At 32.8% G+C, this 54,998-nt stretch overlaps 1 long non-coding RNA gene across 1 annotated transcript; it reads right to left on the reverse strand.

Annotated features, from left to right (window-relative positions):
• Nucleotides 1–7,464: 7,464 nt before the first annotated feature.
• Nucleotides 7,465–54,529, reverse strand: LOC116423266. The gene is made up of 3 exons (XR_004233798.1): nucleotides 54,313–54,529; nucleotides 19,375–19,505; nucleotides 7,465–7,823 (listed from the first exon to the last, which is right to left on the reverse strand). It is a non-coding gene; the product is annotated as an uncharacterized LOC116423266 (long non-coding RNA).
• Between the last annotated feature and the right edge of the window lie 469 nt (nucleotides 54,530–54,998).

Below are 54,998 nucleotides of genomic sequence, written 5' to 3' on the forward strand. Positions count from 1 at the left end.
TTTCCCATCTTTTTTATTTGATGGTCCATTTTTAAAGGAGTACCACCACATCTATGCAGACTTCCTTAACTCCTGCAATCCATAATCAATTCTCATTCCTTTAAATTTGCACTTAATTTGGGAACCACTAAAAAAGTCACATCAGCTATACACATTAGAAAAATTATTTTTACACTAATGTAAAAGAGTGGTTTAAAGTGAGGAGAAACTAGATACTGGAAGTCTGGTTAGTTAGAAAGAAATGATGATACTCTTCATATGGCAAGTACTTCTTCTGACACAATTTGTAGGACATAAGCTTTACCTTGTTTTTTACCAGTAGTGAGGATAGGTGTACATTAACTTAATAATCATATTCAGGGCAGTGACAAGAGCAGTACCTTTAGAATCAGAGAATTCAGACCCCACCTCTCTCATATCCTACTTATTTGACTTTGGAAAAACACTTTACTTCCCTAAGTCAGAGTTACCAGCTCTGTACAATGAGGGATTTGGATGAAATAGTCAATATGTATTTTTTTAGCTCTAGATCTATGATTTTGGTATACCTCATGAGCAATGGGAAGAATTTTTTTAGGGAGTTGGGATTAGAGACACAGTCTTTGAAGTGAAGGTTACTGGACCATATGGACCTTGGACTTGGTAGAATTTAATCCTTATAACAACTTCCTGTGAAAGAAGGAAGGCAAACAGATGTGTCAGTAATAACATTGGAATCTGGCATCTTGGGCCACTCCTTTTTTTTCCCCTCCCTTCCTGAACCAAAAAAAGCAGTGAAATAAATAATGTGAGAGAATATAGAGGAGTCAATTGCTTTTTAGAAATTGAAAGTAAAGATGCCATGGACAACATGAAGATGAAACTAAAAAGCAAGAAAATGGAACCTCAGAACTTGATACATGGGGCTTTTAAGACTTATTTAAATATTTTTGGTATGGGTCCATTTAAGGAAAGCAAAACAATAATTTTTGTCCCTAATATATATGACTTAGAACATTGATGAAGAAAATATGTTAATAATGGTGGTTTCAATATCTGAATCTGTTATTTGCTTCCTGTATATATCTTGCATAGTCACTTATTTTTCCTTAGCTTCAAACATTTGTAGTATGATTTGGACTAGATAAGATGATCTTTCTGGTCCTTTTTCACCACAAAGCTATTATCGTGTCATGAAAGACTTGGAAAATAGCACCATTGGCAAAGATAAAAAGAACTAGAATTTTGTTGAAAATGATTTAATTCAACAAATGTTTGTTTAATTCCTAGTATATGTAAGGTACTTTTCTAGACAAAAAGCAAAACAAGACAAAAAAAGATACACTCTTAAGGAACTTAAACTTTAGTTAGAAATAATAGGTACTAACACATAGGACAGTTCAAGGAAGAAAAGAAAGCATCAAGCACTGGTAGAATTGGGAAAGGTTTTATGGAGGAGGTGATAATCAAACTACGTTGCAAAGAATGAGGAGGGAGAGAATTTTAAACATGGAGTATAGCTGGCACGAATATATAGAGGTGATCCTGTGGTGAATTTGAAAACCAACCAGTAGTCCATATGGAGAAATAATTAGCAGCTTAATTTGATTGGAATGTAGATGCACAGAAAGGAGTGATAAGTCTGGAAATGTAGGCTGGAGACAGATTCTAGAGGGTCTTAAATACTAGCCTGAAGGATGTGCATTTTATCCTCAACAGAAAGGACCAGTCAAGATTTCTGAGCAGGGGAAAGATATAATCAGACCTGTATTTTGGGAAAATCATGTTAGTAGTTGTATAAAATGGAGACATAAATTATAGGTAGCAGTGAGATCCATTTAGAAATTTTTATAATAGGTAGGCAAAAAATGATGTGTTCATGAACTAGGACCATATGATTCGAGAAAAGGGATATATGTGAGAAACTATGTGGAGAAATATTCAACAGCTGTTGACTAGAAAAGGTCAGGGTGGGGAAGGAAAAGGAAGACTCTAAGATGATTCCAGGGTTACAAACCTGGATAAATAGAAAGATTGTTGTACCCTCTGGGAAGATCATAGGAAGCATTGTTTAGACGGGAAGATAATTGAGGTCAGTTTGGACATGTTGAGCCTGAGGTTTAAATAAGATATGAAGTGGAGATGCTTAGTGGGATAAATTAGCTGCATTGAAAATTCAGGACTAGAATCCAGGAGAGAGATTAGAATTAGAGAAATAGAAGTAGGCATCCTCTTCAAAAAATAATAATTAAACCTTTTGGAATGGAACTAAACCTTTGTACTCACCAAAGGGATAAGTTTAGGGAGTGAACAGAACCTGACCTTTCCTATTCCAACTCTTCTCTCACTCCATCCCATAGGTGAAACATGCAACCATTTGTGTGCTCAAGTCCCCAGCTGGCCTCATTTCTATTGTGATAGATGGACATCTGTTACTGTTGACAGAAGTCACTTGAATTAATAATGCTTTTTATTATTGTTCTTTTGGTTATTGATATTATAATTTTCTATATTGATATTATTGATACAAAAATGACTGTGATCAATTCTTAAGCAAATCACTAAAAGTAGGGGAGGAAAGAGATCTATTGGAGAAGTCACTGAAGATAACTTGGGAAGATAGATGGAGTGGTCAGCCTGTTTTTTGGTTTAGGACTGATCTCAGGCAATCTGATGACTAGAGCTCTCAGACTAGAAGTATAGGATTGCCTGAAAATTTATCAAAGGTTCACCTTTGAAATAGAAGAGAAGTAAACTTGCTGGTGGTTGTCAGAGGGAGCAACTTTGGGGAATATTGGCCCCAGGGATTGGCATTTGCTAGTTAGGATTCACTAACTATGAAAGTATGTCTGAAACATAGCCTGTCAATAATCATATACAATTATTCAATGTCTACTTTATAACACTGTTATAAAGCTTAGTTAAGACAGCGTTCCTTCTCACAGAGTTCACAGTTTAGTGAGTAGATAGGCTAGCAACAAAATAGTTATAAAGAATATTTTACATAAGAATTTGTGACAACAAAATGTTATGTGAGGTTCAGGGAAAGAACAGGGGTGACAATGGAGAAAATAATTTCATAGCTGTATCAACACAATTAAACTGTGCCTGATACACTTAGGATCCTAGATTTAGATCTGAAAGGAATATCTATCTAGTCCATTTATCTGGTCCAATGGTCTCATTTTTATAGATGAGGAACTAAAACTCAAAGAGCTTAAATGAATTGTCCAAGATCATATTATTCTTAAGTAGCCAAGATGGACTTCATACCTAGGTCCTCTGATACCAAATCCATTGTTCCCTTCACCATACCACACCACCTCTTGTAAACCAAGGAAAACTTCTCTGTCCTTTACCTCTCATATTAAGTTAACAAATTTTGCAAAACAGACCAAAACAAAATCTCGTGCATTTGGTCATTAATCTCTTTTCTCTCTGCTACCATCTGGTAGACAGCTATATAATAATATTTGGTAGAACACTGAATTTGCAATCAGAAAGAGCAGAGTCTGAATATTGTCTCAATACTTATTAGTTGTATGATTCTAAGCAAATTGTTTAATTTCTCTTATTCTTATTTTTGTTATCTGCTATATGGAATTAATAACAAGTATCCCATAGAGTGGGAATGAACCTCAATTGAGATAATATAGGTATTTTGTAAACTTAAAACATTATAATATGTTAATTCTTATTTGTATGAGTAGTAAAGCACTCATTGTTGCTCACCTACAATTTTCTAACGATCTCTTTAAGATCTTCCTGTTTCTTTCTCCTCCCTTTAACTATATTCACCAGAATTAACTTTTTTTTTTTTTTAGTGTGGAGTTCTGGTCATATCACTTCTCTGTGGGAGGAAAAAATCCTCCTCAACAATAAGTTTACATTTTAATGGAGAAGAAGAAAAGTACAATATAAAAATATATACAGTATAAACGTAAGGTTTAAAAATACAAATATGCACACAAAAAGTAACTACATATGAGGTAATTTGTAAAGGACAGTACTTGGGACAGACCAGAAAAGACTTCATGTAAAAGATGGTGTTTAAGCTACATTGTGTAGGACGATATTTTGTATGAGATATAGAAAAAGAGGAATTGCATTGTAGGCTTGAGTAACTTCAGAGCAAAGGCAAACCCAAGGGAAATAAAGTGTCATGGGTGAGGAACAGAGAGAAAACTGCTTGATCAGATTGCACAAGAGGGAGAAGAATGCTGTTTTTAATATCTGTAATGGGCTGAGGTTTGAGTTGATGCACGGAGGTCCCAAGTACATGAGGCTAAATAGTAATTGGGCTATACTCTATTAATATACATGATTGGATAAAGAATGGTCCCTGCCCACTCTCCCTGCAAGTGCAAGTCCTGATATGTTGTAGAGGAAATGACGATTTTGGTGGGTGGAGGCAGAGAGAGACAGGAAAAGAAGCTGGGAGAGACTGGGCCTGGGTTCCATTCTCCTAGCTGCTGGTCGTGTGGCTGCTAGTCTAGCTAGCTTCTTGACTCAGCTGCACACATTGCTATCGCCGATTATCTTCCACCTCTGATCCTTCTTCACTGAGCATAAAGACTGACGATTTTCCCCTAACCTGAATTCCTGACTCCTGCTGATTTAAAAATACACGGTCTTCACAAATATCACTGGCCAACCTGCCTCTTCTGTGTGGCCTTAAAGTCCTCAAAGAGGCACAATTGATAAAAACAAAAAAAAATTATAGTTCCAAAAATAGTCTATTCCATTTTAGAACAGTTTTTAGGTAGTTCTTTCTTAGTAGCTTAACTGCTGTTTTGCATGTTCCACCCACTTTCCCCTTAGACCCCCTTATATCTAGTCTCTACTCTTGTTATCATCCTACTTCATTTTCTCTAGATATGTTCCAGGTTCTCAATGGTCTTCCTAAAATGTGGTACACAGAACTGGGCCCAGTTCTCCAGATGTGGACTGATCAGGACAGAGCAGAAGAGAATTATGACTTATTTCATTCTAGACACAATGCCTTTGTCTTTTTTTTTAATTATCAATAGTATTTTATTCTTCCAAATACATGCAAAGACAGTTTTCAGCATTCACCTTTGCAAAATCTTGTGTTCCAAATTTTTCTCATTGTCCCCCTTTTTCAAGACAGCAAACAATCTTATATGTTAAACATGTGCAGTTCTTCTAAAGATATTTTCATGTGAGCAAGAAAAATCAGATGAAAAGGGAAAAATGAAAAAAAAACCAAGCAAATAAGCAACAAGAAAAATATGAAAATACTATATTTCGATCCACATTCAGTCTTTATAGTTCTCTCTCTGGATGTGAACTGTACTTTCTATTGTAAGCCAGTTGAAATTACCTTGAATCACTTCACAATGCCTCTGTTAAATGCCTATAATATCATTTGTCAGCTGTCATGTCACACTGTTGATTCAAAAGGATTCATATTTTTAAGTGCATAAAATAAAATACATATTATGATTAAGGAAACAAATGATATTGAAATATAGTTACTAAAATATACTTAAAAAACCCCCCATAATTATGGCTCAAGAAGAACCCTTGATTTAGAATTTGTAAAAACTATGTTTATGGTTATATTTGAAAAAAAAAATTTGTTACATTTGAAATAAAAAAAAGAATAAAATTCATTTTGGAGACTATATCCTTGCATTTTTCATCTAAAATTTTAATTATTTTTTATGTTCATAACATGCAGATTCATGAATGAGCAGAGAAAGATCAGATACCAAAGCACATTGGGATCCTGGTGTATTTGAGATATTTAATTCATAGTTTTTATTAAAATTGTTCCTCCCTACTAAAACTCTTGCATGGCAGTTATCTCTAAACAGGAAGGGTAGAACACAAACATTTCATTAATTTAGCTTATATTGGTTAAGTATTTATTATTTACTGTGGGAAAAGAGAAGAGGAAGGGAAAAATATGCATTTGTCCTCAAAGAACTTATCATCTATCTGAAAATTTGATTCATAAGATTTAGAATTAGTGACTTTACCAGTCATACAATTCAGCTCTATGATTTGTAAATCACAAAAATGAGGATCTAAGAAGTGAAAGGATGACATTGCTTCATAGGATATGTGGGATTGAAATTCTAACCTATAGGAATAGAAAAAGCATTGAAATTAATTCCTAAGACCTAGTTCTGAACCCCAGATATTTACTCTCATTGTGTCCTTGGGCGAGTGATTTCTTCCTTCTAAACTAGTTTCCTCAAGTAAAAAGAAGGGAATTGACTAAATGATTTCTAAGTTCTAAAATCTATGGGCTCTAACTTCACCTCATCTTATTTCACAAACCAGATCTATTTTTTTCCATAATTTCTTATGTTGCAATAATATTCCCTTACATTAATTTACCATAATTTGCTCAGTTATTGTACAATTGATAGCCACTCTCTTTGTTTCTGGGGTTTAGGCTATATTCAGGGAAGACTAGAAGCTCTAGTATGAGTGCTGTGTTCCACCTTTGGTTAGATACTTGATTCATCTAATTCCCACCAGTTGCTCCAGCAAGTTGTAGCACACAAAGCAGTCATACCTCCATAAACCATTTCAGCAGTAGGCTAAATCAGGTTGAGGATAACTGAGTGGTCTATCTCAAGCAGGGGGAGGTGGGAATAGGTGTATGGGAACAATATGTTCCAATAACCATAAAAGCAGCTGAAAATGAACTGTGGAGCTTAAAAATTGGTGACATAAAAAATGTATCCAATGCATCTTGAGGTATTACCAAGTCATTTTGACACTTTCTTGTCACTGTACTGTGATGACCAATGACTTCATGCAACTATGCCTCACTTAAATCCAATTTTTATATGTGAATCAAAAAGCTTTGTGCCCATTTCTTTGAGGTAACAAAAAGCACTGCTATTAATGTTTTTGTACATATGGGTCCTTTCTCTTTTTAAAATTTCTTTTTAGTATATGATTATCAATAGTTCAAAGAATATGAGTAATTCAGTGACTTTTTGGATGCAATTCCAAATCGGTTTTTGGAATGTTTGGATCAATTCACAGCTCCATCAAAATACTTTAGAATGCCTCTTTTCCCATTCTCCCATCAATAATTGTTATTTTCCTTTTTGGTCATTTTTACTAATCTTATGTGAGATAGAAACACAGGATTGTTTTAGTTTGCATTTCTTTTATTACTAATGATTTGAAATATTTTTAAAGAACAGTTGTTGATAGGTTGTGCTTCTTCCCTTAAGAACTGTCTGTCCCTTATTTACATATTTGTATTAATTTCTTATATTTTGAATATCAGATTTTATTTGGAGAAATTTCTTCATGGTTTCCCCCACAATAAACAATTTTTTTTTCTAAATTCTAGTTACATTGATATCATTTGTACAAAGTTTTTTGATTTGTTCTTTGTACTTCCTGCAAATGTTTTTGATTATAAATTTTTTTTTCAAATTTGTATTTGAATTTATTTTTTGTATTTGTATTTAATGGCCTTATCTTATTATATGATATTAATATAATAAGCTTTCAAACTACAATTCAAATAAGTAAAAACTGATGAAAGCTATTGGCAATCTTTACTTTCTAATGTTTTCATTACTTCTTTTCACATATGATTTTAGAGATTTTTTTTTTTTTGCATGTAGCTTATAAAGTAATGCTTTGGAACAATTGTAATTTTGAACATCTCCTTTGTGTAGAGAGTCTACTACTTCCTGCTGCCATCTCATACCTAATATCATGTGAGAAGACCTCAGACTGCATGGTAACAATTTGTGCCTTTTCTTGGGTGCACTGTTTCCTGCAAGGTTGGGCCAAATATCTTCCATCTGCTCCAAAGCAATCATGTACACCTGTGCCAAAAACTGGGAATAAAAGGGAAGATCATCAGTGGGGCAATGAAAGATCAAACCATAATATATGTTTAAAAAGATTGTTTCATTGACCTACCTCAATAATTAGGCTTTTCAAATTTAATTGCAATGTTAACAAGATGATTTTCATTAAATAAATCAACCAACCAATCAACCAATTAACCATTATATTAGGTTAGAGAAGTTTATAGAAATTGGATGAGTAATATACCACAGGAGGTCTGTAGGTATTAGATGATGAGATTTTGTCCAAGTATGAGGCCTTCTATAAATTAGCAAGTCCTGAGAGAGAATTGCCTTGGGTAGATGGAAGGAGATTGAGTCTCTGCCATCTCATCTTCCCTTTGGACAGGAGCATCATATGAATTTCAGAGTCAGGATTTGTACTTCTCATTGATTTCCTAACAGTGTTCTCAATGCAAAAGTAGCTTTTGGCAGCATTTGCATTGGGAACTGAGGACAAATTAGATATGCTGAGGAAAGGCAGCGTCATGAGTCTTTAAAAAGTCCATAATCCCTAAAACACAACATAGCTAAGAAAAACTTCCTGAGTATCCTATAAAATCTCCCACAAAGAGAGAAAAGGACTTTAGACCAGGAGCTTTTAGCTACCTATCTGTTCTCTTCACTTGGATTACTGGGACAGTGTATTGCTGACTTTTAGAAGAACATTTCATTATTATTGAACTATCTCAGTAAATGTCTTTCTAAAACCTAATAAAGTCTTCATGGCTGATATCAACTGAAAATTAAGGAGAGCAATTGGGGGGATTTGTTAGCTCTAATATTAGAAAACCATCCCAAGATCTCATGGATACCTCTAAAACTTTGATAGAAACAATAATAGCCAAGTTCTGGGAACCTGACCTATCAGTACGGGTTAGAGCTTGTGTCACATGTGTTTGTAATGAAACTTTATTCCATTTGCACAAATTGATGCAGAATGAAATGACCAGTACCAGGAGAACAATATATTTGATTGTTATAGCATTTTAAAGAAAAACAATCTGGGTGGTGGGAGAAGGCGGAGCCAAGATGGCAGAGAAGGCACACAAGACTTTGTAAGCTCCACTCATAGACTCACAACCAATTATTAAATTCAGCCTGAAAAATAGCACTTGACTGGTAAAATTCATGAAGATTAGAAGTACAACTACTAAACCAGCTGAAACTAATCTGGAAGATCACCAGAAAAGGTTTGTCCTGAGTGGCCAGAGCAGATCAGCCCAAGCAGGGATAGAATCAGAGACTAAGGTCCAGAGTGGACCAGGGGCAGGGGTGGCCTCTGTGGTTAGAAAAGTTATAGAGACAACTCTGCCATGGGCTGACTGCTTTGCCTTGATTACAAAGCAGTAGATCAGCAGAGAAATTAAAGCCAAAGTTAGAGGATATTCTAAAAACCGCCAGAAACTAACAAGATTTGGCTATATCCATCCAAAACCGGAAGTGATTCAGCACAGACCACAGCAGAGCTATGCAGCTGCATTCTGCAGCATAGCCAGGGCAGTCAGAAATCTGCACGGCAGGGGGACAGAGCCCAGGGCAGCCTCTAATCTGCACAGTGTGTGTGTGGGGGAGGCACAGCCTGGGGCAATAGAACTTCCACAGCCTGACTGTCCTTCCCTGGGTAGAGACACTTCTAGTCCATGCAAGGCTATTTGCTGGTCAACTGCTAATACCCACAGCCCCACAGCAGGCTTTGTCTTGGGGTAGTGACACTTTCACTGCTCAGCCTCTAGCCACCAGGCAGTTGCTAATCTGCACAGCGGGGTTCTTCACTGGGTATTTCTGCAGCTTGGCTCTGTGCTACCTAGGTCTGAGTCACTTCTAGTGGGGAACTTTTCCCCAGAACAGTCTCGTACCTTGCCACTCTTTACAACCCATTTGTAGGACAACTACTCTCCATACACCTATCCTTGTTCTTCAGAGGAAGCTGGTAACCTCCTTGTCCTGAAGACAGACCCTACAGGCTTTAAAAAAATGAATAAAAAAATCCAAAGGAAGAGTGATAGCTCCTATACAGAAAGAGCAGGTTTTCAACCCTGAGGAGACTAATAGCAAACAGTCTTCAGACAGTACCCCAAAGGGAGATGTAACTTGGGCCCCATCACTCAAATCTCTCCAAGAAGAGACTATTAAAAAGGTTAAAAGAGAGCTAGAAGAAAAATGGGGAAAGGAAAGAGAAGTTATGCAAGAGAGCAACAACTTCCTGAAATGTGAATTAGAAAAGATAAAGAACTCCCAGGAAGTGCAGGGAAACAGAATTTGTGAATTGGAAAAGGTAAAGAACTCCCAGGAAAGCAGGATTTGTGAATTGGAAAAGATAAAGAACTCCCAAGAAAGTAGGATTTGTGAATTGGAAAAAGATAACTCACTGAAAAAAAAATTCCCATAGAGCAAAACAACTCATTTAAAAACTCAATTGAACATATACAAAAAGAAGTAAAAAAAGCTAATGAAGAAAATAACTCATTAAAAATCAGAACTGAACAAATATAAATGAATGTTTCATTAAGACATCAAGAATCAAGTAAAACCCAAAAAAAAAAAAAAATGAAAAACTAGAAAAATGTTAAATATCTACTTGGAAAAACAGTAGACCTGGAAAATAGATCTAGGAGAGATAATCTGAGGATGATTGGACTTCCTGATAATTAAGATGAAAAAAAGAACCTAGATAACTATTTTACAGGAAATCATCAAAGAGAACTGCCCAGATTTACATTAGAAGGTAAAATAGGCATTGAAAGAATTCATTGAACACCTTCTGAAAAAGACCCTAAAATAAAAACTCCAAGGAATATTGTGGCCAAATTTCAGAACTATCAGACTAAGGGAAAAATACTATAAGCAGCCAGGAAAAAACAATTCAAATACTAATATGCCACAATAAGGATCACTCAAGATCTGGTTGCCTCCGCATTAAAAGATCAAAGGGCCTGGAATGCAACCAAGAATAAACTACCCAGCTAAACTGAGCATTTTCTTCCATGGAAGAAGATGGACATTTAATGAAACAGATGAATTTCATTTGTTTCTTAAAAAACAAAACAAAACAGATCTAAACAAAAAATTTGATCTCCAACCATAGGACTCAAGAGAAGCAGAAAAAGGTAAAAGGAACTCTTGAGAACTGTATTTCTGTTGTGGATATACATAAAGACCACATGTATAATTTGATTTTACTCATATAACATAAAAAAGGAAGTAGAAATGGAAAGGGGATAGTGTCAGAAAAGGGGAGATAAAAAGAGGGAAACCATGCCACGAAGAGGCAAAGGAAACCTATCATATCAGAGGGAACTTAGAGAGGGGGAGGAACATTGTGTGAATCTTTCCCTGATGAGTTGGCTCGAAGAGAAAATAATTGACATCTATTTTTTACAGAGAAACTTCTCTCACTGCATTAAAAAGTGGGAGAGGAAAAGGGAAAAGGGAAAAGGAAAAGAGTAATAAGGGAAGGGTAAAGGAAAGGGGAAGGGATTCAAAGGGAGGAGGGAGAGATCCTAAAGAGGGAAAGCTGCATGACATAAACGGGGCCCTTAAGTTTAATACTGGGAAAGTGGGCAAGGGGGGACAAGAAAAAGAAAAGCATAATCTGGGGATAATAAGATGGCAGGAAATACAGAATTAGTAATTTTAACCATAAATGTGAATGGGATGAACTCTCCCATAAAGTGGAGGAGGATAGCAGACCGGATCAAAAGTCAGACCCCTACAATATGTTGTTTATAGGAAACACATCTAAAGCAGGGAGATACATACAGAGTAAAGGTAAAAGGCTGGAGCAAAATCTATTATGCTGCAAGTGAAGTCAAAAATGTAGGGGTAGCCACCCTTATTTCAGATCAAGCAAAACAAAAATAGATCTAATTAAAAGAGATAAAAAAGGAAACTATATCTTGCTAAAGGGTAGCATAGACAATGAAGCAATATCAATACTACACTTATATGCACCAAGTGGTTTAGCATCTAACTTCCTAAAGGAGAAGTCAAGAGAGTTGCAAGAAGAAATTTAGACAGCAAAACTATAATAGTGGGAGATCTCAGTCTTGCAGTCTCAGAATTAGATAAATCAAACCACAAAACAATTAAGAAAGAAATTAAAGAAGTAAACAGAATATTAGAAAAATTAGGTATGCTAGATCTTTGGAGAAAACTGAATGGTGATAGAAGTATACTTTCTTCTCAGCAGTTTGTGGAACCTATACAAAAATTGACCTTGTATTAGGACATAAAGATGTCAAAATTAAATGCAGGAAGGCAGAAATAGAAAATGCTTTCTTTTCAGATGATGATGCAATAACCCTAACCCTAACCCTAACCCTAAATTCAACAAAAAGGTAGGGGTAAATAGACCAAAAAGTAATTGGAAACTAAATAGCCTCATCGTAAAGTTTGGGTGAAACAGCAAATTATAGACACAATAATTTCATTCAAGATAATGAAAATGATGAGATATCATACCAAAATTTGTGGGATGCAGCCAAAGCAGTAATAAGGGGAAATTTTATATTTAGAGGCTTTACTTGAATAAAGTCTCTTTAGAAGCTTACTTGAATAAAATAGAGAAAAAGAAGATCAATGAATTGGGCTTGCAACTTGAAAAGCTAGAAAAAGACCAAATTAAAAACCCCCAATCAAATACTAAACTTGAAATTCTAAAATTAAAAGTAGAAATTAATAATATTGAAATTAATAAATTATATTGAATTAATTATTGAATTAATAAAACTAAGAGTTGGTTTTATGAAAAAAAACAATAAAATAAATAAACCTTTGGTAAATCTGATTAGAAAAAGGAAAGAAGAAAATCAAATTGTTAGTCTTAAAAATGAAAAGGGATAACTTTCCACCAATGAAGAGGAAATTAGAGCAATAATGAATTACTTTGCCCAACTTTATGCCAATAAATTTGATAACCTAAATGAAATGGATGACTATCTCCAAAAATATAGGCTTCCCAGATTAACAGAGGAGGAAGTAAATTGCTTAAATAGTCCCATTTCAGAAAAAGAAATAGAACAAGCTATTAACTCCTTAAGAAAAAATCCCCAGGACCAGATGGATTTACATGTGAATTTTACCAAACATTTAAAGAACAATTAGCCCCAATGCTATATAAACTATTTGAAAAAATAGGGAATGAAGGAGTCCTAACAAATTCCTTTTATGACACAGACATGGTACTGATACTTAAACCAGGTAGGTTGAAAACAGAGGAAGAAAATTATATACCAATCTCCTTAATGAATATTGATGCTAAAGTCTTAAATAAAATATTAGCAAAAAGATTAAAGAAAATCATTCCCAGGATAATACACTATGACCAAGTAGCATTTATACCAGGAATGCAGGTCTGGTTCAACATTAGGAAAACTGTTAACATAATTGACTATATCAATAGCCAAATAAGCAAAAACTATATGATCATCTCAATAAATGCAGAAAAAGCATTTGATAAAATCCAACATCCTTTCCTATTAAAAACACTTAAGAGTATAGGAATAAATGGACTTTTCCTTAAAATAATAAGTAGCATCTATTTAAAACCATCAGTAAGCATCATATGTAATGAGGATAAACTGCAACCATTCCCAGTAAGATCAGGAGTGAAACAAGGTTGTCCACTATCACCATTACTATTCCATAGTGTATTAGAAATGCTAGCTTTGGCAACAAGTGTTGAGAAAGAGATTAATGGAATTAGAGTAGGTAATGAGGAAACCAAATTATCACTCCTTGTTGATGATATAATGGTATACTCAGAGAACCCCAGAGATTCTACTAAAAAGCTATTAGAAATAATCCACACCTTTAGCAAAGTTACAGGATACAAAATAAATCCACATAAGTCATCAGCACTCTTATATATCACTAACAAAATGCAACAGTTAGAGTTACAAAGAGAAATTCCATTTAAAGTAACTACTAATAGTATAAAATATTTAGAAATCTATCTGCCAAGGGAAAATCAGAAATGATATCAGCAAAACTAAGTCAGATCTAACCAATTGGGAAAATATTAAATGCTCTTGGATAGGGTGAGCAAAATTGGAAATTATTATGGCAGCCATTCTGGAGAACAATTTTGAACTATACTCAAACATTATCAAACTGTGTATACCAGGGGTCCTCAAACTATGGCCCACACTTAACACCATACACCAAGATAAGGTCAAAATAGGTTCATGACCTAGGTGTAAAGAATGAGATTATAAATAAATTAGAAGAAAATAGGATAGTTTACCCCTCAGACCTGTGGAAGAGGAAGGAATTTATGACCAAAGAAGAACTAGAGATTGATCATAAAATAGAAAATTTTGATTATATCAAATTGAAAAGTTTTTGTACCAAAAAAAATACAAACTAATGCAGACAAGATTAGAAGAGAAGCAATAAATTGGGAAAACATTTTTATAGTCGAAGGTTCTGATAAAGGTCTCATTTCCAAAATATATAGAAAATAGACTCTATAAGAAATCAAGCCATTCAATTGATAAATGGTCAAAGGATATGAACAGATGATTCTCAGACAAAGAAATTGAAACTATTTCTAGCCATATGAAAAGATGCTCCAAGTCCTTATTAATTAGAGAAATGCAAATTAAGACAACTCTGAGATACTACTACACACCTGTCAGATTGGCTAGAATGACAGGGAAAAGTAATGAGGAATGTTGGATAGGATTTGGGAAAACTGGGACACTGATAACATTGTTGGTGGAATTGTTAATACATCCAGCCATTCTGGAGAACAATTTTGAACTATGCTCAAATGTTATCAAACTGTGTATACCAGGGGTCCTCAAACTATGGCCCACAGGCCAGATGCGGCAGCTGAGGATGATTATCCCCCTCACCAAAGCCTATGAAGTTTATTTAAAGGCCTACAAAACAAAGTTTTTGTTTTTACTATAGTCCAGCCTTCCACCAGTCTGAGGGAGAGTGAACTGGACCCCTATTTAAAAAGTTTGAGGACCCCTGGTGTATATCCTTTGATCCAGCAGTATTACTACTGTGCTTATATCCCAAAAAGATTTTAAAGAAGGCACAGGAACCTGTATGTTCAAGAATGTTTGTGGCAGCCCTCTTTGTAGTGGCCAGAAACTGGAAACTGAGTGGATGCCCATCAATTGGAGAATGACTGAATAAATTGTGGTATATGAATATTATGGAATTGTTTTGTAAGAAATGACCAGCAGGATGACTTCAGAAAGGCCTGGAGAGACTTACATAAACTGATGCTGAATGAAATGAGCAAAACCAGAAGATCATTATACAACAACAATACTATATGATGATCAATTCTGATGGACGTGGCCATTTCCAGCAATGAGATGAACCAAATCAGTTCCAATAGAGCAGTAATGAATTGAACCAGCTATACCCAGTGAAAGTACTCTGGGAGATGACTATGAACCACTACATAGAATTCCCAATCCCTTTTATTTTTGTCTGCCTGTATTTTTGATTTCTTTCACAGGCTAATTGTACACTATTTCAAAATCCAATTCATTTTGTACAGCAAAATAACTGTTTGGACATGTATACATATGTTGTATTTAACTTATACTTTAACATATTTAACATGTATTTGTCAACCTGCCATCTGAGGGAAGGGGTAGGGTGAAGGAGGGGAAAAGTTGGAACAAAAGGTTTTGCAATTGTCAATGCTGAAAAATTACCCATGCATATATCTTGTAAATAAAAAGCTGTAATAAAAAAAAAGAAAAACAACCTTGTATAATTGGAGAACTCTGATCAAAGCAATGGCTAATTATACTTCCAGAAGCCTGATTATGTAGTATACTACCTACTTCTTGAGGAAGATATTATTGATGATGATTTAGAGATGCAGAAAGGACATTTTTTGAACATCGATGTTTAAGTACTTGATAAAAATTGGTGCAGAAGTTCTTGAGTGGGCAAGATGTCAGTGCAATCTAAAAGCCTGCAATCTAGCTTGAACTTTGTTCTTGATAATAGTATCCCTGCCCTGACAACTCATGCTATTGATGATTTGAACATATCTTAATTTAGGTCTCAGTTTTTGTACTTCAACTTTGATGATTCTTCTTTCATTTTTTAGTTTGATAATTCTTCATAATCTTTGCTCTTTTTGTAGTTTGAAAATAGCAGTAAACATATCTGGATCATGATTAGTATAATAGATCTTTGTTCAAATCCCAATCCTGACATTTTAAATTCTGTAATGTAGTGATTTACTCCCTCTAATTCTCTATTCAATTGTACTTTAATATTTCCATATTTGGTTTTGTGATCTTATTGTTGTGAGTATATTTTCCAATGGTGGATGTAAAGTTCTTTTCTCTAAAATATAATGTTCTCTGGGAGCAGGCTTCTTAAGGAGCTTTTGGAGGCAGCTTTAGTTTCTGTTCCATGTAATAATCACCTCAAATGCAGCCAGCTGTTAAAGTCCAAATCCTTTAGCCTTCTGGATCTTGCTTTCAGTGTTCTCCACAGGATAGCCTGCCACCTCTTCTCTGTCTTTCTTTGTTCTGCCCAACTGAATCCTGGCTTCTCAATATCTCAGAGTGCTCTTTGGCCCTGAGATCTTCTTGCTTATATGTTGCACACTGAGTATACTCCAATCATTACATCACTAGGAAACCATAATTTGTTGTAGGATTAAATCAATGCTAAATTAGATTTAACCATTGTCTCCTCAATTCCACTGACTTAGCACCTTGTAAGTATTTTAACAGGTGGAGATTACAAGATAACAACTCATCTATACTTTGTTATCTTGGGTCTCTCTTGTCCATGTCTTCTTATAAACTTAACCATAGTAGGTCTTTCTTCTAATTCTTTTTCAAAGCAACATGTTGTAGCGCATGAGATGTTGACCTAGAAGATTGGAAGACCTGTTTGAATTTTGTCTCAGAGAGTAATCAGCTGTATGAATCTGAGGAATTTTGTAGTCTCATTTCTCTCATTGGTAAAGTGGGGATAATGATAGCACCTATTTTAAAGAATTGTTGTAAGCATAAAATGAGATATATTTTGCAAGTCCTGAAGGTTCATATGAATGTCAGCTATTATTATAATTGTTACTATTATTACATGGGTAATAATGGAATGCCTTGACTGTTCTTTTGTTATCCTTTACTTTCTTTACATGCCTATTCCATTTTCTTAGAATCTTTAGAAACCAATTTTAATATGATTTTAGGTGAAGTTCTTTAGACATGTAGGCAGTCAATATGTTTATTAAGTACCTGCTATATTCCAGGCATTTTGCTGAGCTTTTCATAGTAAGAATAATATTAACTAGTCTTTTAGATCTGCAAAATCAAATGTCCTATTTTTTCCCTTATAACCCCAAAGAATAGGTGCCATTATCTTTCTTTCTTTTCTTTCTTTTTCTTTTTCTTTTTTTATTTTTTAACAGATAAGGAAACTAAGACTGGCAGAGCAACATCTAAGTTCATACAGCTTGAAAGTGTGTGATGACAGAATTGAATTTTAATTTTTTTTCTTTGGGACCAATGCTCTATCTACTGACTGTATTACCTATGTATCAATATACCTTATATCTTCCCATTGTTCTTTGGTTGACCTATAACTCAGTTCTTTGAAGATTGGTATTCCTTACTCATAACATCTATTAATGGGAATAGTATTAGTTGCATTGTTCATTTCATGAATTTTTTTGGTGGGGAAAGCATAAATGCTTTGTAAATATGTGTGATATGTGTGATCATCACTGTCGTGTTGTCTTTTGTAATACTTTTTTTTTTTTTTTTTGGTGAGGCAATTGAGGTTTTAAATGCCTTGTACAGGATCACACAGGTAATATTAAGTGTTTTAGTCCAGATTTAAATTCAAGTTTAGGGCCAGTGCTGTATCCATTGCGCTATCTAGCTGCACCCCTTCCTCCCTTTTTGTAATATTCTTACAATTTAATTTTACAGCTTCTGTTACTTTTTAAAATTATATTATGTTGCTTTTTTTTTTTTTTTTTTTTTTTTTAGCTTTTGGCTAGTATAGTTTTTGTATCCATAGAAAGTGTTCAACAAATGTTTGTTGAGCCAATGAATGAACTAATCAACTTAGCTTCCCAAATACCTTTTTAGTCCCAGAAACGGGTATTGAGCAATGAATATGAATAGTTTCATATGAATTAATGTTGGGCAGCCTGCAAAAAATATTTGATGAGAGCATCTTGTATATTGAAAATAAAGAATAAACATGTATGGGAGGTTTACAACAAAAAGTCCAAGGCTAATTCAATTGTGAATTTCAAAGTGACTTCTAGTTAGTCCACAGTTATTCATTTGCACAAGCTAACTGGCAGTCTTGTCACTCCCGCTACTCTTAGAGTCTGAAGATTTTTGCTCCACATTATAGAAACTGGTGTTTTATAGCAGCCTTTAGTTTATTTCTGGGGTAAACAGTAGAGATGGAAGGGTAATTGTAGCAAAAAGCTTGTTTCCTATTGCAGTGTGAATATTCTATGAACAGCCAATTGGCTGATTGCTGCACACTTCCCCCCAAAAAGGCCAATTGGCATTTGTTCCATTTGTCCTTGAAGGGATTTACAGATGTATGTTGGGAAGTGAAGGATGGTGACTGAGCTTGTGTGTGTGTGTGTGTGTGTGTGTGTGTGTGTTTAAAGCTTTGAGTGCCTTCTTAATGGGGTTAAAGAAGAGGTGGAGGTTCAATTCTACATAGGAAAAAAAAAAAAAAAAGAAACAAACAAAAAACTTGTTTCTTCTCTATTGGGGAGTAGCAGAGTAAGTGCCAGTTGGCCTCTTGACACTCTTTGTAAACCACAGGGCCAATAGGAACACACCAAATTTAGTTGCCTACTGCTTTTCCTACTTTCCTTCTTACTGTTGTCTTGAAGCTGGTTTAAGCTTTGACCAGCATACCACAATTCCTCTGTCTGCTGGCAAAAGCTGGCTGCTTGTCTCTGGTAGCCTGGCTTAAACTGATTATACCACCTCTCCTTCTTTGACTCCTTCCAGACAACTGAGGTTAATTTTTTCCTCTAGATTTCTTTTCCTTTAGGTGAGAATTTATTTCAGGAATAATATATATATATATATATATATAAAATTTTATTTTGATGAGAACTCAGCTCTCTTAGCTATCTCAGCAATTTGAAGAGAAAGAGTCAGCATGTCATAGCGGGGTATACACTGGCTTTAGAAAAGGAGGAAGTCATCTTACCTTTATAATCATTTAGTTTCTCATCTAAAAAAAAATGAGGGGGTTAGATGCTAAGATCCTTTTCAAATCTAAATCCTGTGGTACTTGTAAGACATTATATGTTAAAATCTCCAGTACTAGTATAAACTCACATCTACAAGACGTTTCCTTCACAATAGTCCTGTGAAGTTGAATATCCAAGTATCATTATTCATTTTATAGATGAGGAAACAGCTTTAGGAAGTTTAAGCTATATCTACAGTTTTGTAATTAATATGTATAGAATGTAAACTTTGACCCTAAGTCTTCTGACTCATTATTCTTTGTAGTACTATGTCATAACAAAATTGGAAGCAGATTTTACCTGTTGTAAGTAAGGACTTCATCACTCTTTTGAAGTAAGGACTTCAATATTTTCTTCAGTTAGAAATTTCACATTATATTGAAGATCAGTGCAGAGGAGATGGAAGAAACAAATTGTTTCCTAAATCCAGACTAGAAGAAATAAATGGAAATTAGAGAGTTGCTTTAATTTGAAGAGGGAAAATCTGGTTAATGTGAATGCACTTGAATACCTAGCACATGGATTAATATACCATTATAGAAAGCAATTTGAGAAGTCTATAAAAGAAAGTGAACAAAATTTACTTTCCCTTTGACTTGACGATTCTGGGCTTATTCCCTGAGGAGATTTTTGCCAAAAAGAGGAGGCTTCATATATATATATTTATCAAACATTTTAGCAATATTATTGTGTTATACAAAATAAACAGAATCAATACAGAGAAGAATGGAAAATATATGTGAACTGAACTTGAAATAAACAGTCAGGAAGACAACATACAAAATACTTGCTAAAACATAAATGAAAAATGAAAATTTAATTTTGTGGCACTATAAAAAACAATTTTGGTCCCAAAGAAGAGATGAGAACACAATTCCCCCCTTGCTTTTGCTAAAATCAGAGCCCCCTTTTGTGCAATATTGTATATAATTCCACATTTTTTGATGTGTTCATTTAATTTATGCATATTTGTCTTTTCAAAATAATTTTTGTTATAAGGGATTATTGTCTGGAAGGGGGAGAGATGGATATAAGGAAAAATCTAGATGACAGGCGAAAAAGTTCTCAATAAAAATAAAAAAAAATAAAATTCAAGAATTTTTTAAAAAAGAAAATCTACACTTGATATAAACTCCAGAGAAAACCTGTCTTGAGTTAAATAGACAAGGAAAATGATGTTGATATTGTTAATGATACCTCATGGTTAATCATGTACTACAAAATATAAAATAGAATTATGAAGGGGAAGAATATTTGGGAATTTGAGATCTACATATAAAACCACTCTCTACTTAAAACATGTTGCCAACACAGTGTCAAATGCACTCTAGTTAAAATAGAATTTTAAAGACAATACTTGTAATTTTTGATGATTCTGCTTAGCTATTAATTTATCATCATCTCTCTTGAATAGGACTAAATATGATTTCAAATTAATTAGGGAGTTGAACCAAAAAAAATTATTAATCATTTGCATATAAACAACACAGAACAATATGGTTCTGCTGAGAAGTAATTAACTACTTCCAATAGAATATTCAGTTTTTAATATTCTTCCTTATAGAATATTTAATATTCATTTAAAATTCTTGTCTGAATTTTTAAGTTTGAATCAATGAATAAAAGTAATGTTTCTTTCTCTCTACATTTTTGCCGCACTGTTTTTTTTTCTTTTCCTGTTTCTTTTCCCATTTGTCTGACCACATTTCTCCATGTCATGTACTTTAAATTGAATTTTACCAAGGCTCTGTTATGGATTCTCTGTTCTTCCATACCATCTTACTTGATGTTGTCAAGAGCTCCTATGAGTTCAGTTATCATGTTTATACTGCTGAATCTTTGATTTATTTATTTAGCATTAACCTCTACCCTGTCCTCCACTATAGAATCACCAACTTCCTGTTAAATATGTTTAATTGGAGGTATTATAGCTACCTAAATATATATATATATATATATATATATATATATATATAAAACAATTTAATAGTTTATTAAATGGAGAGATTTACTGGGACCAAATGATCCATGTTTGGTCCCAGGGATGAATGAGACTAGTCCTGAATGTCAGATAACAAGATTCTTTTATAAGGTAAGAAGACCAATGACATAATAGGGGAGGTACCTGGATAGGGATGACCTAATGGGAGGAGGCACCTAGGATGACATAATGGGAGGTACTGGAGAGGTTCCTGATATTCTAATGATGTCTAAAATGCATAAATACCTTTATCCCATTAAGCATTAATAGGGAATAAGTATAGCCTAAGGTCTAAGATATAAGACCTTTATCCTATCAAACATTAAGAGGGAATGGTTATAACCTGAAACAGAAACTCAATATATTTTTAAAAGATCATTTTATCTTTTCCTCCAAAACCTGTTTACTTCCTTATTTCCCCATTACTGTCTGGGGTACCATCATGCTCTCAATCACCCAGGATTGGAATCTCAGGATCACTCTTGACCATTTACTCACATTTATTCCACAAATTCCATCTGTTGCCAAGTTTTGTCATTTCTATATTTACAACATCTGTCTTTAGTAATGAGATGCTTTTATAATGCCCAAGAATAGATTAATTTGGATACTAAGAGCAGAAATGAACAATCAGTTTTCACAGAGGCCTTGTTTTTAGAACCAGGTCCAATTTGTGTGCCAAAATATCTTGTTCACAATTAATTTCCATCTAACCTTCCTCTCTACTTACCAGCCACTACCCTTAGCCATCCACTAAACAGCTTTCTGGTTGGTTTCCCGGCCTAAAGTCTCTCTATGCTCTAGTCCATCTTTCATTCAAGCAGCCAAAATAATTTTCCTAAAGTACAAGTCTGACTATATCAGCCCTACCCCACTATAAAGACAGAAATCTATTTTCTCTTCCTTCCACCTCCCTAATCCCAATTGCAGAAAAAAATAAATAAATAAACATTTTGTAACAAATATGCATAGTCAACAAAAGAAATTCCCTCAACTGTATACTATTATATGTACATGTATATATGTTTGTGTGCGTAAATATATTCATATGTATACATACAATTTTGCAACTTTATCACTTTTCCATTAAGAAGTGACATTGGTCCTCTGGACCAATATCACTGTATTGATTACAATTCTTATGGCTATCAAGGTTGTCTTTAGATTGTTGTTATGGTATAAATTGTTTTCCTGATTCTGACAATTTCATTCTTCATCAGTTTATAGAAACTTTTAAAACTGTTCCTTTTTATGATGTAGATGTTATTGATTATCTTTTGGTTCAGCTTACTTTATTATCCATCAATTTTATATCTTTACCTGTGTCTTAAAAGTATCTATTTCCTCAATTTTTGAAGCACAATCAAATTCCATAAAATAAATTATTTATCTTTTCCATAATGGATAGAATTATTTTTAATTTACAGTTTTTTAAAATTCATGAACAAAGTAAAAATAGAATCACAAAATACTGAATGGATAATTTATTTTTTCACATGGCTTTTGATAGCTCTTTTATTCCCTTTCAAACTACATGTTCATGTCCTCAGACTATTTGTTAATTGAGGAATGGCTTTTTTCTTACAAATTTGAATCAGTTATGTATCTTGCACAGAAGACCTTTCCCAGAAAAACTTGCTACAAAGATTTTTCCTACTTAATTGTTTCCTTTTAATTTCAGCTTTATTGGATTTGTTGGTACAACAATTTTCTAATTTTATGTAATTGAATTATCTATTCACTATTTTGTGATATTATTTTTACTTTAGTCATGAATTTTTCCCTTAAACATAGATCTGATACACATTTTCCTATGTTTTCCTAATGTATTTATGTGATTTTTATATCCAGATCATATCCTATGCGGGGTGTGTAAGGCATGAGGTGTTGGTTTAAATCTAATTCTTTTATATTGATATTTAATTTTCCTAGCACTATTTAATCAAATAGCCCTATCCTGGTACCTTAAGAGTTGAAATCTTAAGAAAAAGCCTATCCTAGTGTCTGGAGTCTTTCTGTTTATTGAATGCTAATATAGTTGATATATATTTATTGCTTCTGCATTTTGAGTAGCTAATTTGTTCCACTGGTCAATCTATATTTTTTAAATTAATATCAAATTGTTTTGAGAATGACTGCTTTATTATATAGTTTGAAATTTGGCAAAACTAAGTGTGCTATGTTATTCTTTTCATTATTTCCTTTGAGATATTTGAATTGTTCCATCTCACATGAATTTTGGTATACTTTTTCTAATTCTATACTATAATACTCTGGTAGCTTGATTGATATGGCATTGAATAAATTAAATGGGTAGCATCATTATTTTTACCATATTGGATCTTTCTACTTATGAGCAATTAATGCTTTCCCAATTATTTAAGTCTGTTATTATTTCTATAAATACTGCTTTGTAGTTGTATTCAAATAGTTATTGGGCATACCTTGGTAAGTACACTACCAAATATTTATACATTCTGTAATAATTTTTAAAGGATTTTTACTTTGTATTTTTCTGTTTCATTTTATTAGAATCATATAGAACTGCTGATAATTTGTGTGAATGTATTTCATGTCCTACAAGTTTGATAAAGTTAGCATTTCAATTAATTTTCAATTGACTTTTAAGAGTTCTTTAAGTATACCATATTATCTGCAAAAATGATGACTTTGTTTCATCTTTACCTAAGTTTTTCTATTAATTTTTTTTCTTGTGTTATAACTATAGTTAGTTTTCTCATATAATCTTAAATAGAATTGATGACATTGAATGTCCCTGTTTCACCCCTGATTTTGAGGAAAGGATTCTGTTTTATCTCCTCTAAACATAATAGCAGCTCTTTTTTTTTTTTAAGATATATACTAATTTCCATAATAAAGAAATGTCCATTTTATTTCTGTTTTTTAGTGTTTTTAAACATAAGTGGGAGATGAAGATAGAAAAAAAGAAATAGAGCAGAGTAAATTGTACAGTTCAACTCGTTTCTACCACTAAATTTAACTATTAAATAAATTACCCTCTTATACAATCTATACTTGTAAGGAATAAAAATAATAAAAAACAATCTATGAAGAAAAAAGTCCTCAATGTCAAGAAATCTCCTGAAGGACAAACTCTGAAAGTGAAGCCAAAAGACTTCCTGATAAGGTTAAAATAAAATAAAGAAAGAGAAAACCTACTAAATGAAAATCAAAACAAAATAGAATACTTTAGTGTGAAGAAATAAAAGCTTCAAACTGAGTGACTCTTGCTTTTAGAGAAAAGCAAATCACCAGGGGAGAAAATCAGTCTTGCTGAGGGGTAAAAAAAAAAAAAAAAAAAAAAAAAAAAAAAGCTCTTTCTTTTCTCTTTGCAATCAAAGGGAATAGCTTCAATTGAAACTGATCATAGGAAAGGGGGACTTTGATATCTTAAGAGCTGAAATCTTAAGAAAGAGAAAGCCTGGCTTAAAAAAAAAAAAGACCTCTAGTATAAAGGAAAAGTCCTCAGATTGAATTGATTCTCCAAAGGAGTAGTGACCTAGAACTCTACTTCTGAAGTTGAAAGAGTAAAAATGAGTAAACAAAACAACCAAAAAAGGATTTTTATAATGACAGGGGTAATCAAGACAGAAACCTATCAGAAAAAAGCCCCCAAACTTCCACAATGAAAACTTTAAAGAAAAAAAAAATTACTGACAATGAAGATTAGAATTTTTGAAGAAATGATGCAATAGTTTAAAAAGTTATAAAAGAAGTTATAGTTATATAAGGAGAGTTGGAGAGAAAAAGACCAAAAGCTTATTAAAAGATCTACCAGATCTTATCCTAGTAACAAACTCTTTTAAGTCTGAATGAATGAATCATCAATAAAAAATAATGATTCCAGAAGACAACAAGAATTCCTAAAACAGTAAACAGAATAAGAGAACTGAGAAAAATTTAATATAGAGTATATTAAAAAATTGACCTGGAAAATATATCAAGCAGAAATAACCTGAGAATCATAAAGCTACCTGAATTTCTTTTCTAAAAAAGAAAAAAGAACATGGAGATCATATTTCACAAAACCATTAAAGAAAACTTCCTTGACATGTTATGAGGATAATTTGAAAACAGAATCTATCAGTCACTTCCAGAAAGAAACAACAAAATGCAAATTCCTATAATGTCATTGACAAAATCCAGGGCTTCCAGGAAAAGAAAAGGAAAATACTACAAATAAAAAAAGAAAAAGACTTAAAATATTGAAGAATTACAATTAGAATTTTATAAGATTGAATAGCTGTCACTAAAAAGTAGTAGGGAATATGGAATGAGACATTTGAAAAAACAAAAAATAAAGGTCTATAATCAAGAATAACTTAATTAACAAAATCTAGTTTAATCCAGCAATGAAAAAAAATGGGTTTTCAATAAAATAGAGGACTTCCAAATATTCCTCATGGAAAAAAAAGAACTAGAAAACTTATTTGAAGTATAAATAAGTCAAAAGAAAAAAAGTTAACTAAAGTGATTAAACAGAAGGAACTTCATAAGGATGAATTTACATTTTATTGGATGCATTGTAAGTAAAGATTCAGAACCTCAAAGTCACTATATCACAAAGGTCATAGTTAAATTGTCAAATTGAGATAGAAGAGCTATAATTAGCTTTGTTATGCTTTGAAGATAATGTAAGGATGAAAGAAAGGAGGAAAGAATAAAAAATTCATGGAAAAATGGAGGAACTTGTTTAATTATATATATGTATAAATATACACACATATATGTACACATATAAATGTACACATGTATGCTTATGATTATGAATGGAATGAAGAAGGCAGGGGAGAGATGATATTATTGAATTTTCCTTTCATTTAAACTGGTCTAAGTAGGGCAGAACACAAACATAGTTCCATGTAGGAATTCAACTCAACAAGAATACAGACAGGACAGAAAGAGCGTGAAAGAGGGTATATTTTCAGAGAAAAGGTAGATTCAGGGAGTAATTAATCTTAATCAAAACAAACTCTAAGTTTGGAGAGGGAATAGTGAAGAGAAAGGTAAAAGTAGGAAAAAAAAAGAAACTGTGCAACTCAGAAACAAATAGATGAAGAGGAGTATTGAAAAGAAAAAGTATAAGAATAGGATTGAAGGAAATAAACAACTTTAATACTGTGTAATTATTGAATGGAATGAACTCATCTATAAAATGTTGGAGGTTACCAGAATGGATTAGAAAGCAAACTCTAACAACGTGTTGTTTACAAGAAATTCACTTGAACATAAAGATCCAGGTAAAATAAGATATTGTAGAAAAATTCATTATGTTTTAACTGAATATAAAAAAGGCAGGGTAACAATTATGATTTCACTCAGGTAAGACACCAGAAAAAATAGAGATAAAGCAAAATTGCATTTTACTGAAAGATTACATAGACAATGAATTGATTTCAATACTTATGTATGTAGCAAAAGATGCATAGTATCTATATATTTAAAAGAAAAATAAATGAAATACTTGTAAAAGGACAGTAAAGATATACTATAGGGGTCCTCAGTTTATCCGCATTAATCCTAAATAAATCTAAGGTAAAAATAAACAAGAAAGAAATTAAAGATCTAACTAAAAATTTTAGAAACAATATAGGTAGTTTTCTTTTCCCCTCATCTTTTAAAATTTAAATTAGATTATTATTTCAAAATTAGATTATAAGTATAATCATGAAAATCCATTTTTTTACCAGCTTTTCTTAGAAAAACTCTCATCTTTGGCTAAGAACCTACTCTTATATCTTTATTTTTTAAGTCTCATCTTAAAGTTTAAATCCCTTTCTCATACACCATCTTTATGTTGATCTACTCACTAATAGAATAATATATTTTTATTTTATTTATGCATAGAGTAAAAAGTGCATCCATTATTATTGATGAAGTCACTTTGAAATAGAAAGTGTAGAAAGAAAAGAGGAATTAGGACAGAGTCTCGGAGTATGCATTTCATTAGTGTGCTTACATGAATAATGAACCAACACATAAGACTTCAGAGTGGCCAGGCAATGGAGTGTAGAATCAGGAGAGATTATTGTCACAAAATTCTAGGAGAAAGTGGAGAATCTGGTGAACAGTGTCAAATGATGCAAATGGAATGAAAAAAGATCATAAAAATTAACAACTAATAATATGCTATGGTATAATATTGGTATTATTGGTATAATTGGTATAATATGGTTTAATTGGTATAGTATACTATTAGCAAATAATACTATACTATTGGTATAATATACTAATATACCATTGGTATATATATATATATATATATACAGAGGCATCAGCAGGGCACAATATAGTAAATGAAATCTAATGCATTAGAAATACAATGCATTATGTAATTATTTCTGACAAGGTAGATGAGAGAATGGGTAGGGATATAAAAAATGAAGAACTAAAGAATCACAGAATCTAAGAACTGGAATGGACTTCTAAGACCACCTAGTCCAAACTTTTTCTAAATTAGGATGCTCTCTACAAAATCTCCAAGTAATCAAACACTGCCTCATACCTCAGTGTGATATGATTTGCTCTGCTTGGTCCAATAGGTGAAATACTTAGGAACCACAAAGTTACATTTAGAAGTATTATCATTATATTTTGCCACACTTCTATTCTTTTGTGTGGGTAAGAACAAATTGGTATGGTATAAAATGGAAAATAAACAAACAAATCTAAGGCTATTTTAGAGTATAGAACTTGTTTTTATCTTTCTTTTTGCTACCAGGCAGAAGGGAGCTCTTTTTGAAACTACTTCAAAGGCTCAATACCCCTTGCAATTTAGTTTCTTTCTTTGTCTAATCCATTAGTTCTTAAACTGGAGTCCATAGACTTAAAAAAAGTGATAGCTTTATTTCAATACAATTGCTTTCCTTTATAATCTGATGAATTTTATGATATGTATTTTTTTTAAAATTCTGATAGCTATAGGATTTCCAAGACTGAAAAGGAGTCAATGGCACACACACACACACACACACACACACACTTAATTCAAAACCCTTTTTGTTCATCTTCAAGTCTTTTTCCACTTGTCTTAGATGTGGAAACAACCAACTGGTCATAATGGTCCCTTTACTTAACCCGTCATATCCTTGACAATATCATTAAGTCTAAATGCCTAGCTTAGCCTGACCAGGTCATTTGGTCTTAATGTTAAGGCCAGTCTTGTATGTCTGATCTCTATTGGAATACTTTCATGTTAAATGGAATAAAAGTCAGACCTGGTTGGGAAGGAACAATAAAATAATGCTTCATTCCATTATTTTCTCAATTGAATTGGGTAAGATCAACTCCAGTTTGATTGATGAAAATACCAGTCAATCCCAGGTTTATCTTAAAGCTGGCTGAAAGATAATGAAAAATCTGTAGTCTTTATTAATTTTTTTTGTACAAATAAAGTTTCTGAAAGTCATGTCTCTGTGAAAAGAAGCTTTAAATTTAGCTTGAAGAGATATCTATTTACTTTACAAACTATAAAGAAACTTTTTTTTTTTTTTTTTTTTTTTTACAGATAAGAAAACTGAGGCTGGCAGAGTAAAACCTAAGTTCACACAACTTGAAAGTCTGTGATGACAGAAATGAATTTAGATTTTTTTCTCTGGGTCCAATCCTCTATCTACTGTATTACCTAATATTAGTCATTTTTAGCCAGTTACATAATAATACAGGATAACCAAACACTTTTATTCTGTTAGGATGCAAATAAAGTCTCTTACATCTTATCAAAGAATTAAAAAAAATGTAAGTATATCAAATTACTTACAAAATGAAAAGTAATGTATAGGAACACTCATAGTAGGAATAGTGTCAAGTAGGAGATGACATGAGCTAAGCTTTGAGGAATCTCAAGATTCCAAGAGGTGTCAATGAGAAGTGAGAATAGTCCAGGGATTCAAAAGGAAGCCATCTCTTACCCTTGAGAAACTTATAGTCTAACAGAGGAAGAAAACTAGGAAGGCTTATTTTGGCTTAGTAAATCACAAAAAATGTGAATGGAGCCCTAGGGGTGTAGACTCGTATGCAAAAGTTTCCTATATAAAAGTAAATATTAATTTGATTCCAGATAAAAAAAATAAGTGAACATAGAAGAAGATGGTAATGAGTGGATAAGGGATGAGTACCTTAAAGTGACTGAGTAAATGGCAAGGAAAAGGACAAAGTCCATGAAGGATGGTTGGAGTTATCTTAGATATCCTGAGTGACACTTACCAATCAAATCAGAGTGGGTCCTATGGTAAGAGTTTCAGAATTTAAATAATTTAAGTCTCTTAATGCATGGTCCTGGGTCACTGTTCATAGCTTTTGTTCCAGAGATGTCCTGGACACATACACCAAATAGATCAAAGACAGAAATAAAACTATATATGTATATACATATATCTACATGCATGTATATACATACCTACATATGTATATATATGTACATACACATTATTTATAATAGACACTTAAAACACATACATATACACACATACTGAATATATATGCATGGATGCATAAATATATACATATCTTGCAAAAAGCTAGGGAAAAGTAAGTGCCTATCCATTGACAAATGGCTAAATAAATGATGACATTTGAATATGATTAGATACCTCACCTTATTAAGTGCTAAATTGAAGAATTTCATAAAAGCATGGAAAGACCTACAGGAACTGAGAGATTAAAACCCCCCTCAAAAATGTAAAAATAATTTACAAAATAATCATTATAATGTAAAAATAAATACTCTAAACCTGAATTCAGAGTCAGAATGTTTCAAGTATCAGCTATATCTTATTTTATCAGGAAAGCAGTATATTATAGATTTGGAATCAGAAAATCTGAGTTCAGTTCCTGACACTTAGAAGTTATGTGATTTTGAATTAATCACCTAAAACTTCCAGTCCCCCATCTCTAAAAAAATATACATATATATTCTTTTTTGAGCACCTCACAAGATTATTGTAAAAAAAAATTGTTTTCAAACTTTACAGCACAATAAAAGTGTAAGCTCTTATTAGTAAATTTATGAGTGGCATACCTGGAGATCTATTGGTTGTTAGCATTGTGACAATGCACTATTTTAACCTCTGTCGTCTACTTTGGTGGTCTATATAGCTCATACAATGTAAATTGTTGCTTAACCCCCTGCTTGATTGCGGCTGTATGGACTTCACTTATACTGACTATCTTTTCCCTCCATTTGGCAAAACTTTCCTGCCCCCAACATTCCGGTCTTGCACAATGGAAATGATGCCCATAAGGTCTCAATCAAGTTGTCATGTGAATTATTTTACTTTTCATGAGCAAGATAAAAATAAACTAGATTGGGATTGGAAAAACCATTTCATATCATCCAACCTCAAGCAGGCTTCATTTGTAGTCAGGCCAGAATGGTTTTATCCAGTTTCTAACTATCATTGAACCTCTTCATTGATGATGACTCAGGCCCCTCTTCTGTTGCCCAATCCTTGTTACAACTTGGGAGGTTGTTGTGGTTGGTTTGTTTTTAATATCTTGCCCAATCTTTCCGTTTTTATTTCCAGACTGTTGCTTTTAACCACTTTCAACTATCTTCTTTTTTTTTCCCCTAGGATGACTTTTTACTGAATACAATCTTGTTCATGACATTATTTAACAATAAAGGAGTCCTAGAGTCAAATCTTAAGTCTATAGCATAATATTCTTTTAAAAATTATATATTTTATTTTTACATCACCTTGATTTCCCCAAACTCTATTCCAATGAATCCTTCCCCCCCAAAATACCTATTCCAATAAAAAATTACTATATAATTTGATTTCTTTTGGAGAAATTTGTAGAAGCAGGAGTGAAGAAAATCAAAGTAGAAGGAAGAAGTCATTCATGTATGTAAGCCTCTAATTAATTTGAAGGGATTTGGACTGTGAAAATAGTCTAGAAACTGAATTTAGGAAGGAAAAATTGAGGATATTTTTTAAAAAATTGAGAACAATGTTCAGGTCCAGATACTAGTCCATACTACTAGCCCAGACTCTACTTCCTGGATGAAAAGATACAAAACAATTAAGAAAAATATAAAAGGACTAAGTATCATTGAAGAGGATTATTGAGAAATAGGACCAAAAGAAGAACATAGGAAAAAAAGGTGTAAGAGAGATAGCTATTATTCTTCAAGTCCAATTAATATAATTAACAAGATACTCTATGTCCTGACTTGAAACCTTTAACTTTACCTGATATCAATGCCATTTTGAGTTATTGAATTGAATACTCAAAGGACTAAATTAGACTTCCATTAAATCATAAATCAATCAAATGCATAGGCACACATCTAATTCTCATTGGATTTGTCTCAAAGAGAGAATATCTGGCATTTGATTTAAAAAAATTTTTTTATTATAGCTTTCTATATACACAACATATGCATGTATAATTTTTCAACACTGACCCTTGCAAAACCTTCTGTTCCAACTTTTCCCTTCCTTCCCCCCAACCCTCTGCCCTAGATGGTAGGTAGTCTCATACAAGGCATATTTAATTTGATAGAAAAACTTGTCTCAACCTATAGCAAAGTAGGAGGGGAAAAAAGAAAGGAAAGGTGGAGGCTAATAGAAGGGAGAACAGAAATAGAAGGGGAAAGAATAAGGACAGGGGTTGTAAAAGAGAAGGTTTATTGAGGGAGTTGATAGTCACTGAAGCAAAACACTGAGGAGGAGGAAAAGAAGGAAAGAAAAAAGAAAAGTGCAACTTGGGGAAAATAAGATGGTGGGAAATACAAAGTTAGTAATTTTGACTATGAATGTAAATGGGATAGACTCTCCCATAAAATGGAAGTGGACAGCAGACTGCATTAAAAGCCAGAATCCAATAATGTATTGTTTACCCCCCCCCCAAAAAAAAAAAAAAAACATTTAAAGCCAAGTGATACACACAGAGTAAAAGTAAAAGGCTGGAGCAGAATCTATTATGCTTCAGCTGAAAAAAAAAAGCAGGGGTAGCAATCCTGTTGTCATATCAACCAAAAGCAAAAATCTAATTAAAAGAGATAAGGAAGGAAACTACATTTTGCTAAAGGATACCATAGATAATGAGGTAATATCATTACAAAACATATTTGTACCAAGTGGAATATCATTCACATTCCTAGAGGAGAAGTTAAGAGAGCTGCAAGAAGAAACACACAGCAAAACTATGCTAATATGGGATGTCAACCTTACTCTGTCAGATAAATCAAACCACAAAATAAATAAGAAGTTAAGGGGGGCAAATAGAATTTTTGAAAAGTTGGGTATTATAGAACTTTGGAGAAAATTGAAGGGGACATAAAAGAACATACTTTTTTTCTCCATGGTATATGGAACCTACAAAAAAATTAATCATGTATTAAAGGGCATAAAAGCAAATCCAATGTAGAATGGCATAAGTAGTAAATGCATCTTTTTTTTTCAGATCATGATGCAATAAAAATGGAAACTAAATAATCTAATCATAAAGAATGAGTGGGTGAAACAACAAATCATAAACAAAATTGATAACTTTATCCAAAAGAATGATAATATTGAGATAACGTACCAAAATTTATAAGATGAAGCCAAAGCAGTTCTTAGGGTAAAATTTTGCATCTCTAAATTCTTATTTGAATAAAATGGAGAAAGAGAAGATCAATGAATTAGACACATTTTCCTAAGGAATGTTAATGCAAAAATCTTAAATAAAATATTAACAAAGCGATTACAGGAAGTTATCACCAGGAAAATATACCATGACCAAGTAGGATTATAAATCCTAAGAATGCAGGGCTTGTTCAGTATTAGGAAAACTATTAGCACAATTGATTATAACAGTAAGCAAATTAATAGAAATCATGTGATTATCTGATATAGAAAAAGCACTTGACAAAATCCAACACCCATTTCTATTAAAAAACACCTAAGAGCAGAGGAATAAATGGAGTTTTCCTTAAAATGACCAGTAGTACATATTTCAACAAGCATCATATGTAAGGGAGATAAAGTAAAGAAATTGAAGTAGATAATAAAGAGACAACATGATCACTTTTTGCAGATAATATGCTTAGAGAATCTTAGATAATCAAATAAAAAAAAACTAGTTAGCAAAATTGCGGAATACAAAATAAATCAATATAAATCATCAACATTTCTATATATTACCAACAAAGTCCAGCAGCAAGAGATATAAAGAGAAATTCCATTTAAAAAAAACTGTAGGTAACATAAAATATTTGAGACTCTACCTGCCAAGACATAGGAACTACATGAATACAATTACAAAACACTTTCCTCACAAAGTCAAATCTAAACAATTGGAAGAATATCAAGTGCCAAACTAATATAATAAAAATGACAATTTTACCTAAACTAATCTACTCATATAGTATTATACCAATAAAACTTCCAAAAAATTACAGAGCTAGAAAAAATAATAACAGAGTTCTTCTGAATCAAGGTCAAAAATTTCAAGGGAGTTAATGAAATAAATGCAAATTTAGGTAGTCTAGCTGTACCAGATCTAAAAGTATATTATAAGGCAGTGGTCATCAAAATGATTTTGTACTAAGAAATAGAGTAGTTGATCAGCAGAACAGGTTGGGTTCACAAGACAACAGTAGTCAATGATAATAGTAATTTAGTTTTTGATAAACCCAAAGACTCCAGATTCTGGGATAAGAATTCATAATTTGACAAAAATTGCTGAGAAAATTGGAAAATATTATGGTAGAAAGTAATCCTTGATTATCACATAACACCCTACACTAAGAAAAGGTCAAAATGACTTCATGATTTATACATAAAGAATAATATTAATTAGAAGAGCAAGGGATAGTCTTCCTCTCAGATCTGTGAAGAAGGAAGGAACTTATGGAAAATGAAAATTAGAGTACATCATGGAATGCAAAATGGATAATTTTGATTATATTAAGTTTAAAGTTTTTTTTTTTTACAAACAAAACCAAATACAGCTAAGATTACAAGTAGAAAATTGGGAAAAACTTTTTTTATATCCATGGTTTCTGATAAAGACCTCATTTCTAAAATATATAATTAATTTAAAATTTAAGAATACAAATTGTTCTTTAATTGACAAATGGTCAAAGGATATAAACAGACAATTTTCAGATGAAGAAATTAAAACCATTTCTAGTTATATGAAAGAATGTTCTAAATCACTATTGATCAGAGAAATGCAAATGAAAAACAACTCTGAGGTATTACTACATATCTCTCAAATTGGTTAAGATGAGAGGAAATGGAAATGATAAATGCTGGAGGGGATGTGAAAACGGGGATGCTAATACATCATCAATGGAGTTGTGAAATGATCCAACCTTTCCAGAGAGAAATATGAAACTATGCCCAAAGAAATATGGAACTATGCTATCAAATTATGCACACCCTTTGATCTAGCAGTATCTCTACTGAGCCTCCTGTATCCCCAAGAAACCATAAAAAAGAGAAGAGGACACGTGCAAAATGTTTGTAGCAAGCCTTTCTATGATGGCAAGGATCTTGAAACTGAGTGGATGCCCATTAGTTGGAGAATGGTTGAATAAGTCACAGTATATTAACATTATGGAATATTATTATTCTGAAAGAAATGATCAGCAGTATGATTTCTGAAAGGCCTGGAGAGACTTACATGAAATGATGCCAAGTAAAGTGAGTAGAACCAGGAGAACATTGTACACAGTAGCAAGAAGATTATATGATGATTAATTCTGAAGAATGTGGCTCTTTTCAACAACAGGGTGATTTAGAAGAGAGACATCTGCACCTAGAGAGAAGACTGTGGAGACTGAGTGAGGATCACAACATGGTATTTTCACCTTTTATTGTTATTGTTTGCTTGTTTTATATTTATTATTTTTTCTTTTTGATCTGATTTTTCTTGTGCAGCATGATAATTGTGGAAATATGTATAGAAGAATTGCACATATTTAACATATATTGTATCACTTGCTGTCTAAGGGTGGAGGTAGAAGGGAGAAAAAAATTTGGAACGCAAGTTTTGCATGGGTGAATATTAAAAACTGTGCCTATACTTTGCAATTAAAAAGCTAAAATAATCGATGTGATCATCCCTGGAAAGTATACTCCCAAGGTAAAAAGATGCTCCATCTCTTTAAAAAGATTGTTTGAGATCAGGCAGGAGACAAGTGCTGCTTAAGATGGAAGGCACACAATTACATAGATCCTGTTTCTCTACTCTTCCTTCTCAAGGCTGAAGATTAAGCAAAACATGGGTGCAGCAAGAGAAGAAATTCAGACTTTCTATAAACTTTTCTCTTTTTTCAAAAGACAGCCATGGTAGAAGACTGAAGGATTGAGATCAAATGAAGTGTTAAAATCCTTCTTTTTCATTGAATGACCACTTTTCCCTTGAAGTATTATGCTTAATTTCACCAGGTAGATGATCCTTTGCTTGTAATCTTAGCTCTTTTGGCTTACTGAATATCATGTTCCATGACACTGATACTTTAGTATTGCAACATTAAATCTTAAAACCTATGTAATCCTGATTTTGACTCACCAACATTTGAAGTGATTCTTTCTGGCCAATTGTAATAGTTTTGTAATTTGACTATAATGTTCCTTGCAAATTTTATTTTGGGATCTCTTTGCTGAAGTGATCATTGCAATTTTTTTAAAAAAATTTAATAGCCTTTTATTTACAGGTTGTATGTATGGATAACTTTACAGCATTAACAAGTGCCAAACCTCTTGCTCCAATTTTTCACCTCTTACCCCCCACTCTCTCCCCCAGATGGCAGGATGACCAGTAGATGTTAAATATATTAAAATATAAATTAGATACACAATAAGTATACATGACCAAACCGTTATTTTGCTGTACAAAAAGAATCAGACTATGAAATATTGTATAATTAGCTTGTGAAGGAAATCAAAAATGCAGGTAGGCAAAAATATAGGGATTGGGAATTCAATGTAATGGATTTTAGTCATCTCCCAGAGTTCTTTCGCTGGGTGTAGCTGGTTCAGTTCATTACTGCTCCATTGGAAATGATTTGGTTGTTCTCATTGCTGAGGATGGTTAGGTCCATCAGAACTGGTCATCATATAGTATTGTTGTTGAAGTATATAATGATCTCTTGGCCCTGCTTGTTTCACTCAGCATCAGTTTGTGTAAGTCTCTCCAGGCCTTTCTGAAATCATTCTGTTGATTATTTCTTACAGAACAATAATATTCCATAATATTCATATACCACAATTTATTCAGCCACTCCCAACTGATGAGTATCCACTCAGTTTCCAGCTTCTAGCCACTACAAAGAGGGCTGCCACAAACATTCGTGCACATACAGGTCCCTTTCCCTTCTTTATGATCTCTTTGGGATATAAGCCCAGTAGTAACACTGCTGGATCAACTTGATAAGTTTGATAACTTTTTGAGCATAGTTCCAAATTGCTCTCCAGAATGGTTGGATGTATTCACAGTTCTACAAACAATGTATTAGTGTCCCTGTTTTCCCACATCCCTTCCAACATTCCCCATTATCTTTCCCTGTCATTTTATTTTATTTTATTTTATTTTTTTTAATTTTTTTTTTTATTTAATAGCCTTTTATTTACAGGATATATACATGGGTAACTTTACAGCATTAACAATTGCCAAACCTCTTGTTCCAATTTTTCACCTCTTACCCCCCACCCCGCCCCTAGATGGCAGGATGACCAGTAGATGTTAAATATATTAAAATATAACTTAGATACACAATAAGTATACATGACCAAAACGTTATTTTGCTGTACAAAAAGAATCAGACTCTGAAATATTGTACAATTAGCTTGTGAAGGAAATCAAAAATGCAGGTGTGCATAAATATAGGGATTGGGAATTCAATGTAATGGTTTTTAGTCATCTCCCAGAGTTCTTTTTCTGGGCATAGCTAGTTCAGTTCATTACTGCTCCATTAGAAATGATTTGGTTGATCTCGTTGCTGAGGATGGCCTGATCCATCAGAACTGGTCATCATCTAGTATTGTTGTTGAAGTATATAATGATCTCCTGGTCCTGCTCATTTCACTCAGCATCAGTTCGTGTAAGTCTCTCCAGGCCTTTCTGAAATCATCCTGTTGGTCATTTCTTACAGAACAGTAATATTCCATAATTTTCATATACCACAATTTATTCAGCCATTCTCCAACTGATGGACATCCATTCAGTTTCCAGTTTCTAGCCACTACAAAAAGGGCTGCCACAAACATTCGTGCACATACAGGTCCCTTTCCCTTCTTTATAATCTCTTTGGGATATAATCCCAGTAGTAACACTGCTGGATCAAAGGGTATGCACAGTTTGATAACTTTTTGAGCATAGTTCCAAACTACTCTCCAAAATGGTTGGATTCGTTCACAACTCCACCAACAATGCATCAATGTCCCAGTTTTCCCGCATCCCCTCCAACAATCATCATTATTTTTTCCTGTCATCTTAGCCAATCTGACAGGTGTGTAGTGGTATCTTAGAGTTGTCTTAATTTGCATTTCTCTGATTAATAATGACTTGGAGCATCTTTTCATATGACTAGAAATAGTTTCAATTTCTTCATCTGAGAATTGTCTGTTCATATCCTTTGACCATTTTTCAATTGGAGAATGGCTTGATTTTTTATAAATTAGAGTTAATTCTCTATATATTTTGGAAATGAGGCCTTTATCAGAACCTTTGACTGTAAAAATATTTTCCCAGTTTATTGCTTCCCTTCTAATCTTGTCTGCATTAGTTTTGTTTGTACAAAAACTTTTCAGTTTGGTATAATCGAAATTTTCTATTTTGTGATCAGTAATGATCTCTAGTTCTGCTTTGGTCATAAAGACCTTCCCCTTCCACAGGTCTGAGAGGTAAACTATCCTATGTTCCTCTAATTTATTAATAATTTCATTCTTTATGCCTAGGTCATGAACCCATTTTGACCTTATCTTGGTGTACGGCGTTAAGTATGGATCAATGCCTAGTTTCTGCCATATTAGTTTCCAATTTTCCCAGCAATTTTTATCAAACAGTAAGTTCTTATCCCAAAAGCTGGGATCTTTGGGTTTGTCAAAGACTAGGTTGCTATATTTGTTGACTGTTTTATCCCTTGAACCTAATCTATTCCACTGATCAACTAATCTATTCCTTAGCCAATACCAAATAGTTTTGGTAACTGCTGCTCTATAATATAATTTTAGATCTGGTACAGCTAAGCCACCATCATTTGATTTTTTTTTCATTAATTCCCTTGAAATTCTTGACCTTTTGTTTTTCCATATGAACTTTGTTGTTATTTTTTCTAGGTCATTAAAATAGTTTTTTGGGAGTCTGATTGGTATAGCGCTAAATAAATAGATTAGTTTAGGTAATATTGTCATCTTTATTATATTTGCTCGCCCTATCCAAGAGCATTTAATATTTTTCCAATTGGTTAGATCAGACTTAATTTGTGTGAAAAGTGGTCTGTAATTTTGCTCATAAAGTTTCTGATTTTCCCTTGGCAGATAGATTCCTAAATATTTTATATTATCAGTAGTTACTTTAAATGGAATTTCTCTTTGTAACTCTGACTGTTGGATTTTGTTAGTGATATATAAGAATGCTGATGACTTATGTGGGTTTATTTTATAACCAGCAACTTTGCTAAAGTTGTGGATTATTTCTAATAACTTTTTAGCAGAATCTCTGGGGTTCTCTAAGTATACCATCATGTCATCGGCAAAGAGTGATAATTTGGCTTCCTCATTGCCTATTCTTATTCCTTTAATCTCTTTCTCAGCTCTTATTGCTATAGCTAGCGTTTCTAATACAATATTAAATAGTAACGGTGATAGTGGGCAACCTTGTTTCACTCCAGATCTTATTGGGAATGGTTGCAGTTTGTCTCCATTACATATGATGCTTACTGATGGTTTTAAATAGATGCTGCTGATTATTTTAAGGAAAAGTCCATTTATTCCTATACTCTCAAGTGTTTTTAATAGGAATGGATGTTGGATTTTATCAAATGCTTTTTCTGCATCTATTGAGATGATCATATGGTTTTTGTTAATTTGGTTATTAACATGGCCAATTATATTGATAGTTTTCCTAATATTGAACCAGCCCTGCATTCCTGGTATAAATCCTACTTGATCATAGTGTATTATCTTGGAGATGATTTTCTGTAGTCTTTTTGCTAATATCTTATTTAAGATTTTAGCATCAATATTCATTAGGGAGATTGGTCTATAATTTTCTTTCTCTGTTTTCAGCCTACCTGGTTTAGGTATCAGTACCATGTCTGTGTCATAGAAGGAATTTGGTAGGACTCCTTCATTCCCTATTTTATCAAATAATTTATATAGCATTGGGGCCAATTGTTCTTTAAATGTTTGGTAAAATTCACATGTAAATCCATCTGGTCCTGGGGATTTTTTCTTAGGGAGTTGTTTAATTGCCTGTTCTATTTCTTTTTCTGAAATGGGACTATTCAAGCAATTTACTTCCTCCTCTGTTAGTCTGGGAAGTCTATATTTTTGGAGGTAGTCATCCATTTCACTTAGGTTATCAAATTTATTGGCATAAAGTTGAGCAAAATAACTCCTTATTATTTCTCTAATTTCCTCTTCATTGGTGGAAAGTTCTCCCTTTTCATTTTTAAGACTACTAATTTCATTTTCCTCCCTCCTTTTTCTAATCAGATTTACCAAAGGCTTATCTATTTTATTGGCTTTTTCATAGAACCAACTCTTAGTTTTATTAATTAGTTCAATAGTTTTTTTACTTTCAATATTTTTAATTTCTCCTTTTAATTTTAGAATTTCCAATTTAGTATTTGATTGGGGGTTTTTAATTTGGTCTTTTTTTAGTTTTTTTAGTTGCAAGCCCAATTCATTAATCTTTTCTTTCTCTGTTTTATTCAAGTAAGCCTCTAAGGATATAAAATTCCCTCTTATTACCGCTTTGGCTGCATCCCACAAATTTTGGTATGATGTCTCATCATTGTCATTATCTTGAGTGAAATTATTAATTGTATCTATAATTTGCTGCTTCACCCAATCATTCTTTAAGATGAGATTGTTTAGTTTCCAATTACTTTTTGGTCTATTTCCCCCTAACTTTTTGTTGAATGTAGTTTTTATTGCATCATGATCTGAAAAGAAAGCATTTACTATTTCTGCTTTCTTGCATTTAATTTTGAGGTCTTTATGTCCTAATATATGGTCAATTTTTGAATAGGTTCCATGAACTGCTGAGAAGAAAGTATATTCCCTTCTATCTCCATTCAATTTTCTCCAAAGATCCAACATACCTAATTTTTCTAATATTCTATTTACTTCTTTAATTTCTTTCTTATTTGTTTTGTGGTTTGATTTGTCTAATTCTGAGAGTGCAAGGTTGAGATCTCCTACTATTACAGTTTTGTTGTCTATTTCTTCTTGCAACTCTCTTAACTTCTCCTTTAGGAAGTTGAGTGCCATACCACTTGGTGCATATATGTTTAATATTGATATTGCTTCGTTGTTTATGCTACCCTTTAGCAGGATGTAGTTTCCTTCCTTATCTCTTTTAATTAGATCAATTTTTACTTTTGCTTGATCTGAGATAAGGATGGCTACCCCTGCTTTTTTGACTTCACCTGAAGCATAATAGATTTTGCTCCAGCCTTTTACCTTTACTCTATATGTATCCCCCTGCTTTAAATGTGTTTCTTGTAAACAACATATTGTAGGGTTCTGACTTTTGATCCAGTCTGCTATCTGCCTCCTCTTTATGGGGGAGTTCATCCCATTCACATTTACGGTTAGAATTACTAAATCTGTATTTCCTGCCATCCTAATAACCCCAGATTGTGCTTTACTTATTCTTGCCTCCCCCAACCCTCTTTCCCCCTTTTAAACTTATGTACCCCTCTTGTATCACGATACTTATCCTCTTTATAATCCCTCCCTCCCCCCCTTTGAGTCTTTCCCCCTTCCTTCCCTTATTACTCTTTTTCTTTTCCCTTTTCCTCTCCCCCGTTTTTAATGAGGCGAGAGAGAATTTTCTCTAAAACAAATGTCAATTATTTTTTCTTTGAGCCAACTCTGATGAGAGTAAGATTCACACAATGTTCCTCCCCCTCTCTAAATTCCCTCAGATATGATAAGTTTCCTTAGCCTCTTTGTGGGATGTGGTTTCCCTCTTTTTATCCCTCCTTCCCACCTTATTCTGCCATCATCCCTTTTCCATATCTACTTCCCTTTTTTATGTTATATCAGTACAATCAAATTATACATGTATTCTTTTTGTATATCCACAACAGAAATACAATTCTCAAGAGTTATTTTTACCTTTTCTGCATCTCTTGAGTTCTATTCTTGGAGATCAAATTTTTTGTTTAGTTCTGGTTTTTTCTTCAGAAACAAATGGAATTCATTTGTTTCATTAAATGTCCATCTTCTTCCCTGGAAGAAAATGCTCAGCTTAGCTGGGTAGTTTATTCTTGGCTGCATCCCAAGTTCTTGTGCCTTTCGGAATATCATATTCCAGGCCCTTCTTTCCTTTAATGTAGAGGCAGCCAGATCTTGGGTGATCCTTATTGTGGCACCTCGGTATTTAAATGGTTTTTTTTTGGCTGCTTGTAAAATTTTTTCCTTAATCTGATAGTTCTGAAATTTTGCCACAATATTCCTTGGGGTTTTTATTTTAGGGTTTCTTTCAGAAGGTGTTCGATGAATTCTTTCAATGCCTATTTTACCTTCTGATTCTATTACATCTGGGCAGTTCTCTTTGATGATTTCTTGTAAAATAGTATCTAGGCTCTTTTTTTCATCATAGTTTTCAGAAAGTCCAATAATCCTCAGATTATCTCTCCTAGATCTATTTTCCAAGTCTGTCGTTTTTGCAAGTAGATAATTCATGGTTTTTTCCAGTTTGTCATTTTTTTGTTTTTGCTTGACTGATTCTTGCTGTCTCAATGAATCATTAGTTTCTATTTGTTCAGTTCTAATTTTTAAAGAATTATTTTCTTCATTAGCTTTTTTTACTTCTTTCTGTATATGTCCAATTGAGTTTTTGAATGTATTGTTTTGGTCTGTGGAATTTTTTTCCATTTCACTAATTTTTTTTTTTAGTGAATTATTTTCTTTTTCCAATTCACAGATCCTACTTTCTTGCGTGTTCTTTGTCTTTTCCAATTCACAAATCCTACTTTCTAGTGAATTCTTTATTTTTCCAATTCGTATTTCAGGAAGTTGTTGCTCTCTTGTAAGGCTTCTCTTCCTTTCCCCATTTATCTTCTAACTCTCTTTTGAGACTTTTAATGGCCCTCTTCTATGAGAGCATTCTGTAAAGGAGGACAGTCTGATGCATTTTGCTGTTTGAGGGTCTCTTCAGGTTTGCTGACCTGCTCTTTTTCTGCATAGAAGCTGTCGATTGTTCTTTTCATCTTTTTATTCATGTTTTAAAGCCTTTAGGGTAGGTCTCCTAGGCAAGGGGGTTACCAGCTTCCTCTGCAGAATAGGGAGAGATGTAAACCGATTTCCGGCTCCAAGGTATGGGAGTGCTCTGTGTGAGAGTTTTCCCTTCCCCCAACAGGAGGTGGATTCAGCACTGGCCGAGCTATCAAACTGCTTAGTAGGGCTGAGTGGATTATCGATTGCCCTCGGCTGCAGAGACTAAGTGGTGAAAGTGTCACCGCCAGGCGACCTCTTGTGGGACTGTGGTATTAGCAGCTGACTGCAGAACGCAGACAGCCACAAACTCTGCCCAGTGTCTCTGCCTGATGCAAATGCGCCCTGGAAAAGCTCTATGGCCTAAGCCGAGCTCCCCTGCGCGATTGGAGGCTAACCTGGCTGCGTCCCTCCTGCCGTGCAGGATCACAACAGCCCCAAGGAAAAGCCCCTTACTGCGGGTTGGGGCTGCTGCAGTGCTGAGATCTGTGCCTTCACCCTCGGTTTGAGACTCTCCTCGAACTAATTTCTCTCCCAGTCTGCGCGATCTCCCCTGGCCCCGAACCAACCTTTTTTGGCGAGACTGCAGATTTTTTTCGGCTGGTGAGTTGTTCTACTTCTTATCTTTACGAATTGTAGCAGTCAAGACTATTTTTGAGGCTTGATATATTATTGATAAAGAGGGTAAGAGAAGAGCTTAGAAAGACGCGTGTGTCTTCTCCGCCATCTTGGCTCCGCTCCCCCTCCCTGTCATTTTAGCCAATCTGACAGGTGTGTAGTGGTATCTCAGAGTTGTCTTAATTTGCATTTCTCTAATTAATAATGAGTTGGAGCATCTTTTCATATGGTTAGAAATAGTTTCAATTTCTTCATCTGAGAATTGTCTGTTCATATCCTTTGACCATTTATCAATTGGAGAATGGCTTGGTTTTTTATAAATTAGAGTCAATTCTCTATATATTTTGGAAATGAGGCCTTTATCAGAACCTTTGACTATAAAAATGTTTTCCCAGTTTATTGCTTCCCTTCTAATCTTGTCTGCATTAGTTTTGTTTGTACAAAAACTTTTCAGTTTGATATAGTCAAAATTTTCTATTTTGTGATCAGTAATGATCTCTAGTTCTTCTTTGGTCATAAATTCCTTCCTCTTCCACAGATCTGAGAGGTAAACTATCCTGTGTTCCTCTAATTTATTTATAATCTCATTCTTTATGCCTAGGTCATGAACCCATTTTGACCTTATCTTGGTGTACGGTATTAAGTGTGGATCAATGCCTAGTTTCTGCCATATTAGTTTCCAATTTCCCCAGCAATTTTTGTCAAACAGTAAGTTCTTATCCCAAAAGCTGGGGTCTTTGGGTTTGTCAAAGACTAGGTTGCTATAGTTGTTGACTGTTTTGTCCCTTGAACCTAACCTATTCCACTGATTAACTAATCTGTTCCTTAGCCAATACCAAATGGTTTTGGTGACTGCTGCTCTATAATATAATTTTAGATTTGGTACAGCTAAGCTACCTTCATTTGATTTTTTTTCATTAATTCCCTTGAAATTCTTGACCTTTTTTTTTCCATATGAATTTTGTTGTTATTTTTTCTAGGTCATTAAAATAGTTTTTTGGGAGTCTGATTGGTATAGCGCTAAACAAATAGATTAGTTTAGGTAGTATTTTCATCTTTATTATATTTGCTCGACCTATCCAAGAGCATTTAATATTTTTCCAATTGGTTAGATCAGACATAATTTGTGTGGAAAGTGGTTTGTAATTTTGGTCATAAAGTTTCTGATTTTCCCTTGGCAGATAGATTCCTAAATATTTTATACTATCAGTAGTTACTTTAAATGGAATTTCTCTAAGTATACCATCATATCATCAGCAAAGAGTGATAATTTAGTTTCCTCGTTGCTTATTCTTGTTCTTTTAATCTCTTTCTCAGTTCTTATTGCCAAAGCTAGCATTTCTAATACACTATTAAATAGTAACGGTGATAGTGGACAACCTTGTTTCACTCCTGATCTTATTGGGAATGGTTGCAGTTTGTCCCCATTACATATGATGCTTATTGATGGTTTTAAATAGATGCTGCTGATCATTTTAAGAAAAAGTCCATTTATTCCTATACTCTCAAGTGTTTTTAATAGGAATGGATGTTGGATTTTATCAAATGTTTTTTCTGCATCTATTGAGATGATCATATGGTTTTTGCTAATTTGGTTATTAATATGGCTAATTATATTGATAGTTTTCCTAATATTGAACCAGCCCTACATTCCTGGTATAAATCCTACTTGATCATAGTGTATTATCCTGAGGATCATTTTCTGTAGTCTTTTTGCTACCAATTTTGTGCTCTGGTTTCAGAATATCAAGGTAGTTTTCCTTGATAATTTCTTGAAACATGATGTCCAGATCCTCATTCTGATTATGGCTTTCAAGTAGTCTAATGATTCTGATATTTTGTGTCTTAGATCTATTTTCTAAGTCTGTTATTTTCCCCATGAAGTATTTTACATTCTCTTCTATTTTTTTTATTCTTCTAAATTTATTTGATTGAGCCTTGCTGTCTTAACAGTGTCATTACCTTCAACTTCCTGAATTCTAACTTTTAGGGAGCTCCTTTTTCTCAATTAGCTTTTGTATTTTCTTAACCATTTGGCTAATTGTACTCTTTAAGGAGCTTTCTTCTGTGGGTTTTTGTATTTCCTTGTCCATTTGTCCAATTCTACTTTTTAAACAGTTGGTTTCCCCCCCCCTCCCTGCAAGCTGCTGACTCTTTTTAAAAAATAATCCTCTTAATTTCAAAATTCTTATAGTTCTCTCTCATTTTTTCCGAATTTTTCTTCTTTATCTTATATGATTTTAACCTCCCATTTTGAGTTCTTTTGTAAGTTTTTTCTGAGTTTGAAACTAACATCCATTTTTTTTTGACATTTTCCTATAGGTGTTTTCAACATTATTGTCCTCTTTGAAATTTATGTCTTGATCTTTCTTAAGACCTTAATAACTTTCTATGATTATATTCTTTTTTATTGTTTTTTATTGGCATTTTCTCTTTCTTTTTGATTTGAGTTGTGCTCCTGGTGTGGAAGGGGCACTGTCTCAGGCTTTTTATGCCAGGGGCTGAAGGCTTTATTGGTGTTGCTCTGGAGAAATTATCTTGGAGACCCATGTCTGGTGCTGTGCTGAGGGGATACCCTGGGGGATGGCTGGCACTGCTGTCAAGCTAGATGTCTGGCAGCTTACCTAGTGCTGAAACAGGCTCTTAGTTGAATCAAGGTCCTAGTTGTAGTAATCTAGCATGTACAGGTGCCATTGAACTGTTTTCTGTCTCCTTGGGATTATACTGAAGCACATGGAATTCTAGCCTCTGGAAATTGTCTGTTTGTTCAGGGCTATGTTAAAGTACATAGTAGTTTTCAGAGCTATAGTCTGCCCATTACTCTAGCTATATAGGCTGAGGCCTGTGGTGCATTTTGGTCTTGGTTACTTATACTTTGCTTATTATTCATCCATTTAAATTAACTCATTAATTTAAATTAAATTTAGTGTCTAGAGTTTAGTAAAAAAAAAATAAAAGATTATCATCACTTGTAAATTCATTAATTTTATTTTCTTTTATGCTTTTTCACTTTATTTTTGTTGATTTGATAAATTTGTTGATTTATTTAAAATAATATCAAATAACAGTGGTGATAATGATCATACTTGTTTTCCCCTTGATCTTATATTGTCTTCTAGCATTCTTTGATTACATAAAAGATATTAGTATTAGATAGACACTCGTTATCATAAGTAAAGGCCCATATATAAAAATGACTACTTTTAGTGTTTTTAAACATAAACTCATGTTATATGTTTTAAAAAGCTTTTTTTCTAGCATAAATTATGCTTGCATGTAATTTTCAGTTTTAATTACAAATGTTTATAGTTTTCTTAATATTGAACGAAATCTTTATTTCTAGTATCAGTCTAAACTGGTCATAGTGTAAAATCTTATTAATATATTGCTATTAAATATAACTTCAATGATGATATTTTATTTAAAGCATCTATACTGATGTTCATTTCATATGTAAATCTATGGTTTCTTTCTCTTCCCTTCTTCCTTTGAGTTTCAAACTATGTTTTTATCTTGGAAAAGATTTTGTAGGATTTCTTTTTTTATTTGCTATTTTAACAAACAAGTAGAGCAAGTCAGATAATTGCTCTTTGAATGACTGGTAGAATCTACTTGTAAACCTACATTTCCTCCCCAATTTAGGAGTTCTTTTTATTCATTTGTTGTTGTTTAATTTAGAATTTTTAATTCCTTGTTTTGTTATATTTTATACTTCTGTAATTTTATAGTTTTGTAATAATCATTCATTTAAGTCATTTGCTTTGTTGTCATAATTGGGCTACTATGTTTCTGATAATTTCCTTTATTTCTTCTTTATTTGTTATGATGGCTTCTTTTCTTAATCAGAATAGTTGACAGTATATTTTTCAAAATGGAATAGTTTTATTTATTTATTCAATTTTTTTTCAGTTTTGTTGTTCTCTTTTTGATTTTGAAAATTTTCATTTTGTTTTTTGTTTCAGTAGTCCAATTACTTTTTGTTCTTTAAATATTTTTTTAGCTGAATGTCTAAATTTTTTTTCTTTTGTTGCTTAAAGTTATCTTGACCTATATCTTGCCTCTGGACTCTGATGACTCTGGAGGAGAAAGTGAGGCTGTTGACTTTGTACAGGTCTGCCTCACTTAAATGCAATTCACTTTTAAGTCAAGACATCTTTGATGTCTTTGAGAACAAAGGATGAACAACAACTAGACAAATACCCAAAACAAAGAGACTTACAATTTCCCCTAGTTACTTTAGTAGTTTTATCCTCAAAGATTCATTACTGTCTCTTTGTTATCTTTTCCTTTTATGTAATTATTATTTCTATGATTTGTTCTTTGACCCACTCATTCTTTATTATTAGATTATTTGGTCTCCAATGTTAATCTTTTCTTCAAAAATCCTTTCTTGAATATTACATTTGTTGCATTGTGATTAGTAAAATATATGTTTAATAAGTATATATATTTGCTTTTCTGACTTTATTTGATTAGTTCTTATCACATAGATAGCTTTTATAGTAATCAAAATATGTTCTAAATATATTTATTCCTCTCTATTTCCCATTCAGTAATCACTAGAGATTTGTCATCTCTAATTTTTCTAAAATATATTTTCTAAAAATATTCTAAAATATATATTTTTAAAAATATATTTTCTAAAAATATTCTAAAATTTCTAAAATATATTTTCTCAAAAAAATTCTAAAATATATTAATTTCCTTAACTTTTTTATTTTTCTTTTTGTTAGATTTATCTCTTTTGAATATATATTGAAGATCCAAATGAAATTTTTTTGTCTACTTTTCCCTGTCATTTGATTTTTTCTTTTATGCTTTCAACAAATTGACATATACTTATATACGTGTTGTTCTTTCGTAAGTAGTGCTACATTTTATATATTGAATGCTACATTGAGTTGTGTAGATTCTTTTCCTTGTATGCATTCAAGCACAATTTAGATGACCATTTTTCAGATATAGAATTGTGTGAATTTTGTTTAGGTATAGATTGGAATATATAACTAATGCTTTCCCTTCTAACTCTCAAATGCTGAATTTTACATTTCTTTAAATTAAAAAAGAGGGGGAAAAATCAGTTCCACAAAAGTAATCAAAGCATTTGCCTAATCTAACACTATGTGTTATGCCCCACCCTTGAGTCTTCACCTCTGTAAATAAGGAACAGAAATTCATTATCAGATTTCTCTTTTGAGGACAAGATTTATAATAATTATTTTAGAGCAAGCAACTTTTATTGAGATATTGGAAGTTTTCATTGTTATAACCACATATTCATTGCTTCATTTCTCTCTTTCATTTCACTGAACCTCATCTTCTGTGTACCCATGTTGCTTCCCTCACTTTCTCTGGTGCCTAAAATGTATTCTTTTCCTTTTACCTGCTTTTGAGACTCAAATAAAATCCCAATTTCCTCAAGGAGTTTTTATCCTCCTTACTTCCATCCCCAACTGATAGTGCCTTCTTCTCTTAGAATATCTTCTAATCACTCCGTATAAATTTTTGATGTACCTACTTAATTGTTTGTGTGTTCTTGAAAAATGTGAATTTCTGGAGAGGAGGCACGGTTTTTCATTTCTTTGAATCCCCAGGATTTAGTACAATGTCTTATACATAATAAGTACTTCGGAAATGTGTTTTGACTGATTGACTTTCCATTAATTCATATGTCTTCTCATGATTTTTTAGTCTACATTGAGATAATATTGTATTACATTAATATATTATGATTCATTTAGTCATTAATTAATTGATGTGTATCTACTATGTCTTCATTCCTTTGCTAACACAAAAAGTCCTATTATAACTATTTCAGAATATATGACTTCTTTCTTTTTATTTTTGACTTTCTTGGAATATATATTTAACAATGAGAACTCTGGGTAAAAGGATGTAAACATTTTTTAAATCATGTTTTAGCCTAATTTCAAATTGCTTTTAAGAACAATTAAACTAATTTATATATCAACCAAAATATATATAGATAAAACTATGGAGATTTTCAAATCCTTTCAACATAGACTGTTTTTGTATTCCATCATTTTTGTGAGTTTAAGGTGAAAACAGTTTCTTCTATTAAAAATTCTCTTACTATTAGTGATTTGATATTTTATCTTGGTAATAGTTTGCAATGAGGTCTTTATATCTATTGACCATTTATCTTTGGGATAATGACATACATTTGTCATATACACAAACACCTACATGTGTGTTTCTGTATGTGTATGTATTTTTTTGTGTGTGAGTTCTTTATATGTCTTGGATATAAAATCATTATTAGAAATATTTTATGCTAACCTTTTTTCCCACTAGCCTTTATCTTCTTAATTCATTTGCATTATTTTATTGAAAACATTTTTTTAAAAACTCATGTAATAGAAATTATCAATTTTGTCATTGATGATCACCCTTTTGCTTGTTTAGTTAAAAAAAAATTCTTAATTTTACTTGTCTAGGTATTCTACCAATCTACTTATTTATTTTAAGCTTTTAGTCATTTGATAATTTTTCAATCATGTCTGACTCTTCATGAACCCAGTTGGATTTTTCTTGGCAGAGATACTGAAATAATTTACCATTTCCTTCTCCAAATCATTTTAAAAATGAAGAAACTGAGACAAACAGGGTTAAATGACTTGTCCACAGTCACCTAGTAAATGTCTGTGGTGCTAAGATATTAGGAAAAAAAGTCTTCCTGATTCCAAATCTGGCACTGGTACAAAAACAGTCTATATATACTATTATGTATCCTCAAGTATTTTCTTCTCTAAATTTCCTTAGTTCCCTCAGTCTATCTATGTATAGCATGATCTTAAAGTCCTTCACCATCCTGATTTCCCTGTTGTTGAAGCTCTTAGCTCATTTGTATTTTTCTTAAAATGATGATTGTTTTTTCAAACAAATATCAATAATGTGTTTGGTCACAGGAATAACTTCTCTTCTACCCAATGGTGTTGCCAGGAAACAGCTGTGACAACTATATTCAGTTACTTGAGACTTCTTTCATTGGTTCTGATTTTATTTTACTAAGTCATTAATTGTACCTATTAATCAAGTGGAATCAGGACAGTGGGAATATTGTGAAGATGATTTCTTCTCTAACTGGTTTTGGGGTCAGAAACCTCTTAGGAATTTTATTACTCTAGAATTGTAGCATTCTAGAATGTTTCTTTTTCCAAACAGACATTGCTTATGTAAAGTGAAGTTGGAAAGGGAAGGTGTTCAGCTGAATCTCTGGATATGTCTTGTCAATAACAAATCTTTATGATGGCTGATTTTATAACAGATTTCATCACAAAAAAAAACCAAACCTATTTTAAGGAAGCAATTTAAAAATGCATTTTCTCATCAAAATTCCCTATTCTAATCTCTTGGTAACAATAAGTTAGTTATGCAAAGCAAATAAGCCCATGGGTCACATCAGATGACTCATATTTCATTATGTAGCTCTAGTCCATCATATTTCTGCTGAGAAAAAATAGAAGTTTTTTCCCCCTTATAACTCTAATATAATTCTTGTTTAATATATATGGGACTTGCAATTTAAGAAACTCTTTGGTGAAGAAACTCACTCTCAACTCAGTTTGATATCTTCTGTGTAATTTAGGTAGTTGGCTAGAGTACTCAAAAGTTAAGGGATTTACTGAAACTCACAAATATTGTAGGTGGAACTCAAACCCAACTTTTCTTGTGTTGGAGCTGGCTGCTTCATTATTATTTGACTTAAATATGTAAAATCATAAGCCACATAAATGATTAGTACTTCTGTATGCTACCAATAAAGTCCAGCAGCAAGAAATGCAAAGAAAAATTCCATTTAAAATAACTGTAGATAATATAAAATATTTGGAAGTCTACCTGCCAAGACAAAGACAGGAATTATATGAAATCAATTACAAAATACTTTCCAACAAATAAAGTCAGCTCTAAACAATTGGAAGAATATCAAGTGCTCATGGGAAGGCCAAGCTAATATAATAAAAATGATACTTCTATCTAAATTAATCTATTTATTCAGTGTTATACCAATCAAACTGCCAAGAAATTACAGAGATAGAAAATATTATAGCATGATTCATCTGGAAAAACAAAAGGTCAAGAATTTCAAGGGAATTAATGAAAAAATGCAAATAAAGGTGGCAGGCTATATCAGATCTAAAACTCTATTATAAAACAGTAGTCATCAAAATCATTTGGTATTGGCAAAGAAATAGATTAGATGATCAGTGGAATAGTTAGGTTCACAACACACAATATTCAATAACTATAGTAATCTAGTGTTTGATAAACCCAAAGATTCCAGCTTCTGGGATAAAAACTCACTATTTCACAAAAATTGCTGGAAATTTGGAAAACTGTGTGACAGAAATTAGGCACTGACAAACATTTAACATCCTATACCAAGACAAGCTTAAAATGGACTCATGGAATAAATTTAAAGGGTGACACTATACACAAATCAGAAGAATAAGTCATGGTCTATCTTTTAGATGTGTGGAGAAGTGTTATGGACCAGAACTCTGTATTTGAAACAAGGATTCTTACAATATGTTAAGTCAGTGGAATTGATAAAAGATAATCATTATTTAGTTTAGGATGATGCTTAATAGTTCTCTTGCTCTGTACATGTACTTAGTACTTAATATAGTTCTACAAGATTCACACCTATGATAATGTAATTATGAGAGCATATAAGCTAGGATAAACCTAGCCAGAGTCAAAGCCAGAGAAGACAAATGGACTGAAGGCTGAAGGACAAGCCCGGGAACTTAGAGACAGATTCATTCATTCCATCTCACACCACTGTGGTGGCAGGCTTTCCTCCTTCGTTTCTCCACTGAAACCAAAACTCCAGAAAACCAAATAAGAACACTATAGAGAAGGAAGGAATTTATGGCCAAAAAACTAGAGAACATTATGCAAAGCAAAATGGATAAATTTCGATTATATTAAATTAACAAATTTTTTATAAACAGCACCAAATGCAGCCAAGATTAGAAGGGAAGCAAAAAACTGGGAAAATTTTTTTTTATATTCAAGAATTCTGATACAGACCTTATTTCTAAAATATATACATAGGATTGACTTAAATTTATAGGAATATGAACTATTCCTTAATTGATAAATGGCTAAAGGATAAAAACAGACAATTTTCAGATGAAGCAATTAAAACCATTTCTGGTCATTTGAAAAAATGCTCCAAATCAATTAAAGAAATGCAAATTAAGAGAACTCTGAGGTACCATTACACACCTGTTAAATTAGTTAAAATGACAGGAAAATATAATGATAAGTGTTGGAAAGGATGTGGAAAAACTGGGACATTAATACATTGCTGGTGGAGTTGTGAATTGATTCAACCATTCTGGAGAGCAATTTGGAAATATGCCCAATAGGTCATCAAAATGTGCATACCCTTTGATTTAGCAATGTCTACTGGCCCTGTATCCCAAAAAGATCATAAAAAAAGAAAAGGACCCATATGTACAAATATGTTTGTAGCAACTCTTTTTCTAGTGGCAAGGAATTGGAAACAGTTGTTCTTCATCAGTTGGGGAATGGCTGAATAAGTTATGGGATATGAATATAAGGGAATATTATTGTTCTGTAAGAAACAGTCAGGGCAGGATGATTTCAGAAAGGCCTATAGAGACTTACATGAACTGATGCCAAGTGAAGTAAGTAGAACCAAGAGAACATTGTACACAGCAACAAGATTATTTGATGATCAACTCTGATTGACTTGGCTCTTTTCAACAATGAGGTGATTCAGGAAGTTCCAATAGACTTGTAATGAAGAGAGCCAGCTGCATTCCAGGAAGAGGACTATGGGGACTGAAGACAGAGATTCCTGAGGAAGATTGAACCTAGTCAAAGCAACAAAACTGAGAGAAGCACTAACATCCTGATTATAGAGGAATTATAGAGGTATTGTTTTGATCATCTGGTCTAATGAGAACTATTTGAGGGGAAACCATTTTGTAGCTGAAGGACAAAAATCCAATCTTGAAATAGGGGCAATACACAATAAAGAAATACTTTGGGTACAGAAAAAGTTGAGGTAAATCCCAAAGAAGAGAATAACTTCCAAAAGCTAAAGTTTATTGAAAAGAAAAATGGTGTTAAGGTAAGGTGACAATAGTAACAATCACTGTTTTTCTGTTTGATAAACTTTAGCTTTTGATAAATTACATCACCCACTATCTTCTATCCTACCCATAATCTTCTGAATAAAGTTAGAAGAAATCTCATGATCAGTTGCCTTTGTACATTACAAATTCATTTCATACTACCTCACTGAATCAATGTAGTCCTTTATCAGGTTTTCAATTATGTCCATTTCTTCACGACTCCATTTAGGATTTCCTTGGCAAAGATATTGGAATGGTTTGCCATTCCCTTCTTCAGTTCATTTTACAGGTGAGGAAACTGTGTATACAGGGTTAAGTAAATTGCCTAGGATCACACAACTACTAATGTCTGAGGCCTCATTTGAACTGTGGATTTCCGGATTCCAGGCCTGGAAATCTACACACTGTACACCCAACTGCCTATTTTCTCATCTCAGTCACCACAGAAGGTATATCAAACCTTCTCAATCTCTCCATATCTCAACTCCTTCATTTTATTTAAGTATTTTCTTACCATATGACCCCATCTTACAAATTCTATCTATTATTATCATTACGTTAGTTACATATATGGGACAGGTTCTTGGTCATACACTAGACAAAATGTAACAATAGATAAAATAATCAATTTATGTGAAATAAAAAATTTTTTTTTGCACAAGCAACATTAGTGAAGTGAGAATTAGAAGGGAAACCATTATATAGGGGATGTTGATAAAACATGTGGCATTACTCAATGTTTGAACAAGTTGTGGCATGATTGTTATGGAATACCAGTATACCATAAGAAATGATGAACTCATTGATTTTTAGCATAGATTAGGAAACAAAATGACAATCAGTTGGAAAATGGATAAACAAATGTATGATGCCATAAGAAATGACAAGAAGAATAAATTCAGAGCATCCATAGAATATTTGTATGAATTTATGCAAAATAAAATGAACAAAAACATTTATACATTGAAAGCACAGGTGAAAATTTATACATTGAGCACAATATTGTAAAAGACAACAATACTGAAAAACTTAAGACCTCTGATTAATAAAATGACTCATCATGATTTAAAAACATTAGAGATGAAGCTTTTCTTACCTTTTATTGGAGAGGTGACAGACTATAGTTATAGAATAGGAGACATTTTCAAACATAACTACCATATTTATTTGTTATGCTTGATTATTCTTGTTTATTTATCTGGATAGAGGGGAATGTAGTCTCAGGTGGCAGTAATAGCAATGAAGGGGACAAAAAGAAAAGAAAAAGGTTTTAATGAAACTTGTAAAATACTTAAAAGAGAAAAGAACGGCATTCAGAATAGGACACAAAAAAGAGAGTGTTAGTATTACCATATTAAATTTATATATGCTTGGGAAAAAAAAACTGCATATGATACATCCATTGTTTCATAGACAGTCCTCATTATTGCATATGTGAGTGTACAATGACTTAATGTGAAGTCTAATTTTAAAAATTAATAAAAATTAAATAAACAAAGGTAAGCAGTAAGTCAGGAGAGACAGGTGACTTCAGACAGTACAGAAAAAATATATTTTGGAAAAAATCTCATGCTATTCTTGTGAAAAAAAATGGACAAATGTGATGTAGACAAGAATGTAATTAGATAGATTTGGAATTACAAATTAGGGGTACTTATTGTAGCAAATGCTATTAAATGTCTGAGTTTGAAAAATTCAAATATTGGAGGATATTTGTTTAGTTTTTCTTTTCTATTTCAATTCCTTTACTTTCCAGTAATTGCCTTGCTATGTGGAAAATTA

The sequence above is a fragment of the Sarcophilus harrisii genome, chromosome 4 (assembly GCF_902635505.1).
Source record: "Sarcophilus harrisii chromosome 4, mSarHar1.11, whole genome shotgun sequence".
Classification (NCBI taxonomy): Eukaryota; Metazoa; Chordata; class Mammalia; order Dasyuromorphia; family Dasyuridae; genus Sarcophilus; species Sarcophilus harrisii.